Source organism: Alosa sapidissima, chromosome 5 (genome assembly GCF_018492685.1).
Source record: "Alosa sapidissima isolate fAloSap1 chromosome 5, fAloSap1.pri, whole genome shotgun sequence".
NCBI lineage: Eukaryota > Metazoa > Chordata > Actinopteri > Clupeiformes > Clupeidae > Alosa > Alosa sapidissima.
The window spans coordinates 22,839,638-22,902,493 of record NC_055961.1 but is presented as its reverse complement, the minus strand read 5'-3'; the positions used below and the strand labels follow the sequence as shown (position 1 = coordinate 22,902,493).

At 41.2% G+C, this 62,856-nt stretch overlaps 1 protein-coding gene across 1 annotated transcript; it reads right to left on the bottom strand.

Moving 5' to 3' along the window:
- Window positions 1–9,102: 9,102 nt before the first annotated feature.
- On the bottom strand, window positions 9,103–26,084 carry LOC121709814 (sodium- and chloride-dependent GABA transporter 2-like). Its single transcript, XM_042093426.1, has 14 exons — window positions 25,858–26,084; window positions 20,328–20,462; window positions 20,025–20,165; window positions 19,727–19,811; window positions 18,302–18,434; window positions 14,616–14,750; window positions 14,406–14,509; window positions 12,714–12,838; window positions 12,210–12,322; window positions 11,945–12,082; window positions 11,576–11,678; window positions 10,754–10,854; window positions 10,191–10,361; window positions 9,103–10,046 (listed from the first exon to the last, which is right to left on the bottom strand). The coding sequence occupies exons 1-14, from the start codon at window positions 26,042–26,044 to the stop codon at window positions 9,924–9,926; spliced, it is 1,794 nt and encodes a 597-aa protein (XP_041949360.1). The 5' UTR covers window positions 26,045–26,084; the 3' UTR covers window positions 9,103–9,923.
- Between the last annotated feature and the right edge of the window lie 36,772 nt (window positions 26,085–62,856).

Below are 62,856 nucleotides of genomic sequence, written 5' to 3'. Positions count from 1 at the left end.
ACTTTCCCGCCCCAAGGTGATTTAAGAGAGTCTAACTGGTTACTGTGTAGTGAAGTATTTTGGACCATTTGTCTCATGTCTGTGGTGGTATTATGTGTTCAGCTGTCTATTTTCATTTCAAAGCTCGAAAGGGCTATGGTCATGGATCACAGAACTGGAAACAAGTACTCTACAGAATCCCGTGTGTCAAAAAGGTTTGAGAATGACATCCCTATCCCATCTATCGTATTACAGTTTTTCTCGATTGCTTTGACCTGCTTAACTCCTCTTGGTCTTCATGAACACCTTCTTTGCACAGCAGAAGTCATCTCTGTGAATGTGTTCACATGTTTCATTGGGTTCACACATTTCTCACACCCTTTTTCAAAACAGTTAACACAGATGTCATTCAAAGACCCCAAACTCTATTGGTTTCCCTGTGCTAAACAAAAGGAAAACATCTTTTCACAGGTGGTAGAGATTCCTTGCATAAGTCTGAATATCTGATACACCTGTGTTGAAACTCCTTTGCACAATTCTTCAATCAGCAATCATTCATTATCCATAAGAGATGCCATGTCTGTTCTGTGTTGCTATTTGCAAGTATGGAACTAAGGCACATTTAGAGAAAGTACTGTATGCCTATTTGGTGAAGAAAAAAGTAAAAAAGGTGTTTACTGTAGGTCTATTTCGATGACAAATGACAAGTTGTAGTTCAATGAAATTTGTCTGGTCTAGGTGCTTAGTTGGTCTTCAATGACAGTTACTTCTTGGGAAGAAGGAATACAATTATTTTTTATTCAGTGTGTTTTTTCACAGTTTTTTCTGATACCAGAAAAAAGAGAAATAAATGGAACAGACATGCTCATTTTGAGGACTATATTTTGCATTTTGTTGTCCAGTGTGTAATGACTGATTGGGTGATTTGACGACAGGATGTGTTGTTTGAAAGCAAAACTTGCTTTTGCTGCATGTTTTAAGTGTTTTGAGAGAGTAACAGCCTTTTGCAGACATGCTTTTATTGCTTTTGTGCAGACATGGGTGTTAACTGTTTTGAAAACGTGATGTGAGAATTGACACAAGCATCAAGCGATCAAGAAAAACTAAACCAATCGAAAAAAAACTATAACTGTATTCTATGGAACAGTGCTTTAGTTTACATTCATATGGTTATGACTGATACGGCTACCTTTTGTTTATTTTTGCAATGTTTCCCTAATGCAAAAAAAAATCATTGGTGATGATAGGATGATGTCATACTTACATATGTGTTAATGTCAGTACCTGGCTGACAGACGAGGTTGACCCTGTCATTCATAAACTGAACCAGAGGATGAGTGACATAACTGGTCTAGACATGACCACGGCCGAGAGCCTGCAGGTAATCTCTGGCCAGGAGCTCTGCTCAGTGCCATGTTTCCTTCATGGATTTTGTGTACTTTATTTAGCTTTAATTTTACTTTATTTTTTTTATTTCAGGATACTGCGATTTTTCAGCATCTCATTCCTAGTAGACTTTAACACATTGATTTCTCTCTTTACTCTGGGGTGACATGAATGGGGCACTATTAATGATATTTGTGTATTTTTGTTATTAAATAATATTTCATATATTCTATATTACCTTTTCAGGTGGTCAACTATGGAATTGGTGGACAATATGAACCACATTTCGACTCTATGGTATGTATATAAGGAAATCTTAATCTTGACACTGAAAAGCTCACAGTGCCTGAGAGCTTTCATTCATGTCATAATACCAGTTATTTACTCCACAGCTTGCAAATGACCCTGACTATGCATTTAAAGGTGGAAGAATAGCAACCATCTTAATATATGTAAGGTTTATTTTTTTGTCTCACTGTTAAGTTATTCTCAATTTTATAGGGTCGATCTTTTGAAAAACATTGTCTCTTTGTCTTAGATGAGTGATGTCAAACTGGGGGGCTCTACAGTGTTTCCTGACATAGGTGCAGAATTATTACCACAAAAGGTGAAAAGGTCACACGCACACGGCACACGCACGCACGCACACACACACGCACTCACGCACACACAGACTCACACACACACCCTCTCTCTCACACACACACACACACACGCACACACACACACACACACACACACACACACACACACACACACACACACACACACTTTGCAAGGCTAGACTACATGATTTACAGGCCATTACATATTTCTCCATTCCACTCCTCTACCTCTGTAGGGCTCTGCGGTGCTTTGGTATAACATTCTACGAAATGGCCTGGAGGACAACCGCACCTTGCATGCAGCCTGCCCTGTTTTCCTAGGGAGCAAATGGGGTGAGTTGTTAGTTACGTGAGTAAGACTTGGCAGACTTTGAGGCGCCTTTAAAATGTCTGTTCTTCTCACAATTAAATTACATTGCAAATATTGATTGACAGCTTAATACTACTTGGATTTAATCCACATTTTTAGCTGATCGAGCTGATTACCTAAAAAAAGCTGAGAATGTGAAATGTTGGTCTTTAATTGACTGAATTTTGTTTGTTCATTTTGTTTGTGTGACAGTGGCAAACAAATGGGTTCGGGTGAGAGGTCAAGAATTCAGGAGAAGATGTTCTCTATCACCCACAGAATGAGAGATGCCTGGAAGATTGAAATTGTAGACTACTGCACAGTGCATACACATACACACACACACACACACACACACACACACACTGAAACAAATACATACTCACACAGCAGAGTACTGTGATGTGGACAGACTGAACTTTTTTTTTTAATTAGCCACCCTCTATGTTGCAATATAGGCAGTGAACTTACGCGCTGACCTGTGTATGTACAAAGCAACAGGGAATCCACGTCCACTGGATATTTGCCTGACCTCTCTCTCAAAAAGTTATATATGTTAAAATTAAGTGCATTGTACATCCACATTTTGCTTTGTATCAGCCCCTGCTTTGTGAGTTATTGAATTCTAGCCTAGTGACATTATGAGCCGGGTTTCTTGTGCATGAACTAAAGCAGTCTAGTGGTGTGTGGGAGCACTGCGCAGACTTTTGCGGTTTGAATCTTGCTCAAGATATTATAAACTTAGCAATTTGCCAGATTATTGTCAGAATATTGAAACCACTTAGTCAAAAAACGTAAGACTGTAGGACTGTTCGCAAAAACAAATCCAAATTAAATGTGACTTCACATGCAGTAAAAACAGATGATGTAACATTGGTCTGTGTGTACTTACTGCCAGATTAATCCTTGGGCCTTATTTTTACACTGTTAATTTATTGATCCCCAAGTATCAAGTTGCATCGAGTGTTAATTTAATTTCATGGCAACTCTAACTAAAGATACTTTGATGTATGTAATTCACATTAGCTAAAATGTGGATTAAATCCAAGTAGTATGTAAGTCACATACACCTTGTAAAATGACCCAGGTTGGGATGAAGCAGAGAGGAATAGTGGCAAGGGCCCATCAATAACATTTCCACACACAGGGCACACACAGAACTTCTCCCAAAAAGAGAGCTTCTTAATGTAGAAAAATCACTGGGCCCTGTGGGAACCAGGAGGAAGGGAAAGACATCCAATCTCATTCCTCACAGCGGGACATCGGTGGACTCTCTCTCACATGTGCCACAACAATGTTAAGGTTAAGGTTAAAGTTAAGGTTAGGGTTAAATTATTTTTGACCAAAGCGACTTTCAGAAGATTAGATTGTAAACAGAGAAAACAACAATGAGAGCATGCAGTGAGCTTAAAGGAATAATAAGCTTTGTGAAATTAAATTAATGAGTCTTGACGACGATTTAAAGGCAAAGAATTTAGGCAAAGACAACAGATGCTCATCAAAGCAAAAGATTGAGAATAGAGCCACATAACTTATCAGTAGAGCTGAAAATCCAATGCTAGTCTTATAAGCAAGAGTGAGAGATTGAAATGGAATTTTAGAAACTACAGGCAGACAATGAAGGAGTCACAGTGTGTTTTTGTGTTTTTATTGGCTGACCAAATGCACTGCCACATTCTGGATCATCTGCAACTACACACTGCACATGCAGACAGGGACATTAAACTTGCTGTGCAATTTTTTCAAATGGAAATAATCTTGTTTAGCAATAACCATATGGCACGCATATAAGATTTATGTGCGTATTCTCTGAGATTTCATTTGACATTGTGCGTGTTTAATTGACTTTGGTATTTTAATATTAGTCATAATATCACAAAAGACAAGATCTTGATCTCAGTGGAATTATGATATTACTCATAATTCTCAATACTCAACAGACAACATGATCTTGTAATCTTAAGATCTTTTGATCTTATGTTATATGAAGGAATAACATTAGATAACAAAATCAAGCCAAAAACAAGTGAGTGAGATGGCAAGAGAATGAAAGTGGACAAAAATAGAGCATAAGAAGAGGAACCCAAAGGAAGAAGAGTGGAAGAAGACAAAAGCAATGGCATGTTTGTACACTGTGCCTTTGACCATTTAAAGGGACACCAGGCAAGCCTGATGCTTTTTCTCCCCCTCGCTCGGTCTGAAGCTCTTTTCCTTTTCTTTGCGTCTTCTGTCAAGGGTTTTTGCTGCTTCTTCGCCGGCTCTGTCATTATACACACGTTTGCAACAATCTCTAGCGTTTTGTTAGCCTGCCTCTGTGCTGTAAACTGATCCTGCTTCGGTCGGCGGGTACGATACACTGAACTTGCAAGCGGGATATTCTTCCTACAGGCAGTAGGGGCAGGCGAGAGAGTGTTCATTCTCCCTGTAATGAGTCATTTAACTATATACCGACTTACGAAGATGAGTAATTAACACGAAAACGTTGCCTGGTGTCCCTTTAATAGCACACTGATACTGGCTTGTGAGGCGGTACCGCCTGGCCTAGAATCTACATAATTAGTTAGTAATCCAACAGTCCACTATGGGAATCCCCCCAAACACTGTGTTAACCCTACCCCCAACAGGCCACTCAACCAAATGAATGACAGATTCAGGATTCCTCAAATGTTAATTTATGTAAAGGTGCTCTAAGCGATGCCACACGTTTTTTAGGCTAAACATTTTTTGTCGCTTACAGCAAACATCACCTCACCATCCGCTAGCTGCCTGTGTCCTGAATACACTGTAAAAAAACGCAATCTCTGTTGACAGCCCAGGCTCCAAAAACGGCAACAATAACAACATGGGCAAACCTAGACCATAAAAACATAACAAACTGTTCCAGCAAATCACAGACGACATGCTCGTTTAGGAGAGTTTCAATTGCATGGGAGGGAGGGGGAGGAAATAGCGAGCTAGCTCTCTGTTTTGTTTGAATGTCAACAGAAGTGACGTTACCCAGCATTACTTAGAGCACCTTTAAAATCAGTAGAAAAAATAAAATGAGGGTTTTATCCACAGGACAATCAGGGTCACCAAGGCATGGACGGTGTAACAGAGGCCTAGACCTAGACTTTGTGAACAAAAGAAAAGAAAACTGCAAATAGTAATCCCAGACAAAAATAAGTCCAAGTCTGCCACACTTGTAAAGTCAATGGTAGGCTGCACTTAAAAATGAAAAGTTAAAAATGCTGAAGTTTGTCTGTAGGGATCCTCTCCACAGTATCACAGTGTAATTATATTTTGAGTCTTGACAGTGGCTTAAGGTAGAGATTTACTTTGACACAAATTTGCCCTCAAGATTATCACTCTATGCTATTTTATTGCGAATACATATTCTGGTATTATTGAAAATCACTATGATAAACGCCGTTAACATCTTCAATGACTACTGTAGGTTGTTAACCCGTAAGCCAGTACCGTCACACCGGTGTGACAGGAATGTTGGAAATTGAACATTCTAAGGAATATTTGGGTTCATTGATATATCCAGAGAGATAAGGCTCTGAATAGATCTATAAGGCTCTGGGTTCATTGAATTCAACATAGAATTTTAGAGCCTTACATTGTTGTGGAACAGAACTTTATGTTGGAATGTTCAAAACTCTCCTGCTTAAGGGGTAAGTGATAATAGATAATATCATGTTTCTTTATGTTTATTTCTTAGCAGATGTTTTTGTCCAAAGTAACATTATATTTGAACGAAAGACCAGGCAAAAGACACATGAGAAATAGCTCACACCTCAGTGCTTTCTGAGAAACTCCACACAGTGTTTTGTTATTGCTTAAGGGACAGACTGCCCCCACTTTGTTTCTAGTTCATGGAGCTAGAGCTGTGTAACGCTATATGTATTGCTGTAGAGTGTGCTTGTGATCGTGAGGAGATTATTCCAAAGGAATGTAGGAGGGAGGTCATCAGTTAACAGTGCTCAGTGGGTGGTGTGATGGACTCAGGGGCGCAGGAGGCACGGGGACGTGGGGGATATGTCCCACGCAGTGTTGAAGAGATGGCCGTCGTCCCCCTCACTTTTGATAAGGAAAAAAAGCCTTATATACGCTAAATAAATAAAAACCTATAGGGTTTGCGCTAACTATGTAAAACTCCCCATTAACAGCATCACATCACTAACCACAGCCATCTACAGTACTGTAAGACTGCACAATCTCATATTCACTCTGTTGGATATCTGAAGCCAGTTTGTCTACTAACAACCATCATTAGAGATGCTTTTCGTTTGGAGCGGCATACTGGTAGGCCATCAAAATGTAGCAGGTAGACCTTCTCTGCCTGCTATTTCCCCATAGCACCTGGAAGTGCTAATGAAGGGGGCGGGGCATAGGCATTTGATCAATCTGGCACCAGTGGAGTGCTACTTAAGAGGGGCAGCAGCCAGTAGCAATGTAGACTCCACTGGTGTAGCCCCTGTCTGCTACCGTCAGGTATGCTGTCTCCCCATAGACATTTGTGGTTTTATGTTATGTATATTGTGGTGTTCTCATTGTTTAATCTTCTGTGTTCTGTTCTTTTCGGCAGCACAGTCATGCTGATGGGGAACATGGGTCGTGCTGCTGTCTTGTCTTGTCTTGGTTTTGCTTTGGTTATTTTCTGTTTGGTTTTTGTGTTGCCTGTCTTGTCCTTCTGTTTGTAACTTTTATGTTTATTTAGTAGGGAGGTGGCTCTGAGGGGGGCTACTCTGAGCATACGTGTGGTGTGGTTTTGTGTATTGCTTATCGCTTTGCAGTGTGCCTTTGCTGTGTACTAGATTAGCTTTTCTTAATGCTTGCATGTCAAATATTTGTGTGGACGTCCATAGTTGCCACCCTCAGATCCCCACCCGTTTGTGTATTAATAAATCTTTTGCTTTGCTGGAATTCATGTCTCCCTTGTGTAATATTTGAACCTACGAGCTGTGTCTGTTTAGAGGTACGATCTCTTAAAGATTCCCTGATGCACTAGGCCTCAGGGTGGCGTAGTCAGGCTACTGTGATTGGCCCCTTGGGCCTTCCTATGTATCACCCTGTTACAAAAAGCATAACATTTTCGGTTTGGTTTGGGATCTAATTTACTTTTGGACTGTTTTGATTATATTGCTAAATGTTGGGACTGATGGGCACTGAACTCTGGGAGATATTTGATGGTTCACTGTTATGTTTCATGCAGTTAAAAAAGTGTCGGGATTTCCACCGCTGTTTATTGCGAGACAAGGCAGCCATTCATTGAATATTACATTACATTTAGCAGACACTTCTTGACCAAAGTGACTTACATATGTCAGCTATATTACAAGGGATCACATTGTCCCCGGAGCAACTTGGGGTTAAGTGCCTTGCTCAAGGGCACAACGGTGGAAGCCGGGAATTGAACCGACAACTTTCAGGCTATTGCACTGCACGCTAGCCCAGCTCCTTAACCACTACACTACCACCGCCCCAATAGGGGTTGTGGGGTTGTGTTGTAATAGAATGTGGGGTTGTGTTGAACTAGAATAGGGGTTGTGTTGTAATAGAAACCTTTTTGCGTAGCCAAGTAGCCTAAATTAAGTTATTGTTTAATTATGCATGATTTAGTAGGCTACTTTTTACTAAATTCGTAAATCGGTCGGGGCTCGAACCGGCAACCCTCCGGTTACAAGTCCAGAGTGCTAACCAGTGGGCCACGGCTGCCCCAAAATGTTAAAGGTAGGCTAACTCAGATTTTGGAGCGGTGTGTAGAAACGCCATCAGGCCAAAGTTTATTATCTGGCCATACCCTGTATGACATCCCCCCCCCCCCCCCCATGCAAAAATGTTGCATTTTCCAAATAGTGCTTGGCTAGCTATACATCTCCACATGTGTGGAGCCTTGTGATGAACTCGGATCATTGGAGCTGACCTTCCCTCCATCCAGGACCTGTACCGGGTCAGGAAAAGGGCAGCAAAAATCTCTACAGATCCCTCACATCCTGGTCACAAACTGTTCAACCTCTTTCCATCTGGTAGACGATACAGGGCACCGTTTGCCAAAACCAGCCGACACAAAGACAGCTTCTTCCCCCAAGCAGTCACTCTGTTGAACACTCAAAAACAGCCCCACCCTTTCACAGAACAAAGTCAATCAACACTGTTCTGCTCATCTACCTCATGTGTACTTCTACCTTACAGTTACAGTATTGTTTTTGACACATTATCATTGCACTGAACTGCCTTGCACTATATTTATATTTAATCTTAAACCTCAGTCTATACTAATATTGCACTATTCCCACCCCCTTTTTCTACTGTATATTGCATCTTGCCTGTGTCTGTTGAGGTGTCCATGACTTGGCAACCTTGACAAGGACATTGCATTACCCTATACCACCCAGAGTGTCTATTTATTTATTAGCAAATGTACATACTGTGTTTATTCTTATACATAGCCATATTCTACTGCCCTTCATTCTACTCTTACTGTTCTGTTTTTTTTTTTTCTTTTACTCGTTACTCTTTACTTTTGTTTTTTCTTAATTTTTATTCTTATATGTTAAGTGTGTTACTTTGAGAGCAAAGATTAGCCGGAGTCAAATTCCTTGTTTGTTTACGCAAACCTGGCCAATAAAGCTGATTCTGAGTTTTAAAAGCATGTCCAGAAGAAAATGAGAAGGACTCTCATACAGCACTGAGAATGAATGTACAGGCTATCTAACACTGGTGCAGTATTGCCTCCACAGGGGTCTGTACTGGTCTGGCATGTTGCCCATAGAAGTGAAGACAACCTATTATAGTCTATAATCTATTTAGTAGACACTTGTATATCCCTTGATCATAAACATATATTTTATCAGTATATGCACCCATATAATGCAATAATAATCTCATCATTTAAACAAATGAACTTCTTCAAAACATTTAGGTGCATTACCATGTAATACATAGTTGGATGTGCACCTGTACAGATGATGTATGACATAAAAAATAAGACACAAACGGCAATTAACAGTCCAATATAAAAATAAAGTATTGGCTAAAATAAGGCAATGGCAAAACTTTAGTTTTAAATCACAGGTGGCCAGGGTAGCCAGGTGACCTAATTTGGCTTAACATAACTTTAACTTATACCATACCATGTACAACAATGTTGGTTTTCAAGCAAATCAAATGATATACTTTTACAATTTGCACATAATTACACATTGCATTGGCATTTGCATAATTACATTGGCTAAAACCTGTGTGTTCATTTTGCAAAAAAGGTTCCGTTTTATTGATAGCTACATGCTATCACTCTGCTGATGAGTCTCATAGATCTGATGCTGATCTCTCACACATCAACTTTCAATCTACAAACTAATCTGTCTACCACATCTGTTTCTTATACCTCAGGTGAGCTGGTCTAATATGCAGTTTTGAGTTTGGTGTTTTTTTTTTCCAGCATAGTCAGGTGGAAACTTGGTAGTTTTGCTAACAGTTTGTGCATTTTGTAATAGTACAATAGTAAAAAATAGTCCTGTAGTAAAAAAAACAGTAAGTCTCTTCTCTGAAGGCACATGGATGCTTTCCTTTTCTAGTCTTCGAAGGAGTTATTATCCTTCACACCTTCAAAAGCCTTATTTCATCAAAAAATTCATGTCAGAAACACCATTAGATGTGACAGTTTGGTGGAAGTTGGCAGGTTTGTACGTGTGATGCAAAGGGAGATCCTCCACTGGATGGCAAAGCTGGAGAAATTGCTGAAAATAAGAAAAGATAATTAAGTAACTTGTACGTTATATGATAGAGCACTGATACTTTACAACAAATCAACAAATGTGCATCTTAGTGCTTAGTGATTATCTTCAGAAACATTCAAATGACACCTATAACCTTGAACTTACATCTTTCAGGGGGCCTTTGCCCATGTACAGTTTGTAGATGATCCAGAGGGGAATGAGAGAAAGAGAGATGGTGGCTAAGAACCAACCAATGACGTTGGCCCAAACAGGGTACACGTACGTGAGGCTGAACTTCAGAGGAGAGTACCTCACAGTAGAGAAAATCAATGTGCCCTGTGAACAAGAGGAGGGAAGTAGAGGGAGTAAACAGTTAGTGAAATCATGTATTTGTTACATTACTTGTATTCGTAGACACATTTTGCTGCCTGTGTCTACATTGCAATATAACTCACTCAGCTTTCCCTGGGTGGCACGATCCAGTCGAAATAAACATACTGTGTGAGGAAATGCACAGATCGAAGCCAAGTTCCTTCCCAGAGTGGGCGCCAGTAAATCACCATAAGTGAAATGTGTATCATAATATGTCCATTCATCCATACATACAAACATACTATACATCCATGACACTGCAATAATCATTTCCTGACACCCTAAATGTCAAGAACCTGCTTAATGTTCTCCTGAAGCGGTCCAGAATGTAGAGGCGGCAGCAGAATGAGCCTTACCATACACACTGTAGGAGTGATGAAGAGCCAGCAGTACTTCATCACAGGTGCTGGTCTGTACCCGATCATGTGAGTTATGTTACCATAGAAGCGTTCAGCACCTGTTTCATAAGAAGACAGGGTGTTAGAGCTCCCCCAAAACAACTATGCACAAATGGTATTGTAGTGACACACTCATGATGGGTTAGGACACAACCAGAGACTCCTTCTTTGATGAAATGCACCGGTCAGATTCTGAGATGGTTATCCTCTGCTAGAGCTCAGTGCATCTTCCACAGCTGCTAGATCTCTGGGTTTATTAATAGTGCATAGCATAGTTTTATTCTAGCTTGAAGGTGATTAGCCTAGCTTGAAGGTGATTGTGTTGTTGCCAGTTAACAGACTTTCATAGACTTGTCTTGCCATACATTTTTAATGTAAATATGTGCAAGTTGCGTGGACTTTCTTACTTACTGTTAATGTAAGACAATGAAAGTAATCATGAGAGCATGGAAAGGACTGAAAGGAAATGAAAGGGAAGGTGCAGCAGGAGCATGGTGAAAAGCATCCTGACACAGAAGAGATCATAAGGGGGCATTTATTTAGTACACCTTTTCCAGTTAAATGAATGACAATGTTTAAGGTGTCAGCAACCTGGTTGGTGATCAGCACGCTAATTAATCAAGGGGTATTCTGCCTACTGCCTAGCTTATCATGTCAGTCATGTCCTTTTGAACAAATACCCAAATACTAATTAAACAGGCAAAAATAACATTCTTTCAGTAGGCCTTGAATTCCTAAGTGCATAATATTGTAGCATTGTGGGTGTAGCAGTGAACTGACCATAGACCCAGGCTATGCTGATGGACTGACAAAGGGACAGAATGAGAAGAGTAATTCCGCTGCACACGTGATGGTCCATCAGCTGTAGAATGTACAGTCCCCCCTGACACCAAATAGAAGGGAATGAGACTGACAAAAAACCATGGAACAGCATAACATCCACACGTTTTTTAGATTGTATAAAATATAAAGACTATAAAGACTGGTTGAGTGCCTTTCTATGACAATATAGCTTTTCATTTGACCTGTTCTTTAAACAGAGGTACAGACTATGATTTGCCATTATGCAGTGTGCCTTAAATAAGAATGGACAATATGAATAGCAATATAAAAGTGATGTGTGTGTATGTGTGTAGATTCATTCCTCACCTCTGTCACAAAGATGAGGCCAATCAGAAAAGCTCCAGTGCAGATGGCCAGCAGGAGCAGCTCCCGCCTGAAGCCTTTGCGGAGTTGTGTGGGGAATATATCCACCAGTGAGGTCATCAGACAGTCCAAGCCAACAAACTACAACGAGGCCATGACAGAGACCAGTGAAATAAGCGTGATGTGTGGATAACCTGCATTTTATTTGCATTGATGTTAGGGAAGTGTTCACTGGTTTAGAGTGAAAAGGATGTGAGAGTTGTTGTACCTGGCTGTCCAAGCCTAAGAGGATGATCATGAGAAAGAAACAAGCGGACCAGACCTGTGGCACAGGCATCATGGCTACTACCCTCGGGTACACAATGAATGCCAGTCCAGGACCTGGAATGCAGACATTAAAAAGTAACACTAGCTCGAAATCACACAGACAACTCTAAATGAAAGATACCAATAACTACACAGGAAGTGTCACTACAAAGTTATTTACTATGCTTCTGGTGTTTTCACATATATTTTTAATTAGTATATATTTAGTATTTATTTCACAGTGATTTAAGTGATTTAGGATGTTTTAAAGGCATCCAAGCAGGCACTGGTTGTGCCTTAATGGAGCTCTACTGTCTGTCATCATATAAATCCCACCCCATTTCAGATCAGTAACTGTCATGTGCCCCGGACCACTTGGAGACGGTGGAATCTTTGAAACAATATCCAGTGTTAATCGTACTACCTCAATAAATATAATTGAATTTAAATGAGTTTGTGCACTCACCAGAATCAGCCACCTCTGAGATGTCAACACCCTGCTCGTGGGTCATGAACCCCAGTATGGAGAAGATGGCAAAGCCGGAAATGAAGCTGGTACCACTATTCAGCAGACATAACAGGAACGAGTCCCTAAAAAATGTTAAAGTAACATAATGCAAAAAACTCGTATTCACCCCTTGTTGTCCCTTTAGCCCTTTACCCCTAAGCCCCTAAGAAGTTATCATCATTGTGGCTTCAACATGAGAACCCGTTTAAACAATTTGAAACCATTATTTTAAGGTAAAAAACGTTATCATATTGCTTTAATGTCCACAGTCATCCATGATGTTTATGTTCCTCCATGTCAATTGTTGGTATTCATATAACTGCTTTCAATGATGTCTGTTACACAGTGTCCAGCAGGAATGCCGGGAACTGAGTGAACCTCTGTCCTAACACTAGCACCCCTGGGTCTCTCCTGACACTAGCACCCCTGGGTCTCTCCTGACGCTAGCACCCCTGGGTCTCTCCTAACACTACATGGGCCTCTCCTAACACTAGCACCCATGGGTCTCTCCTGACACTAGCACCCCTGGGTCTCTCCTGACACTAGCACCCCTGGGTCTCTCCTGACACTAGCACCCATGGGTCACATTTACATGCGTAGAAAGTTAAGAAAAAACGCTATAATACAGGAAACTAACAAGCACCATCATCTGAAATGATCACTGGCAAATGCAATCAAACATAAATAATGCAACATTTCCCCAAACAATTAGCCTATAAACATAATTTTCATAGATGTTGGCGTGCGCTATCAAGAGCTTCCATTTATTGCACCATAGGCTACTGCTGTGCGGTATGGTATGTCTGTCAACATAACCTACAAGTACTACTTTTTGGCTATTAACAAAGGTGAATGGATTTACAGCAATTTTGCAAATGTGGTGACGGCATACAACTTCTTAAACAAACGTTTAGTATGCACTCACAGTGATAGCCTACAGTTAATGTGAATCATGGACAATACCCAAAGAAAGGAAAGGAGATGATTTGCACCTCTGTTCACCAATTAAAGGCTGTGATCCTACAACATGATAGCATGTTTGTTCATTTTCAAAATATGTTTGCATGGTAGGAAATGTGTTGAAATTCTGTTTGGGGGTGAGAGAAAGTGGAATAGAATATTATGTCCAATATTCCAATATGTGGTTTAATGTTCTGCATATCTCATTAGTGGGTCACTTTGATACTAAAAGTATGATTCTATGTAATGACTGTATGATATCTATACTGTCCCTGTCTATATCTGTGTGTGACTGTATTTAGAGATAAGCGGGAATATTATGACTTTGCAGTGTTTCACTGTTCTGCATGGCTGCGTCAGTAGCTATCTGCTCCGGATTGCCGGGTTGCCACTAATCAGAGTCTGATTCAGTGTAGTCCACGTGAGATGGGATGACCAACGCCATAGATTTGGTCCCCACCAATGTTGACATCATGGCTACAGCCTTGCTCCTAACCCTAGCGCCCATCGGTCTCTCCTAACCCTAGCGCCCATGGGTCTCTCCCAACACTGCCACCCATGGGGTTTCTGCTTCCTTGCTGTCTCCCACTTGTCAATCCAAGGGGCTGCAAGTTTGTGGGTTTGAGCCGAGGCCAGTGCGGGGCAGAGCTGCACAGTGAACACACATTATATTTGCCCTCCAACCCGTACTTGTAGCAGTCATTATTGTAGTTGTTGTAGCTGCCCAGAGACGTGAGAAAGCCCAAGCTGATGGCATAGGAAAAGAAGATCTGCGTGCCTGCATCCATCCAAACCTTGAACCACAAAACAACCACATTTTAGGTACAAAAACAGTGCTCACTGTTTAATTGGTAAACATAATATAGAAGAGTATAATAGGAATATCAAAAGAATCTAAACCTGTGGGTCGGACAGGCGTGAGATGTTGGGGTAGAGGTAGTAGGTAATGCCATGCATGGCCCCGGGCAGGGTGATGCCACGGATGAGCAGTGCCAGTAGGGTAACATAAGGGAACGTGGCCGTGAAGTACGCAGCCTGCCAAACAAACCATGTTATTAAAAATACTGTTATTGCATGTTTGAGGATTTAAAATATTGGGGCTGGACAGGTGTGAGATGTTGCGGTAGATAATCAGCTGATTGATCAGTCAATCAGCTAATAGGTCTATTTTAGATGATAACTGAATGTTCTCCCATTTCACCATTAAGATTGTGTGACCAATTACAGTGTGCCCACCTGGCCTTTTTCCATACTAAAGGAGTCTCTGTGCTTGGTTCATTAAATATGCCAGCAGGCTGTAAGATATACTGCTGTACAATCTCATTGTTAATACAGAATGGTATGAAACTCTGGAGGGGTTATTGCAAGATATTTTTTGGTGTATATCCAGAAAACGTGCGCTCATTTTACTAAATTGTGTGCTCATTTGACTAAATCCTACACATGTTACTAAATTGTGCTCTCATTTTAATTTTGTAAAATGACCACACAATGTAGCAAAATGTGTGCACAATTTAGTTATGATTTAGCAGTAATATGCTACATCGAAAATGGAGTGAGAAGTTAACCTGACAAATTAGTTATAATAGATACACGTTCCAGGGAAGGCCCTCATCACAGCACACACACACACTCCAAGCCCCCCACCTCCCCAATCAGATGCCATTGATAGAGGTAGAAGCACAGCGGAGAGAGGAGGTACAAGTCTTCATCAACACAGGATGCGACAACCTACCTGCATCCCAGTCTAAACAGATATCAGAACACCACCAGAACAACAGCAGGATTCTAGCTGCAGCCAGCTGATGTTACAGTGCAAGAGAGGGTGGCCATGGCAGGAAGAGCTGCCCCAGCAGCTGAAACCCTATTGGGTCCATCAAAGTGAGTTACATATGAACGATGACCTACTGATGAAAGGGCAGACAATTGTTTTACCAGACACATTACAGAGTAAAATGCTGGCAAGACTACAAGAGGGACATCTTGGGATAACCAAATGTAGGCTGAGGACCCAACGGGCACTGGGTGGTGGCTGGGACTGTGATCAAATCACAGAAGTGGTGCCCAGTGTGAGGCAGGCTATGTGCCAAATGTCAACCCCTACACCCTGAACCAATGATACCCTCAGAGCAGCCAAAGCGGCCTTGGCAGAATGTGGGAACAGATATATTTTACTGGCAAAATTACTCTTACTTAATGGTAGTGAATTACTATTCTCCATAAATCAAAATAGTTAAAACACCAATAACATCATGTAAGAAAAACAGAGGTCTTCCAAAAATGTAATGAAAGTAAATAAACCAATAAACCTTTCGAAACACTGGTGTCAAAATGAATCCAGATATAATGGAAAGCAAACACTAATATACACTCAATAAATATACACGACCCTCTTACTAGTGGCCGGCAGCATTCCCTGTTTTTCGTAACTCCCTCCCAACAGGTTAAGCAATATTGACAGAGACTCCCACTTACTATGACTCCACCTGCTTCCTTGGGGCAGCCGTGGCCTACTGGTTAGGGCTTTGGGCTTGTAACCGAAGGGTTGCCGATTCGATCCCCGACCAGTAGGAAAAATGTGGGCGGGGGAAGTGGTTGAGCACTGCTCTCCCATGCCCACATCCACGGCTGAAGTGCCCTTGAGCAAGGCACCTAACCTCTCACTGCTCCCCGAGCGCCGCTGTAGCAGGCAGCTCACTGCGTCGAGATTAGTGTGTGCTTCACCTCACTGTGTGTTCACTGTGTGCTCAGTGTGTTTCACTAATTCACGGATTGGGATAAATGCAGAGACCAAATTTCCCTCACAGGATCAAAAGAGTACTTATATACTTATACTTACTCAGATGGCATCCCCTGGCCCAAATATGGTCTCTGGTACTTGACTTCCTGCCCACCAATTGACAGGGCCAATTGGTAATTAGCCCTTTTGTCTCTATAGGCATACAGTGGGATTATTTTTAACAATAAAATACCTTTTGTCTATTTGCACTGCACAGCAATCCTTCCTAACAATGGTTGAGTTCATGAGATTCCGATGGCTTATCTAAATTCGTCTAAGCCTAATATTGATTAAATATATAAATAATATTGTTTGGCAGAATAGTAATTCTTACAACCACCACATGTGACCAGCAGCCAATAGTTTGGGCAGAGTAAAGGGGAGGCGGGGAGGGCTGTGAAAATGGTCAAAGGCTTCTGGAAGAAAAATACTGACCCATATAGGGCCTCACTGGTGTATAGATTCACACCACTGTATCAAGGGGACTCCTGTATCAAGGGAACACCTGTGCTTACCATTGCCAGTCTCACCTGCCCAACTAAAACCACAATGGCCTAACAGGAAGGCCTTTGAAGATGAGGACAGACAGCTGAAAAAAACGCCGACAGAGGACTTGAATCAAAGACACAGAGCTTCTGTGAGACCGGAGCTAAAAGCAGGTCAGTGAATCTGGATCACAAACACAAGCCACAGTGCTGACAAAAGCAAACACTCTCTGCTCATATATAGTGGAGACAGGCTCAGAAGAGGTTAGGAGAAATAAAACACATCTCAGGCCTCTCCCGGAAATACGACTCCCTCTACAGGCTGTGGGGCACACGGAACAGACAGCAGGGTCAGGAGAGAGGGAGGGGGAGAGGATTCAGAGGTCCCTCCCAAGGAGGAAGGTGAAGACACCAGGGTGACTAAAGGACTATGTAACCTAGAATTCAGACAGACAGATGTTTCAAGCATAACTATTCCATTACACTATGTAACTTAGAGTTAAGACAGACAGGTTATATCATTTTATTGATGGTTCTATTCAGGGACTGAACCCAAAAACGCTAAATTCACATTAAATTGGCTTGCCATATCAACTCAGCTTCGCATTGGTGTTCTGTTCACCCAATGTTGGCTGAATCGAAACATAGGCCTATTAGTTGCTTACTTTCACTTCCAATGATAGCGAACAAACAATAGGCTATTTTTAAAATAGTTATGAAAAAGCATTGTTTAGTTTTTGGCCGGTAAAAAATATGTCTGGGCGGTAATTATTTTTCCTCTACCACTACCAGCCATTTTGGCTAGTAAGCCAAAAAGTTAATTTCAACCCCTGGTTCTACTACTTTGAGGAAGGGAGGATGTAGTATGCCCCTTTGTATGTGTATGTGCGGTGTATGTGCGCTGGGTAAACAGTTCAGTAAATATGCCTGCATGTGAAAAGACTATGCTGTTGTCCAATATCATTGGCTGTATGTGAGGGGTTACTCACCACAGAGGGAGATACTTCTACAAAACAAAAAAAACAAGTTTTGGGAGGTGTGCTTACACCATTCCAAGATCAGATCTACTGTGTGATTCAAGGATGACAGAAAATCTCCTCTTTGTGAGCACAGCTCTCCCACAGAACTGAAAAACAGTCCCCTAAGGAGAACTCCCTCATCAAATTTCCTCATCAAAAGTGGAAAGGAAATATTTTTAGATGTTAATCCTTCAATTAAAAAATAAAACACCAGACTACATCTGCAGTAAAAACCTGGTCAAATATGAACACATCTTTGTCCTTATATTTCTCCACAGAGGTCAAATGCCAGCATGCTCTCACCTTCCCTGTGGACTTAATTCCCTTCCACACACAGAAGTAAACGATCACCCAGACCAGGAGGAGACACAGCGCCAGCTCGTAGTTTACACTCCCTATTTCTTCTATTCCCTTGGATATGTGTAATACTCTGTTCCTAATAGATCAGAGAGAAGGGTGATGGAGAGAAGAGTGATGGAAATAGATAGAGAGAGGGAGGGGGAGGGGTGGTCGGATAGACAAGGCAGTTTCGGGAGGGAGAGAGAGAGACATACAGGGAGAGAAGCAAATGAGAGTGAGATAGACAGATTTATCTATTCCAAAGAAAACAACAGAAGCATGGTAAGAGTTGTATAAAGTATTCGAAACCCACACTTGAGTAGAAGTACAGATATTTGATCAGAAAATGACTAAAGTAAAAGTACAAATAATATATTAGAATATAAACAAATATGTAAAATAAGTATGTAAATAAGTAAGTCTTAAAGTATCTATTATTTACAGTACTTAAGTATGATAAGTAGCCCATTATAAAACATGCTTAAGTACTGAAAGTAGAAGTACAAAGTGCTAGTAAAAGCTTTAGAAGACAGGTGGGGTGACAACCCCCTCCTATAGCTATGCTTTTAATGAAAAAGAAAGCAGTCAGAACTTTGGATAGGCTATTCTAAGTTCATGCAGCACCTTCAAACTTGGTGCCTACACTTCATACATAAAGTCTTCGAAGCCTGAACAAAGGTACACTCTTAAAACTAATGCGTTGTCCCAAACTGGACACAGATATGTGTTAAAAAACAACATAAACTGTGTTGTCCCTATCTTCTGGACACAGAGATGTGTTGAAAACAACAAAAAACTATTTGTTTTAAGAGTGTATGGCCATTCATTTTCCACTGCTGCTTCCTACAATGACGTTTAACTAACGTGTTTAGAAAGGCAGCTACATCACACTCCATAAACAAGCCTAAACGAAAGTGCCATTAATGAAAAGTAAGCAGTTCGAATTTTAATTTAATTCAGCTCCTTACAACAGCCCACATAGGCCTTGGTGTGCTATGTCTTAGCTGTATTTGCTAGGCCTTTACTATGTCTTCATTCATTGCTGTGTCCCATTGTGACATCAGGTCAGGAAATGTTGGGGTTGCAAATATCTAACATGCTGAATGGAAAATGGCTTTTGTTTTCATTTGTACATTAGTTACCGGTAAGCCTACTTTGTACTTAATGCTGTTAAAGAAAATGTAGTGGAGTAAAAGTATGCTACATTTGATTTTAGCAATGAAGTGAAGTAAAAGTAAAAGAAGAAAAATAAATATTCAAGTAAAGTACAGATACTCCCCATTCATACTTATGTACTGTACTTAAGTATTTCTACTTAGTTACTTTACATCTCTGTCTTTGAACATCTCTGTCTTTGAACCAGATTGAGAGTGCCACAGAGCCACTTACTCCCAGAATTCCACTACAGGCAGCGTTCCATTGCCTCCTCTGGTGTTGTTTGAAGACGCATCCTTTGTGTAGCGTATGCAGGACTCTGAACAGAAAAACATCCCAAGCAATTATGACACGTTACTGCTACAAGTAAGACCCTTAACATTTTAGGCACTTATGGGAATATTAAATATATTATAATAATATATATTATTAAATATAATTATATATATATAAACATTTGTAGTTCCTAGGGTATAGGGAGTAGGGACTGCAACATAATTTTTACATCAACAGTCTTTCCAGTTGCTCTTACCAGTGTTCCAGCTGTTGTCACAGTTTGTCCAGGGCAGTTCTGCACTAAAGGAGGAGAAGAGATAGAATAATGCCCATGCAAGGATCACAATATAGGAGGTGGCACTGAACCCGATGATTAGATGACTGGCATAACCTACGCCTAGAAGGAGAAAAACAATGTCTGTGAATGCTTTGCCAAAAGAATATTAAGAAACTGACATAATTTAAATCGGATACATTTATATGCATTATCTATTGTTCTGTCATCCACTATTTTTCTTTCTATACTCACATCACATCACAATCAGATATTGTCTCTCACCCTGAAATAGTGGGCAGATCTTACGCCAGCAGGTGATGCCTCCCTGACTGGTGTACTGTCCCAGAGCGGTCTCCATAAAGAAGAGAGGAATTCCACAGGTGAGCAGGAATAACAGGTAAGGGATGAAGAAAACACCTGAGGCACATGGAATAATTACTTGCATGCATGTAGCAGCCATCAAGGTTTAACATGAAACTTCAAGTTATACTTAACCCTTCATACATAATGCCATCTGACCTGTTCCTACTGAGTGAAGAATTTATAGATAGTAATATTCACATCCAGGGCTCCGAACCGGTTCAAGGAACTAAAACGAAAACCGAAAACGAACGGAATTTTACGGAATTTTACGAGGAGCGGAAACGAAAACAAAATGGTCTTCAACTGTTCCGGAACAGAAACGTTATTCTGAAATCCACAAAACCGGTTAATAACGTTTTTTTTTTTGTTCTCTATATAACAGCCTAATAATTTGATTTCTGCAGTTTGAAAAAAAAAAAAACCGAATAAATGGACCTTTGGTCCAAATGTGTATATTTTGTCTTGCTGTTGTAATGTAACCTATCCGTCTGCCACTTCGGATCTTAGGCCAGCTCGTACGTAGCGTAGGCTACTGAAACTGATTTGGAAATTGTTTGTAGCCTATGCGTAATAGCCTATTTTGCCTGTCCACGCCTTGTCGTTTTAAAGTCGGGATTTGAAATGTTTGCGCAATTATAGCCTATTCTATGTAGAAGAGTTAAACGGGAAATTTGAGATAGGCCTTGTCAGCAACAGACAGGTTCGTTTATAAACAGGGTTGGAATTATAGCGCGAGCCTTTGAAGATCTCCATATGGATAAAACTTAGGCTACAACCAGGTAAGGAGTTTAGCACGTATCCAGAAATATTTTTGATAAGAAATTATTTATAGGCATAGGTTAGGCCTACAGTCTGTAGGCTATGGGATGGATAGCCCATCTGAATGTTTTTGGATGCCGCCTGTGATTTATTATTTTTGGGCATAGCTACGGTCAGGGGCGCAGGAGATATTTTGAAAGTGAGGGGGACCAAATTGTGAACACAAACCCATAGTGAGCCAGATATCGGATTGCCACCTCTGGCCCACTTTTGACCATCATATTTTAAACTTGCCAGAATATTAAGATAATACCATTTATTGTTTTCAAACAATTGTTTTCACTACTTGGGCCAATGGTAGAATACTGGTCACTACTTGGGCTAATGGTAGAAAAAAGCAACATGGGATGTTGAAATTTTATGAAGCCATGAATGAATCATCATGCCTATGATCCAAACATAGACTACATGATCAAATAGCCTAGTTAGGCCTACTTAAATTGTCTGGTATAAACCAAATCAACTCTCCACTGTGTGTTTGCAGTTAATATTTATCCAATTTGTGTCTTGAAATTATGTTTGAAATAAATGTCTTAGAACAAAAACGTTGATAGACTTGTATTTTATAGTTAGGCTAGTGAAAACGAGTTGATAAGTAGGCTAGTTGAGTTTGTTATCATAAACATAACAGCTAACGTCATGTTGAGCAGGAGGAGTTGAGCACTAGGCTACCATAAATCCTCAAATTATGCCCGGGATTGATTCTATTTATAGCAGGACAAATAAAGGCAGGTTCCCATATACAAGACGGGGTAACAATTGCCTACCATACCAACAATTGCCATCAGTCCACTAGAAGACATTGTTCGATTTAAGTCAATGAAATAACCTCTTCTTAATATTTTATTATATGTTGTATTGTATTGTCTTATGTTGGTTGGATTAATAGCCTACGGTTGGCAAAGAAAAGTAGTTTTCCTACCATGGGTCTCCAACACACGTTCTCAAGCTCATTCTCTTGCCGCCCCTTTCGAGCTAATTGCTGAAGCCTACTACATTTAAACACAATTGTTGCGACTCAAGGCATTCCAGCCTACGAATTTTATTTAAAACAAAAATACTAAATCATGCATAATTAAACAATAACTCAATGTAGGCTACTTGGCTACGCAAAAAGGTTTCCATTACAGCACCACCCCTATTCAATGAAGGGCTGCCTTGTCTCGCAATAAACAGCAGTGGAAATCCCGACACTTTTTCAACTGCAGGAAACTTAACAGTGAACCATCAAATATCTTCCAGATTTCAGTGCCCATCAGTCCCAACATTTAGCAATATAATCAAACAGTCCAAAAGTACATTAAATCCCAAACCAAACTGAAAATGCTTTTGATAGCCTACGGGTATGCATGCCGCTCCAAACGAAATGCATGTCTAAAGCCTACCTCGAATACCAGCCTGCCTCAAATAAAGATGATGATAAATGATTTATGCTAAGCAAGTAGCCTGGATTATTTTATGATTGTTAGTAGACAAACTGGCTTCAGATATCCAACAGAGTGAATATGAGATTGTGCAGTCTTACAGTACTGTAGATGGCTGTGGTTAGTGATGTGATGCTGTTAATGGGGAGTTTTACAGTTAGCGCAAATCCTATATGTTATTATTTATTTAGCATACCTATAAGGTTTTTTTTCCTTATCAAAAGTGAGGGGGACAACGGCTGTCTCTGCAGCACTGTGTGGGACATATCCCCCACATCCCCCGTGCCTCCTGCGCCCCTGGCTACGGTATAGGCTAAATCAAGGGGAAATAATGAATACGTCTATTCCTAAATCCACAAAAATAGACTTGATAGGCCCGCCAAACACTGCCGGAACTTTAAGAACGAATGATATTTTGCGTTCCGAACCGGTTCAGGACCGATATGTTGGTGGCGGAACGCATGCAAGAACGAAAACGTTAAACATAGGCCTACCTGAACCGTTCGGAACGGAACGTTTGAAAAATAATTTCGTTTTCAAGCCCTGTTCACATCACATATCATGAAATATGAGACACAGGGGTGGGGGGAGTGGGAGTGGGAGGGGTGGTAGGGTCTCAGTTGACCGGGGAAACAAGTGACCAGTTACTGTATGCAGGACAATTTTTGTGCCTTTTACAACAATGGTCTGCACATTGTAAATGAGCTCAAAAAATACTTTATTTACTCTAAAAAGGCAACAATTAACTGTTTTTATATGTATTGCTATTAAACGTATTTTGCATAATGTTGTTTCTGTAAAAATGAACAGCTTTTAATGCAATTAGAGATTTGGGCCTAGTGCCTTGCATGCAGTTTGTGTTGTTTGCCACCTATCATGCACCCTGCCTGGTTAAGTCATGTGATATAGGCCGTCTCTTTATGGTCATGTGGGAATTTCTTTTCTTCATCAAATTGTGCTCTTTTGTTGCATTCCCTCTCAATAGTTTTGCATTCCTTTGCAGTACTAATTTAAAATTTATGGTTATGGTTATGGGATTTGGCAGACAAGGCAAACACAGTTGGACAGGCAACTATGTTCTGTTCCCAGAGCATGCTTTGTCTGCAGGGTTAGGCCCGTTTCACAATGAGTGTGTGGCGTGAGCGTGGCTGTTGCGTTTCAGTTGCCTGGCATTTTCTGTCTTTGCTTACCAAAAGCATGTCTGTGGCAGCATTGCGACGGCCTCTCTACCAATTCTCACATCTTTTTTTTCTTCACTGTTTTGAATGGAAACGCTTCCAACATGCTTGTGTGTGGCGTGAAAAATAGGCGTGAGTCCTATTCCTAGCATGCACGCATTTACATGCGTCTCACGCAGGCGGTGTACAAGGTCTAACCTGTTAACATGGGAGCCGAAATAAAAACTCACACCTACGCAGCTGACATGCTCACGCCATGCACCCAGTGTGAAACGGGCCTTAAGGCCTCATCGATGAGGAGATTGCTGGTCCACGGATAATTTGTGGCACAACTGAATGGTAGCCTATTATGGAACTGCAGACTGAAAGAAAAAGAAACTAAACATTTTACAGATTCGAAAATATTTCTTAATTTAATGTTATCAAAGAAAGAGGCACACAATTAAGGGGGGGTAGTGGTGTCAGCCATGGCCGTAACTACCATTGAGGACACCGAGGTCATGTCCTCTGTATTTTTCTTCATTTTGTTTCGCAAGTTTTGTTTCATTTATTACTGTAAGTAGCCTTCGAATATCCGACAAGCCTTGCCTTAAATGCAACATTACTTACGCCCCTGACCTCGGTATTTTAAAAATCCTGTTACGGCCTTTGTGTCAGTTCTTATTCAATATGTGCGCGTCTTGCGCAATTGAAACTGAACCAGATGACGTATGTAGATTAGAAGCAACAAACAACGTTATTTAAAACAACGAACGAAGCAGATTCTTGCCGTCCATGAAAACAGCATAGTCAGATCCAAAAAAAAGAGGAAATATCAGGTATTTGAATTGACACTAGGTAGGCTGGTATGCAACACAATTAGGCCTACCTTTGCAAAAATGCTTTATTGAGGTAGACTTAAAAATGTATTTTGAATTTAAGCGTATACGGCCTACCGTTCTGTCATTAGCCTAGTCCTATACGTCTTTAACATTTCCTTACAAAATAGATATTATAGGGTAGGCCTATCATGCATTAATAGATACAGATGGGACTCCTACTCGAAATTAGGCATATACATCATGTCTATGGTTATACAGTAGGCCTAATAGCCTAGCCTAAGTTAAATGTTTAATTGGCCTAAGACACGATCTTGTTGTAGCCTAAATATTGTAGCGAATTATAGCCGGTGATGACACAGCTTTTAAAAACATTAATTTCCCTCTCGCTGGAGTGAACGCAAAACGAGCTGTTGCGCAAACAAATGAATTAGGGGGATGATGTGCATCTCCGTTCACCAAAAGCTATGATTTTGCTAACCCATTCGCAAAATAAATAATTTCTAAAAGGTTCTCTCCATTGTTAACGTGCAACATTTTTCCATGTGGGGTATAGTGTCAAGCAGTGAAGTGATAGCCTATTGCAGGTTGGCAATATTCACGTCACGTGAGTCAAACAGAAGACGGGCGCTGCTTTCTCTCTTGGTATTTCTGTCCCTCCGACAACTGCGTTAAATTGGTGTGTTTAGCAGTCAACATTTCAAAACATTTCCCGGGGAGAAATTCCCCCTACCCCAGCTGACCCCCTCGGAAAATACTTTCAACGTCCCTGGTCCTATAGGCCAAAGTGATTTAAATTTAATTCTGGCCACTATAGGGAGCCAGTGGAGAGTAAGAGAGGAATTGCATGTGTCCTCTTTGGATGATTGAAGACAAAGTATTGCGAAAAGTATTGCGAGGGAACACAAAACTATTATGAGGAAATTCAAAACTCATCAGAAGGGAATGGAAAAGTAACTCTAACAAAAACTTTTTTATCATGGTGTGTATGATACATGGATTATATACATGGGTTCCAATAAAGTAAAACTTGTGGAATGCTGTTCACTTAAGTGTCTATCTTTATTTTTAATGACATTATTATTTTTTCTGAGTATAAAAAAGGCAAAAGCATAGACTACCGATACCAATACCCCAGCTCCCCAACAACCCCCTCACCCCACACACACACACCATTCCCCCATGCAGACACTCCCCTGAAGCCACTCACCTCCCCCGTTTTTATAGCACAGGTAGGGAAACCTCCACACGTTGCCAGGTCCAATAATGGCTCCCATCACGGTCAAGATATATTCAGTTTTGCTTCCCCAGTTGCCTCTGATATTCATCTTTCCATGTTGGTCTCTGTCAAGACTGACATCGGTCCCGTGCCTGTCTTCTTTGAGCTTGGTGGTCATGGTGATAAAACAGACACTTGGCAAGGCTGACTGAGCAGTCCCCAGGCTGGTTCTGTTGTGAAAGAAAGTGTGGATGGTGATATATAAGCCAGTCAGCCTACGGGGGGGGGGGGGGGGGGGGGGTAGGGATGGAGGTGGGGTAAGTTACACAAGGGCAAGATTTGGTCCTCCCACACTCTTAAAAGGAATGTGTTGTACCTATCTGGACACAGAGAGGTGTTAAAAAAGACATCGCAAGTTGTGTTGATTCAACGCAATTTGTGCTATTTTCAACACATTTTGTGCACAAATTTAAAAAGGAAACAACACAAACTTGTGTGGTCCCTATCTGGACACAGAGATGTGTTAAACATTCGTTTTAAGAGTGCACCTACATCATAAGTCTTTCACTTATGATAATGCATGCATCAGAAGAGTCATATAAACACAGGGAAGGAAACAAGATGGAAAAAAGGGCCACTTTGGTGCAGAAATCATACAGGCTGCTGTACAAGAAATGTAACATCTTTGACTGTGTGTAAGTATGTGTGATCAGGAGTGTACAAACACACACATGCATATATACATAAGCCTATATCCATATATATAAACATAGATATACTGATACACACACATACTGTAGGCCTACATACATCACACACACACACACACACACACACACACACACACACACACACACACACACACACAGCCAAATTAAATGACTGAGCTGACTGAAATACTTGGCTGACACAATCACTGTTCAGTAGTCACTTTTGTAATTACCCAGAGTAAAGTTAAAAATAATCCAGCTCTAGTTTTGCTAACCTGATGTGAAATCGGGGTTAGGACAATGGGCCTCATTCACTAACTATTTTTACAGACAATTTTTTTTTAAACCTCTTGCTCAGTTTTCATGAAGACAATGGCATTCAGCAATGTTTTTTTTATTGTTTGTTTTTGTCTGGGATTTGTTCTTAGGTAAGAATAGAAAACACACACTCAAGACAACTCTTATGAAAATCTGAGCAGTGACCTGTTTCTGCAACATAACTGATTGCACTTTCATCTTTGCTGCAGTTATAAAACATTCTTGGATTCAAATGACAACTATATTTCTATCATTTGTAATATTTTTTAATGTTTATTATGATCGCCGCTCAAGGGCCCACATCAACCTGGCCCATAATCACTCATTTGTGATTTGCACCCCCTCGGTAAAAAATGAAAATGCAATATTATTCTGCTTTAATCGCCCCTATCTTCAGTTAAGATGTTCAGAACTGCACCAAATTTTATGTGTATGATTGACCTGGCATTCTCTGGGGGTATGCCAAGTTTCGGGGGGGGGGGGGGGGGGGGGGGGGGGGTATTAGATTCGGTATTAGAACGGCTGATACATAATTACAAATTCAGTATGATTAAAAGAAAGCCAAAATAAATATTCATCATCATCATCATGGCTGCATTTTCAGTATTGGCGATAAGTAGTCGTTTGTCCACTAGATGGCGCATCGTTGCAGTGAGACGTAATTTTGTTGGAAGTTAAAAGTGGGTTGGAAAAACAATGGACACTTCCTGATCAACTTGCCTGTAGGGAAGAGGCGCTGGACTGTGAATGGTCAGGAGTTGCTAGAGGGAAGTGACGGAGCAGGAAGGGAACGATGGATGTTGATGATGGCGGGAGTGAGGGAGGGAGTCACAACAAGCGGAAGAAAAAGAGTCAATTGCAAAGTACAAGAGAGTGTCATGATAAATTAAATATCTTGGGAAAATCAGAGGAATTTAAGATGTTTGTCTCACTGGTGAAAGAGGGAGAAAATTTTGATAAGTGGAGTCCAATGCAGCTTTCCAGCGTCGTGCACAAGGAAATTGGGCAGGTAAGAAGTGTGAGAAAGTTGAGGAATGGGTCACTGGTGGTGGAATGTAAGGATGAGGAACAGCTAAAGAAAGCAGTCAAGGTAACCGCATTAAATGGTCAGAAAGTAAAATGTTTGAAAATTCAGAAAAGAAGCAGAGGAGTTATTACAGGAATCCCGGTTACAGAGTCCATAGAAGAAGTGGTGGCTAGCATAAAAAATGTAAAGATAAGTGAAGCGAAGAGATTAAAGATGAAAAGAGATGGGGTTTTATGTGAAAGTCTCTCAATTCTGCTTACGTTTGAGCAAGAAAACCTACCAGAGAAAGTGTACATTGGCTACATGAGTTATGATGTGAAGGTATACATACACAGAGATTAAAGATGAAAAGAGATGGGGTTTTATGTGAAAGTCTCTCAATTCTGCTTACGTTTGAGCAAGAAAACCTACCAGAGAAAGTGTACATTGGCTACATGAGTTATGATGTTAAGGTATACATACACATCCCCCCCCCCCCCCCCCCCCCCCCAAGGTGTTACAAATGTCAAAGATTCGGGCACTTAGCAGCAGTGTGTAAAGGGAAGACAAGATGCAGTAAATGTGGAGGAGAACATAAGTATGGTGAATGCGAGCAAGGGGCAAGTCAAAAGTGTTTATTGTGGAGGCGACCATAGTGCCGCATATGGGGGATGTGAGGTATTCAAACGAATGAGAGAAGTTCAAAGGATTAAAGCTGAACAAGGACTGTCCTATGCAGAAGCAGTTCAGCTAATCCCTAAACCAGTCTATGTGGCCAAAGAAGGTAATAGCAAGATGGGGGGAGAATGTACAGCATGTAATAAAATTCAAGAGGACACATTGGTGGTTAAGAAAATGGATTTTGTACTCTTTATGGCGAATGTTATCAATGGAGCTGCTCAAATAAGTAGTAGAACGGATAGAATTAAAATCATAGTTAAGTCGGCCAAAAAGTATTTGAACGCGCAATGGTTGGAATGGGGTAATGTTGAAGATGCGCTTAATGTATCAGAGGTTAACAATGTCGAGGAGTCATCCCAATCTCAGTCATGTTCAGGTATATATTAATGGTATTAACTATCCTTCAATGGAATGCAAGGAGTTTGATTGCCAATGGACAAGAATTTAAGAAGTATGTTGAAGAACTTGTAGTGAGGCCAAATGTAATATGTGTTCAAGAATCCTGGCTGATCCCTAGACTAGAATTTGTGATAAAAGGGTATAGTTCAGTTAGAAGGGACAGAGATACTGGTAGGGGTGGAGGAGTCATTACCTTCATTCAGAGTGGGCTCCAATTCAGAGAGGCGAGGAAAGGAGATGACTTAGAATTTATTATTATTGAGGTATGGTCAGGGGAAGGTAAAGTTTTAATCAGTAATTTTTATAATCCATGTAGGCAGTTCGAAATGAAACAAATGGAAGGAGTGTGGGAGGATCTGTCTGGGAAGATAATCTGGTGTGGGGACTTTAATGCGCATAATTCACTGTGGGGAGATAGGGATGATAGTAATGGGGCTGTTCTAGAAGAGTTCACGGGTGAGGAGGGTTTAGTGTGTCTTAATGATGGTTCTGCTACCAGAATAGATATCTCAAGAGGGACTGAATCAGCAATAGATTTGACCATAGTGTCCAGGAATGTAGCTGATAAATGTGAGTGGGAAGTCCTTCGCTGGGAATACAATTGGGAGTGACCATTACCCCATTAGGGTTCAGGTAGGGATAGAAGTGGAAAAAGACTGTGAAATAAGAGGAGGGAGGTGGTTATTAGATAAAGCTGATTGGGATAAGTATACAGAACTCAGTGAAGAGTGGTTGTCCTTTGTTGATGAGAGAATGAGTATTGAAGAGTTATGCAGGGAAATTAGCTCAAGTATAGTGGTGGCAGCAGAGGAGGCAATCCCTAAATCAAAGCCAAGGCTCTTAGGTAGGACAGTGCCATGGTGGTCAAAGGAATGTCAAGATGCAGTCAGAGAGGAATAGAGCATTTAGGAAGTTAAAGAAATCTCATAATTTTCAGCAGTTGACTGATTATAAGAGAGCCCAGGCTCTGGTGAGGAGAGCGGTTAGGAGGGCAAAAAAGGAGTACTGGAGAAAGTTTTGTAACTCTGTGGGTCGCACTACTCCTATAGAGAAGATTTGGGGAATGATTAAGAACATGAAAGGAATACGTAGGACATATGGCTATCCTATGCTTTTAGAAGGTGATGATGTGGTAGTTTCTAGCAAAGAAAAAGCTGAAGTTATTGCTAGAACATTAGCAAAGGTACATAGCTCTGATAATTTAAGTCTGGAAGAAAAGAAAGGAAAGGAAGATACTATGTTAAGATATCCTGAGGTAGAGGTGAGAGTGAATGAGGAAGGAGGCAGCTTGGATGCATTGTTCTCTAGAGCAGAACTAAATAGTGTACTGAGGAAGTTAAAAAAAGTCTACGCCAGGGAGGGACTCTATATGTTACGCCATGTTAGATAGACTAAGTGATAAGGGAAAGAGTGTTTTGTTGATGTTATTCAATAAAATATGGATAGAGGGAGTGATTCCCCAGGGATGGAAAGAATCTTTAATTGTGCCAATTAGAAAACCTGGTAAGGACCCCCATAGCCCAGGCAGCTATAGGCCAATAGCATTAACTTCTCAGATGGGCAAGACTATGGAGAAAATGATAAATGACAGGTTGACTTATTGGGTGGAGTCTAAAAAGCTGCTTGAGTCTAGAAGAGGAAGGGGTACTATGGATCCTATATAGTGTGTTTGGAAGATGCTGTAAGAAGAGCCCAAGTAAATAAGGAATCAGTGGTTGCTGTCTTTTTTGATATTGAAAAAGCATATGACATGGTGTGGTCAAAGGGATTGATGATCAAACTGAATCAGATGGGGGTTGGGGGTAGAATGTTCCAGTGGATTAAAGCATTTTTGTCTGATAGGAGGTTAAGGGTTAAAATTGAGAATGAGCTTAGTACCAGCTATACAGCGGAGAATGGAACCCCTCAGGGAAGCATTGTTAGTCCCTTGTTATTTGATATAATGATAGATCAGGTTTTTAAAAATGTGCAGGGTCCTGATGGAGTAGCCTTGCTTGCAGACGATGGAGCCATATGGAAAAAGGGGAGAAATCTGGGGTTTATTGTATCAAAAATGCAGAATGCAGTGAATGAAGTCCAGAAATGGGCAGTACAGTGGGGATTTAGGATTTCAGTTGAAAAAACGAAGGTAATGTTCTTCTCTAGGGGGAACATTGGTCCTGAATTTAAAATTCATTTGTTAGGCAGGGAATTGGAAAGAGTTGAGGTTTTTAAATATTTGGGGGTGTGGTTTGATAAGAGGTTGACTTGGGCATTCCACGTGCAGAAGATGGTGGGGAAGTGTAAGAGAATTTTAAATGTAATGAGGTGCCTGTGTGGAGTCGAGTGGGGTGCATCTGGGTCAGCATTGAGAACAATTTATACTGGCCTAATGAGATCAGTATTTGACTATGCGAGTGTGGTTTATGGGTCTGCATCCAAAACTGTACTAAAGAAACTGGATGTTATGCATAATCAAGCCCTTAGGATCTGTAGTGGGGCAGTGAAAACTTCTCCAATAGCAGCCATACAGGTGGAGATGGGAGAGATGCCTTTGCAGTTGAGAAGAGATCAGCTTGCCCTAGTATACTGGGCTAACCTTAAGGGACATAGTGAGGACCATATTGCCCAGCCAGCCCTTAGGAATTGTCAAGAGCGTATGCATGAGGGAGGGAGAAGTTTTGGATGGACAATTAACCACAAGGTAGTGAATATGAGGTTAAGTTCTATGAGTATCAGCCCCACAGTGGCGCTACCTGCAGTCCCCCCCTGGACATTTGAAGAACTTAAAGTGGATTTAGGACTACTTGAGGGAAACCAGGAAGAGGAGATAGACAAATGGAGAGTGCACAGTTATATTGCTGAAAAATATAGGGAGAGTAGGATTATATTTACAGATGCGTCCAAAAGAACTGACAGTAGGGTGGGGGTGGCACATGTGGTACCAGAACTGGGTTTGGCTATAGCTAAAAGGCTAACATGGCTTGGCAGTTTATACAGGAGAACTAATAGCTATATGGTTTGCCCTGCAGTGGGCAGAAAGCTGTGGGTGCAACAGACATGCAGTTATCATCTGATTCCAGCTCTGCTCTTTTAAGCTTACAGTATGCCTACTCAGCATCAAGGAAAGACGTTTTATTAGAAATATTACAACTGGCTAGTGGAATGCAAAAAGCAGGTTTTAAGTTTTCTTTCTTGTGGGTCCCAGCGCATAAGGGGGTGGAGGGGAATGAGTTGGCTGACAAATATGCTAAGAAAGCAGCAGCTAATGACAGTGTGGAGATGGAGATCAAGCTCAGCAAGGCAGAGGTTAAAAGCATAGTTAAGGTAAGGTCCTATGAGAGATGGCAGTACACCTGGGAGAATGGAACCGCTGGGAGGCATCTTTATTACCTCCAACCTAACATGAGGAAAGACATGAGCATAAGTGCTAACAGATCCAGACATGAAGAAGTGGTGCTGACTAGGCTGAGGCTTGGTCACACCTACTTAAACTAGATGTACCGCATAGCGGTACAAAATATGACCGCCGCTCAGTCCTGTACATCCGTTCCGCGAAAATAAATCACACTTCAATTTGTCTCCATATTTTACTCCATCCCCCACTCTTGAAACTTTTGTGTATGCTTGTTTGGCATGCCTGAGTGTGTGTGTGCGGCTGCACAGAAAGTACCCAACTGGTGCTGAAAAGGTGAATAGATTGTAGAATAGCCAAAGATGATGTAGAATTGTTATAAAACCTTTAAAATCTCTAAACAATCACAAGTAGGGCAGTTCATCACAGTTCATCCATTGCAACTGGATTGATGAAAGGTCAATCACACCTGTAGGCTACATTGTATTTGGGAAAAGCAAAAGGTATCAGCATAATGTTATTTATTTATTTATTTATTTATTTATTTATTTTTTATGTATTTTTAAACAAAAGCATCTCTGTCAGTTCCATGCCGTTTTCAACAGCTATCAAAAACAAAGGTCATTTTTGGATGGATGGATTTTTTGTGAATGTTTCTTCTTCTACATAAGATTTTAGTCATCTTTAGTTCATGTAATACTTTATTGTCAATGCACAAATTAAGTAACAGTAGTCTGAAACGTTATTGTTAATGCACAAATTAAGTAACAGTAGCCTAGTCTGAAACGAAATGCTGTTTTACATCTAACCAGTGGTGCAAATAACTGACATGTCCAAATGGGCCTTGATGAAATGCGTCTCTAGACTGTTCATACACATTTTAACGGGCCAAAGTTGAAGAGCTTTTGTCCGTTATTGTTAGTGCAAATATAGGCTGATTCATGTTCCCTTTCATGTTCCCGTTCATTGTTTAACTGAGGTCCATGGCTAGTCTGGCTTTCATCAGACCAAGCTCAATCTTTTAAGAAATCAAAAAATAAATAGCGGGCAGATCAGGCTGGGTTCACCCAGCCTAGTCCATAGGCACCCGATATTGTTTAATTTTCCGATTGAGATATACACGCTCTGGCTATTCTAAATGCAAAAATGCATCAGGGAGTTATGACAAAACGGTAACTAACAAACTAGATCCTAATAGAAAGCTGTTTAGGTAGGATTATAAGGTAGGCCTATTTACAACATAAATTGTCAATAGGCTATGCTGGCGACACAAATAAAATCTCCTTTGGAAACCAATGGCTTACGCCTTACAGTATCAAGCGGACTTAAACTGTCATATCGTGGCGAAAAGTTGTAATAACATTCACGCAGCTCCATGAGTCAAGGAAAGCGCGAATGAAGTAGCCACTTCTAAATGGGACCCACTACACAGTAGCTTAAGGTGTTTTGCTAAAGCAGCCATAATGAAATGAAGGTGTCATTGTTTGGATACTTCACACACACGTGCTTTTTAATTTCACAGACTACAACTACCAAGCTGGAATCAAAGCACATCGATTCCCCTCACACCCTGCACGCACTTAAAACAAAATAAACAGGCGTCTCAGTCTCACGCATGTATAGGCAAAACTGTATCAGACCGGTGTAACGTTGGTAAATCTTCCATTGCACAGAATGATTTTGTAGCACGTGCAATAAATGACAGTCGAAAGATACAAACAGTGCTGCTATACATTTGCTTGGTATAACCGCATTTATAGTTTTCTACAAATGCAATAAATCAAATGCCTCCATCACTCAACCAACGCTAACGGTAACATTACCTAGGTCCTTATTGATATTACAAGATTAACGTACCTGCAGTAAAAACCAAGCATGTCCGATAAACATCCTCAGATTTATTTCGGCTTCAAGAAGAAATGGGAATTACACTTCATGTGAACATCGTCCTATCCTTAATAGATGTTCGCTGCGGTAAATTACAGTCCTTGTATGAAGCGTCCATTGTTTTTTCCAACCCACTTTTAACTTCCAACAAAATTACGTCTCACTGCAACGATGCGCCATCTAGTGGACAAACGACTACTTCTCGCCAATACTGAAAATGCAGCCATGATGATGATGATGATATGATGAATATTTATTTTGGCTTTCTTTTAATCCTACTGATTTTCATTTTTTACCGGGGGGGGGGGCAAATCACAAATGAGTGATTATGAGCCAGGTTGATGTGGGCCCTTGAGACCAACATACCATAAAAGATTCACAGAGAACTGTGTCTACCCTACCCTCCTTTCGGGGGGTCCAGTCCAGCGGGGGGGCTGCAGATGAAAACGAAAAATGACGGTTCCATGCTATCCATGTGGGGGTACATGCCCACCAAGTTTTGTGTACCCCGGTCTTTCAGTGTCCCGGGAATCCTTGTTGGTGTACGTCACTAAATGTACACATAAATTATTTTATTGTAAGGCCCCCCATGAACGAAAGTACACAAAACTTGGCATGCATTCAGAGGGTGTCATAATGATCCTACACTTTTAATTTCGTGCAGTTTTGACCTTGTCAGCCAGAGATATTGAGATGAAAACACCTAATTTTTTGCTTTTTAATTTTTAACTAGGTGGCGCTATACATGAAATAAGTGGTAATGGGATGGGTTGACATGCCCCCTTAAGACCAACATACAAAAAAAAGGTGGACCTCCTAGGCCCTACGGTTCTCGAGATATTCACAGAAAACTGTCTCCGGCCACCTACAGGCCAGTTGGTGTATAGTAACATAAATTAATTTATTGTGTGGCCCCCCATGAACGGAATTCCACAAAACTTGGCGTGCTTACAGAGGGTGTCATAATGATCCTACACTTCCAATTTCTTGCAGTTTTGACTATGTTAGGTCACAGATACCTTCAATTACACCACCTCATTTTTACTTTTTTGTGTTTAACTAGGTGGCGCTATACATGAAATGAGTGGTTATGGAATGGGTTGACATGGCCCCTTGAGATCAACATACAAAAAAAAAATGGTCCTCCTAAACCCTACGGTTTTCGAGATATTCACAGAAAACTGTGTCTGCCCTACCCTCCTTTCGGGGGGTCCAATTCAGCGGGGGGGCTACAGATCAAAACGAAAAACGATGGTTCCATGCTATCCATGTGGGGTTACATGTCCACCAAGTTTCGTGTACCCCGGTCTTTCAGTGTCCCGGGAATCATTGACGGAAATTTGGCCATGCGGAAAAAAAAATCCTACACTTCCATGCGAAAAAAATGATCCTACACTTCCAATTTCTTGCAGTTTTGACTATGTTAGGTCACAGATACCTTCAATTACACCACCTCATTTTTACTTTTTTGTGTTTAACTAGGTGGCGCTATACATGAAATGAGTGGTTATGGAATGGGTTGACATGGCCCCTTGAGATCAACATACAAAAAAAAAAATGGTCCTCCTAAACCCTACGGTTTTCGAGATATTCACAGAAAACTGTGTCTGCCCTACCCTCCTTTCGGGGGGTCCAATTCAGCGGGGGGGCTACAGATCAAAACGAAAAACGATGGTTCCATGCTATCCATGTGGGGTTACATGTCCACCAAGTTTCGTGTACCCCGGTCTTTCAGTGTCCCGGGAATCATTGACGGAAATTTGGCCATGCGAAAAAGAAAAAAAAAAAAAAAAAAAATCTGACTAAACCTATATGACCGTCGCTTCGCTGCGCGGCGGTCATAATAACACCCTGTTTCTTATGAATAAACATGAAGATGGTATATGTGAGCAGTGCACAAGGCGCAGTCTAGAAACAGTGGAACATGTGCTGTTTCAATGTCAGAAGTACCATGTAGAGAGGCAAAGATTTATTGCTAAGGTAGAGGCCAATAAAGTTGTTTTTGAACTGAGAAATATTTTACAGAGAAATATTTTTATTTTTTTGTTTTCTTTTTTAAGGGATACAGGACTTTTAAAATGAGTCTAATTTAAAGGTAATCAGCAACTCCTGTTCCACACTCCAGTCCAGCGGTGGCGGTAATACACCAAGCAGTTGTCAACCGCCAATAAAAACAGAAGAAGAAGAATGGACGCTTCCTACAAGGACTGTAGTTTACCGCAGAGAACGTCTAATAAGGATAGGACGATGTTCACATGAAATGTAATTCCCATTTCTTCTTGAAGCCGAAATAAATCTGAGGATGTTTATCGGACATGCTTGGTTTTTACTGCAGGTACGTTAATCTTATAATATCAATAAGGACCTAGGTAATGTTACCGTTAGCGTTGGTTGAGTGATGGAGGCCAATTTGATTGATTGCATTTGTAGAAACCTATAAATGCGGTTATACCAAGCAAATTGATAGCAGCACTGTAATTGTATCTTTCGACTGTCATTTGTTGCACATGCTACAAAAATCATTCTGTGCAATGGAAGATTTACCAACGTTACACCGGTCTGATACAGTTTTGCCTATACATGCGTGAGGCTGAGACACCTGTTTATTTTGTTTTAAGTGCGTGCAGGGTGTGAGAGGGGAATCGATGTGCTTTGATTCCAGCTTGGTAGTTGTAGTCTGTGAAATTAAAAAGCACGTGTGTGTGAAGTATCCAAACAATGACACCTTCATTTCATTATGGCTGCTTTTGCCACACACCTTAAGCTACTGTGTAGTGGGTCCCATTTAGAAGTGGCTACTTCATTCGCGCTTTCCTTGACTCATGGAGCTGCGTGAATTTTATTACAACTTTTCGCCACGATATGGCAGTTTAAGTCCGCTTGATACTGTAAGGTGTAAGCCATTGGTTTCCAAAGGAGATTTTATTTGTGTCGCCAGCATAGCCTATTGACAATTTATGTAGTAAATAGGCCTACCTTATAAGCCTACCTGTAGCTTAGGGAAGCTAACAGCTTTCTATTAGGATTTAGTTTGTTAGTTACAGTTTTGTCATAACTCCCTGATGCATTTTTGCATTTAGAATAGCCAGAGCGTGGATATCGCAATCGGAAAATTAAACAATATTGGGTGCCTATGGACTAGGCTGGGTGAACCCAGCCTGATCTGCCCTCTATTTATTTTTTGATTTCTTAAAAGATTGAGCTTGGTCTGCTGAAAGCCAGACTAGCCATGGACCTCAGTTACACAATGCAAGGGAACATGAATCAGCCTATATTTGCACGAACAATAACGGACAACAGCTCTTCAACTTTGGCCCGTTAAAATGTGTATGAACAGTCCAGCGACGCATTTCATCAAGGCCCATTTGGACATGTCAGTTATTTACACCACTGGTTAGATGTAAAACAGCATTTTGTTTCAGACTACTGTTACTTAATTTGTGCATTAACAATAACGTTTCAGACTACTGTTACTTAATTTGTGCATTGACAATAAAGTATTACATGAACTAAAGATGACTAAAATCTTATGTAGAAGAAGAAACATTCACAAAAAATCCATCCATCCAAAAATGACCTTTGTTTTTGATAGCTGTTGAAAACGGCATGGAACTGACAGATGTTTTTGTTTAGAAATAAATAAATAAATAAATAAATAACATTATGCTGATACCTTTTGCTTTTCCCAAATACAATGTAGCCTTAAGGTGTAAGTGACCTTTCATCAATCCAGTTGCAATGGATGAACTGTGATGAACTGCCCTACTTGTGATTGTTTAGAGATTTTAAAGGTTTTATAACAATGCTATCTTCTTTGGCTATTCTACAATCTATTCACCTTTTCAGCACCAGTAGGCTACTTTCTGTGCAGCCGCACACACACACTCAGGCATGCCAAACAAGCATACACAAAAGTTTCAAGAGTGGGGGATGGAGTAAAATATGGAGACATATTGAAGTGTGATTTATTTTTGCGGAATGGATGTACAGGACTGAGCGGTGGTCATATTTTGTACCGCTATGCGGTACATCTAGTTTTCAAAATTTTACAATGTTATGTTAACTACTTACAAAGCTCTGAAAGGCATAGCACTCATATATCCACAAAGTAAACTTAGATCTTCTAATGCAGGGATTCCCAAACTGTGGTACGTGTACCCGCGGTGGTACGCGAGCTGCCACTAGGGGGTACACGAGATGAAAAGGGCTATGGCGGACAGGTGTTAAAAATGAATTAATTCATAAATAATACATAATTTCGAATTGGGTTATAATGATATGGAAACGTGAAATTAAGGAAATCATTTGTAAACTATAATAGGCTATGTTTTCACAGTTTCGTTGAAGTATAGGCTAGGTAGAAGGCTGCGTAAACATAGAAAACTGGCTAAAAACAGGGACACTGTTCAAAAGGCCTAATTAAAGCGGTCGAAGAGGAGAAGCGAGAGAAACAGAGCAGGACACAGGTAACGATGGAATGGGATGGGGCATGGGGGGCAGACTAATGAAGGTGGATATGGAGCACAGGGGATAAAAGAAAGAACGAGACAGAAAAGACTGTGCGAAGAAAACGAAAGTATGATGAGGCATTAGCCCTAGGCTTCACGTGGATTGGGAGCGAGACTGCCCAAAGCCACAGTGCGTGGTCTGCAGTGAGATGCTATCTAACCATTCTAATGTGGTTCTCCACACTGTTTTTTTTTAGCGTGAGAGCTGATAGACCAGTTGCACATTTTGATTTTGTTATCATGTAGGGCGGCTAATTAAACACGATGCCTGGAATGCGTCAATAGAATGTGTTACTTTTTTGTGTTGGATGGTGGGGGTACGCAAGTCGAGTCAGGATGTAGAAGGTAGTCCGCGGGGAAAAAAGTTTGGGAACCGCTGTTCTAATGCTAATCTTTTAAAGCTGCAGTTGGCAAGTCTGACAGATTGAGGGGACTTTTGAATTTTGAATGTTTACAACTCTCATGTCCCACTACCACCGAGCACCCTCTCATCGAGTTTGTGCTCGTCAGTGCGCACCAGACTGCACCTAACTGCGACAGTCAGATCTCACTCAGCCCTGCTCTGATTGGACCAGAAAAACAGGGAGCTGTGGATTTTTGCAAAAGAAATAACAGGCTAGTGGTAGAAAGTGGTAGAAGTAGAGGTAGAAGTGTGTTTTTTCTAAAACCAGCTGATTTATGTTGTTCTGTCGAAGCATAGTGTTGGTTTCAGTGAATATGATCAAAAAAATCTTGCCAACTGCAACTTTAATTGTACCCAAAGTGCTCCACAAGCAATGAGAAGCTACATGTGCACCCTGGAAACAGGCGAGTTCAGTGAATATCTTTAAAAAAGCCCTGAAAACATGCCTGTATAAGAGAGCCTTTAGTTAACCCATCTTATCTTGTAGACTACTTTTTCAGATTATTCTACATTTGACTGTTGCCATTAGAGCTGCAGTCAGCCAGAAGCAGATGGGCTCCCCCTATTAAAGGGAAACTTGGCAGGATTTCCCCCTCTGCTGGAGAAATTGTGCATTATGCTATTTCAAACTGTGGAAAAAGGTAACGATAAAGCCCATGGATTTGTTTACAAGCTAGCAAAATGGTTAGCGTAAGTTCGGCAGACAATGTAGATGTTACAAGGTAAGAAACACGATTTAAAACAAGTTTCTTGTTTCTCACTTCTCTTTCCGGGACGGTAGTCTCAATGTTGCAAGGTTAGTTTTCCGCCTGGGGACGCTAGGGGCAGCGGGAAAAGTCACCATTTTCACCGGAACAGGTCATTTAACCATCCAAATGATTTCTAAACGGGTTTATTACGTTGAAATAGTTGCCAAGTTTCCCTTTAAGTCAGGTTCTGGTCAAGGTTTCCTCCTGGAATATGGGAGTTTTCACAACACATACTAAGAACATACTAAGGCTAACCGCTTAGAGTCCACATAAATGGGGCCTAAGCATTTGTTATAATAATAATAATAACTAGATGTACTGCAGAGCGGTACAAAATATGACCGCCACCCAGTCCTGCTATCTATCCAGTCTATCACCAGTGTTGGAGAAGTTACTTTTAAAAAGTAGTGTTTGCTCGTTACTTCTCAAAAAAGTAACCCGTTACTTTACTTAGTTACCCTCTATGGAAAGTAACTTATTACGTTACTCGTTACTTTTATGTTACTTTTGTTGCTCGACTTTGGGCAGAACCCAATATCTGTTCCTAAATGTGTAGGCCTACATAAAGTTCTACTATGGAGGACATAACAGGTATTTATTTTGTGCTCTTTATTATAAAAAATGCCACAAACAGAGCACTTGACAAGAAAACATTGGGCTTATACTGTAGGCTTCAACACCACCACTAAAGCCCTATGAAACAATATCAAATAAAATAGCCTCGCTACATCTTGGGCATATAGGCGAACACAAAATATATGAGGGCTTATTTTATAGCCTTATACTCTTTCATTAAACAGGCGCTCCTCCGAAATTTGGTGAAAAGCTTGTGCAAATCGTATCAATAGGCTGGCAGTTGAGTTAACGGCAGTAGACAAAATCAGGGGACAGTGTAGGCAAGGCTTAGCCTGACGAGCCAGACCCACATTTGCTGCCGCTAGGGTGCGTCTAGATTTCTAGGCTAGGCTAGGCTACAACTAACACTCACATTCCTCCCCTTAGTTTCAATGAGTTCAAAGTACTAGGCAACCTCCATCCCTCAGAAGTTAGCGTTGGCTGCGTCTCGCTTGCTATGATTGCTCTTCATTGCCACCAGCCTCTGTCACATACCGTGTGGAGCTATGATTGCACTTCATGCTGCAGCCTCTGTCACATAGGCTGCTGTGTGGAGCTTGTGCCTATTGCGCAAGCGCGCAACTGAGAAAGCAGCGTCGCTATCAAATCTGTCCCTGGGAAAAGTAACGTTGCGCCGATATGAAAAAGGAACTATGTTACGTCAAATTTTCAGTAGTAACGCGTTACACTACTTTTTACTCAAAAAAGTAGTTACGTTACTGTAACTTGTTACTTTGTAACTCGTTACACACAACAGTGTCTATCACACACATCAATTTGTCTCGATCTCCTACCCATCCCCTCTTGCAACTTTTGTGTATGTAAATTAGTGTGTGCATGTGTGCGTTTGCTTTTGTGTATATGCAGACATCCCAACTTGCAAAAAGTCATTTCAGGGAGGCATCACGAAGACCCCCCCCAGGAAGGAAGGCCTATAGATAGAAATAAAATATGTAGATTTTGGTAGTTTGGTCTTTTCATGTAGCCTTGGCAACTAGCCATCTAGTAGGCTATAGGCCTGAATAATATGCACATGAATTGACACTTGTTAAACTCACCTCAACATGTCTTTTGCAATCATTTAACCCGCTGTGGGCAATGCTAAAGTCACTGTTTACAAACAGTGCAGCGTGCAAGAGGTCCATCATTATGTTTTACTCTTATGAGACAAGGGTAGCCTACACTTTGAAATGGGTCTTACATTTTTGAGGCACTGACTCTACCATGACGCTCCTGTTTCTACTGAACTGATTAATTAAGTTCGGGAGAAAAGACATAAAAGCCCGCCTACATTGAAAACTGATTGGTTGATTTAGCGAAACAGGCCAATCAGGATGCTCTCTGTCTTTGATGCGCTCAGACACACACGCACCACCTCTCTCTCTCTCCCCTCGTGTGCGTGCTACACTCAGATGCACACGCGGTCTCGCATGCGCGCTCTTAATCGCTCACTCTAGATTCCGGGAGATTTTATCTAATTTGCGGGCGTCAGGGAGCCGCTATCAATATGCGGGAGACTCCCGGAACTTCCGGGAGACTTGGGATGTCTGTATATGTGTGCCTCTCTCTGTGTGTGTGTGTGTGTGTGTGTGCGTGTGTCTGCTTGCCTGCATGTGTGTGTGTGTGTTTTATGTGTGTGTTCGCTTGTGAGTAGGTGTGTGGGGGTAATGGGGTGTGTGTGTGTGTGTTTATGTGTGTGTGTGCCAGCCTGCTTGCCTGCATGTGTGTGTGTGTGTTTATGTGTGTGTGTGCATGCGTGTGCTTGTGTGCGTGCCTGTGTGTGTGTGTGTATGTGAGTCTGTGCGTGCGTGCCTGTGTGTGTGCATGTGTGTGTGTGTCTTTATGTGTGTGTGTTTATGCATGTGTGTGTTTATTGTGTGTGTGTGTGTATCTTCATGTGTGTGTTTGCATGTGTTAATGACTGCGTGTTTGTGTGCATGCGTAGTGTAGTCACCAAATGTACACATATATTAATTGATTGTATGGTCCCCCATGAACGGAATACCACGAAACTTGGCATGCATTCAGAGGGTGTCATAATGATCCTTCATTTCAAATTCCATGCAGTTTTGAACCTGTCAACCAAAGATACCTGCGATTACAATGCCTTGTTTTTGCTTTTTTATTTTTAACTAGGTGGCGCTATACATCAAATGAGTGGATATGGGATGGGTTGCCATGGCCCCTGGAGGCCAACATACAAAAATGTTTGTGTCATTTTAGGCCCTATGGCTCTCGAGATATTCACAGAAAACTGGCTATCTACAGGCCAATTGGTGTACAGTCACTACATTTACATATGGACCCTTTCAAGAGGGTTCCATTATCAGCATCATAGTTGGTCCCACAAGATTTCCTTTTTAACATTCCATATGTAAGGATAATGTATAGAACGCCGGTCATTATGGGGAAAATAAGTCCCGACAGGGCGAACCGGACCCCGACGCGCCAGCGGAGGGGTCTTGTTTCGCCCTGAAGGGACTTATTTTCCCATGATGACCGGCGTTCTATACATTATCCCGCTTATTATACGGCTACTTATAATAAACTCCATGATATGTCTCTTTACACTTATTTGTTACCGTTTCGTCGTGGCTTTTGCTGAGAAACAAATAGTTCGCAACACACGCTTAACTTGAATCAAACATTCTTTAGAACACAGCTGATCAACCGTCTGCTTTCACTTTTGAATGAAGTTCCAAGCACGGATCAACACGAAAAACAATGGCTCCGTGTCATCCTTGTGGGGCTACCAAGTTTCGTGCCATCGTTGACACAAAATAACTGAAGGAAAAAAAAAAAATTCGGAAGAATCAAGGAATCAGGATCCGCCACTTCGCTGCGCGGCTGTCATAATAAATAGAAGGCTAACGTTAATAATCTGCATCCCTCAACCTGGTGTTACTAACTGGGCTAAGGAAGTAAGCTGGGCTAAGGAAGTAAGTTCATGTAGGCCTACTTTGTGTTTACTGACAATTGAGTAGGCGATTGGTAACCCATTGCAACTTTTACATCTGGAGATGTCCTTGCTTCTAGTTTCTTGTAGTTCTTACCGAAATCATAGAAATTAATAACATTGCAAGACACTTATCTCTTCTATGATCCAAGAAAGATTTCATTCGAGTTATTTTTTAACATTTATTTTAACTAATGACATAGAAAACATCCCTAATTGCATCTACATATTATATTTTTTGAGGAAGCTTAAGGGCCTGTCCACACGGAGACGCTTTTTAGGTTAAACGCAGAGGCTTTGCTTCGTCTTGGGCGAGCGTCCAAACGAATCCTGTAAACGCACTGCCCGAAACTGCACTTTTTTGAAACCTGGTCCCAGAGTGGAAAAATCTGAAACCGTAGCCCGTTTGAATTCGTTTAGACAGCGAAACCGCACATCCTGCTTGCGTATCGATGATGTCATCGCCACACCTCAGCTGCCCTGGACTTGCACTTAACAATACTAGTTTGCCTACAGGACATTACCTACGATTACACTCCGTAAGATAAATATCACAACTGGTGCTGCGCAGTGCCGATAGCTTATGACTTGGTGGACTGAACACTGTTTTTCCCGGTGTTTTTGTATGCATTCTAGCTACTGTCAGTGACGCGAGAGAACTTAAGTTATTAGGAAAGTGCGGTGTACTGTAAGTTTAGGCTACATTAATTTGTGCGTAGTGCCAGTGTCATTCATTTATTTTACATGTCTTACAACATATATACATGCATTCACAGTCGAGTGAAATCAGATATAAGCATACAAAGACGCTTAGAACTCACGTTAAACCGATGGTAGCACACTGAATGCAAATGCGCGATTTGATGCAGGCAAAAGAATTGACTGTTACTAACAAAGGTTTTATAGCAATATTATAAATGTGGCGACAGAATAGCCTAGAACTTGGGTAAGCCTTGCGTTTAGTAGCCTAAATGCGGTGATAGCCTAAACTAACCCACACAAACAATTCTGGTTTCCTTGCACTAGCCATTTTGTCGTAGCCTATTCTGTCTGTTTGTAAAGCGCAAGTTTTGGTCAATTTCTGTAAAGAAACAGAAACTCAATTGTCACTACTCAATTGTCAGTAAACACAAAGTAGGCCTACATGAACTTACTTCCTTAACCCAGCTTACTTCCTTAGCCCAGTTAGTAACACCAGGTTGAGGGATGCAGATTATTAACGTTAGCCTTCTATTTATTATGACAGCCGCGCAGCGAAGTGGCGGATCCTGATTCTTTGATTCTTCCGGATTTTTTTTTTTTCCTTCAGTTATTTTGTGTCAACGATGGCACGAAACTTGGTAGCCCCACAAGGATGACACGGAGCCATTGTTTTTCGTGTTGATCCGTGCTTGGAACTTCATTCAAAAGTGAAAGCAGACGGTTGATCAGCTGTGTTCTAAAGAATGTTTGATTCAAGTTCAGCGTGTGTTGCGAACTATTTGTTTCTCAGCAAAAGCCACGACGAAACGGTAACAAATAAGTGTAAAGAGACACATCATGGAGTTTATTTTTTCGTTTTGGCAAGTAGCCGTATAATAAGCGGGATAATGTATAGAACGCCGGTCATTATGGGGAAAATAAGTCCCGACAGGGCGAACCGGACCCCGACGCGCCAGCGGAGCTGTATTCTGTATTGGCCAATACAGAAATTGACCAAAACTTGCGCTTTACAAACAGACAGAATAGGCTACGACAAAATGGCTAGTGCAAGGAAACCAGAATTGTTTATGTGGGTTAGTTTGGGCTATCGCCGCATTTAGGCTACTAAACGCAAGGCTTACCCAAGTTCTAGGCTATTCTGTCACCACATTTATAATATTGCTATAAAACCTTTGTTAGTAACAGTCAATTATTTTGCCTGCATCAAATCGCGCATTTGCATTCAGTGTGCTGTTTTTCGTGTGTATGTGTATAAGTATGTGTTATCCGTTATCTAATTCTGTGTTGCCTGCATTGCTATAGAAAACAAACTGCGGAAATGTTATGGGGAGCCATTGGTGCAAAAAAAGCACTTCATTGATTTGCCAGAAAATTAAGATGTGTTACCTGTAGTTGGTTTTCTCCCAAATGTGGCATTATGGGTGAGGGCACCTATATGAAGCAGTCAGTTTGTGATTTGAGGAGGAAAAAGTAACAGCTTGTTGTGAGGCTGTGGTGGTATGTTACCGTGTTGTAGAAAAATACTGGACTAAACTGCTGGCTTACTAAAGGCAATTTTTTCAAAGTATTGTTAAGTAGGCTTACTAAATTGACAATTTTTGGTTGGAATTATATCCACTTTATTTTTGTTTATTTAGTTATTTTGGTTTGTTAATGTTTTGCATTGTGGGAAATAAAACCCCTTTTAAACCCCTTTTTTCACAATCCCAAAACAGTGGTCTGCCCCGGGCAGTACCACAAACAGCCTCAGTGTTATGCTTCCAGTCCAGTTTATAGTCTAGGTGAACCCCCAGATATTTATAGTTCTCTACCACCTCCACCTCTTCCCCCAGGACAGTGAGGGTGTTTGGTTTAGTCCTGTTCCTGCTAAAGTCCACCACCATCTCTTTGGTCTTGGCCACATTCAAGAGCAGGTGGTTGCTACCACACCACTCCACAAAGCGATCCACCGTCCGCCTGTACTCTGTTTCTACCCCCCCCCCCCCCCCCCTTAACACACCCCACCAATACAGAGTCATCTGAGAACTTCTGCAGATGGCAAGACCCAGAGTTGTATTGGAAGTCAGAGGCGTAGAGTGTGAAAAGGAAAGGGGATAGCACAGTCCCCTGAGGTGCTCCTGTACTACTGACCACCCGCTCAGACACACAGCCCCCCAACCGAATAAACTGTGGCTTATCTGAGAGGTAGTCCATAATCCAGGAAGTGATGGTGGTGGCCAGCTGCATCCTCTGCATCTTCTCCCCCAGCAGCCTAGGCTGGATGGTGTTAAATGCACTGGAGAAATCAAAAAACATGATTCTCACAGTGCCGTCTGCTCTATCCAGGTGAGAGTGGACTCTCTGGAGCAGGTAGATGATGGCATCCTCCACTCCCACCTTGGGACAGCAGGCAAACTGTAGGGGGTCAAAACCAGCACCTTCATGACATATGATGTCAAGGCAACTGGTCTATAATCGTTGCGGGCAGATGGAGAGGGCTTCTTTGGGACTGGGACCAGGCAGGATGTTTTCCACAGCACAGGTACCTTCCCCTGCCCAAGGCTAAGGTTGAATAGGTGCTGCAGAACCCCGCACAGCTGGCCGGTGCAGGACTTCCGATCTGGGCCTGCAGCCTTTTTCAGGTGGAGTTTTACCAGCTGCCATTTCACCTGGTTACTGGTGACGGACAAACAGGTGGGAGGGCTGGAGGAGAGGGAGGAGGAGGGTGCATACGGGGAGGGGACATGTGTGGAGGTGGAGACAGTGGGGCTTGTGGAGCTGGGAGGGGCGGTGGAGGTAGATGGAGGCCCCACGCTGAAGCGGTTCAAAAACATGTTCAGCTCATTGGCCCTGCCAAGGCCACCCTCCGCCTGACTCCCCTTCACCTTAAATCCAGTGATGGTCTTCATCCCGCTCCACACATCCCTCATGTTGTTCTGCTGGAGCTTGTTTTCCAGCTTACGCCTGTATGCCTTCTTACTCTCCTTCAGCCTCACCTTCAGTTTCCTCTGCACCCTCCTGAGTGTCTCTCGGTCACCCTCCCTAAAAGCTCTTTTCTTTTTGTTTAACAGTCCTTTCAGTTCACTTGTGACCCAAGGCTTGTTGTTGGCAAAGCACCTCACCGTTCTTGTAGGTACTATGTTGTCGACACAGAAGGTGATGTACTCTGTAATACAGTCAGTCATGGAGTCGATGTCATCTCCATGGGGTTCACAGAGCACATCCCAATCTGTGACCTCAAAGCACCCCTGCAGAAGTTCTGTGGCTTCCGGTGTCCAGCACCTCACAGCCTTTGTGGTCACTGGTTGCCGCTGCACAATGGGTGTGTAGGTGGGGGTGAGCAAGACCAGGTTGTGATCAGATCTGCTCAGGGGGGGAAGGGCAGTAGAGCTGTAGGCATCCTTCACATTTGCATACAGTAAGTCCAGTATTTTATTTTCCCTGGTATGACAGTCCACATATTGTTGAAATGTTGGAAGTGTTGCAGAGAGAAGCGTGATTAAAATTCTCACAAAAAAAAAAACTCACAAGGTAGGTAGAATGGACGCAGGCTCACTGCTAACAGTTCGATGTTCGGATTGCAAACCTGCTCCTTCACCGTGACATGCCCAGGATTACACCATCTGTTGTTCACAAGCACCGCGACTCCCCCTCCTTTCTTCTTACCGCTCAGCCAGCGATCCCCGGTCAGCTCGCACCGTGGAGAAGCCATGGATGGAGATCTTGGAGTCCGGGATATGCTCCTGCAGCCACGTCTCGGTAAAGCACATGAGGCTACATTCCTGATACTCCCGCTGTGTCCTTGTCAATGCCGCTGTGTCCTTGTCAATGTCAAAGTTCATCGATCTTGTTTGGCAACAACCTCACATTCCCCATGACGATGGATGGAATAAAAGGTTTAAATCTCCTTTTCCTGGCTCTTCGTAACACACCGGCCCTGCACCCCGGCGTCTCCTTCTCAACTCCTTGGGGATTTGATGTCTTGATCCCAGCAGTAGTGGTGGTTTGGAGAGCGCTATCAGCTGATCCCGAAGGTATACTATACTGCCCGCATTGACACGATCTCCCGTGTACGTTATAAAAACAATAAAACAGATTTGCCGATTACAAAGCATGATTGTCACACATAGTGTGACCTGTGGGGGCCTATTCAGGGGTGGAGAACATAGTAGTGACTTCACACAGAGGCTTGAGCTTCAGGGCCCCTGGGCCTGGGCCAGGTAGGCCCGTTCAGTAATCCATCCCTGGGTACAATTAAAAGATTAGCATTAGAAGAAGTTTCCATTGTGGTTAATAAGATGTTAAAAGCTCAGAGATATATGAAGGTGCTATGCCATTTAAAGATTTGTAAGTAATTAACATAACCTGAAAATCAATTCTAAAGGATAGGGAGCCAATGCAATTCAGCTAACACAGGGGTGATGTGTTCTCTCTTCTTGGTCTTAGTTAAAAGTCTAGCAGCAGAGTTCTGTATGAGTTCTAATTTTTTATATGTTTTTTTGGGGAGACCAGTAAAAAGTGCATTGCAGTAGTCTAACCTCCTAGTAATAAAGGTATGGATTAGTTTTTTTCATCTTGTTGAGTTAAAAAGGGCCGCACTTTGGCAATGTTTCTCAGGTGGAAATACTGTAGGATGTCTGAGTAACTTTGCTGATATGGGGCTTGAAACTTAAAGCTGCAGTTGGCAAGATTTTTTTGATCATATTCACTGAAACCGACACTATGCTCCGACAGAACAACATAAATCAGCCGGTAAATCAACCCGCACTTCTACCTCCACCTAGAGCTTGTTATTTGGGGGTCCTCCCCCAGAACATTTTTAATTTGTTTGATGTGATTTCCTGTATTTCTTTACCTAAGTATCCCGAGGTCTTTATGTGGTCGTATAGAGAGGCCAGAATGAATTTCATCAAGCCAGTACCTTTCCGGAAATGTTGCTGCTGCACCTGCCATCTTTAGGGGAAAGTCCGCTGGTATGGAAAACACTAACGCACTTAACCATAAGGTACAGATCTTCTCTGACTTAGCTATGTGTGTGTGTGAGTGGTTGTTATCTCTGCACCTGAAGGTCAGGGAGCCAGTGTAAAGGGAGAGAGAGAGAGAGAGAGTGGAGAAGAGAAAATACGTTTATTACACTTGAATTATGAAGTTAAAAATATTTTATATCTAAGTTCAAACAATTTGAAGGTGTTGCTTGTCAGAGGAGTCGTAAATTCTTTTTAAAAATTATGTTTTGATATTGATAGCATATTAATTCAGTCAAGAGTTACTTCTCTTAAGAGTGGCATCATGTTTTGTTCAACATGCCTTAATTATTTTATTGGGGGCCAAGCAGCGATGCTGCGAGGCAACCCATAGTGATTCTATGTGTTCTTATTATTATTATAACGAAACACTCATTTGCCATTGAACCAGTAAAACAGTTGAGAAATTAAAAAGTTAAAACAGTAAAAAGTTGAGAAATTTGGAACACTGATTCGGTACAGTCATATGTTTAATTTGACAAAGTTTGATGTCTGCACCTGGAGTGCTCTAGCGCCACCAACGTTTCAAATGTTGAATTGCATCTATGCATTTACCGTACATCACATTTTGAACATTAAGGTATATTTGGAATCCTTGGATGAGACCGAACTCGACGCACCCCATGACGTCAATTTCCGCCATGTTGGATCTTCCGCCACATTGTATTTCATCAAAAACACTTAAAAGTCATCAAAGGTTACAAAGTTTGTCCGATTTTCACGAAACTTGACGCAGATGATCTTCAGACCATGACTCACAAATGCATTGCTTTTTGGAGCCATATTCAAAGCCGCCAAACAGGAAGTGAAGTGATCTCAGCAAGGCTTTCGCGTATCAACACCAAACTCAGTACAGGGTCTCAGGACCCAATTAGGAGGAGGTTCAGTAAATTTGATGACTTTTGACCTATAGGTGGCGCTATAATTACCAAAATTACGTTTTGGCCTGTAACGGGTCATGTGTTTGGAATTAAAGCATATTAGTGATATCTGTTAATACCTTGAGAGGTCCTTAGGCCGACACATGGCAACATGTGACGTCAACATAATTGATTCGACCGCCATATTGGATTTCACCAAAAACATTTAAAAGGCATCAAAGGTCACAAAGTTTCTCCGATTTTCATGAAACTTCACGCAGATGATCGTCAGACCATGACTCATAAACGCATTGCTCTTTGGAGACATATTCAAAACCGGTTGCCTGTGACGACCAATCACGTTTGGCGAAGCCGCCAAACAGGAAGTGAAGTGATCTCAGCAAGGCTTTCGCGTATCAACACCAAACTCAGTACAGGGTCTCAGGACCCAATTAGGAGGAGGCTCAATAAATTTGATGACTTTTGACCTATAGGTGGCGCTATAATCACAAGAAGTGGGCTCATATTTCAGCAATGCTTTCACGTATTGAAACCAAACTTAGTATATGGACTTGGGACCTCATCCTGAGGACACACAATGCATTTGGTGACCTTCAACCACTAGGGCGGCACTAGAGTAACACAAGATTAGGTCATATCTCAGCAATGCTTTGACGTATCAAAACCAAACTTGGTTCATGGACTTGTGACCACATCCTGAGGATGCACAATCAATTTTGCGACCTTTGACCACTAGGGGTGCTATAATTTGCAACACTTTCTCGTATCGACACCAAACTTGGTACATGGACTCGGGACACATCCCGAAGACGCTCAATATATTTAGTGACCTTTGACCACTAGGGGCGCTATAATTATCAACACTTTCTCGTATCGACACCAAACTTGGTATGTGGACTCGTGACTACAACCTGAGGACGCACAATACATTTGGTGATGTTTGAGGTATGCATATGGGGGGGGCTATTGGGGTGTGTGGGAGAGGAGGTTTATCTGTGTATATGTGTGTGTGTGGGATGGGGGGTTAATTGGGTGTGTGTATAATGTAACAACATTGGGTTGCCATGACAACTCCTGCTCAACTGCTTGGCCCCCACATTGCTGCTTGCAGCTATATTTTTTGTTTGTTTTCCTGTCTATCCTAAAAGACACATGTAATAGAGACATGTAATGCCCTTGGTTGATATTCTTGTTAGATTTGCCATCTTTGGAAAATTATGTGCCATTGAAATACGATTATCATTGAATACCGTTTCTACCGTCCTAAGTGTTTTTTTTCCCTTTGGAACAAAATAGAGGGGGGTGATCTTTCAGTCCTGGTTCTGGGGTAGGCCTCTGGAAACACCCGTAAGGGGGCTTAACACGCAGCAACGGGTAAGCCAGAGACTTACAGGCAGACCAGGGCTGTTAGGTTGCTACAGCCCATCTTATCTTTTTTTTCCCCTGGTAATTCAGGCCCTAGCCATAGAATAAGATATACTCAGAGAAGCCTGAGATTCTAATATATGAGAGATCTGTTGGCAAGGTCACTAGACAACCCTGCTCACAACAACAAGTAAGGTAACAAACCACCAACATGACTTATGTAGCCACTGAAGTATAGAAGCACTCTTAGAATGTAACGCTCTTTGTTTCAGCCAGCTATGTTGTACTATCCTCACTCTTTACAAAGATTCAGTACAATTGGTGCTTTTTAATTTCACAGACTACAACTACCAAACTGGAATCAAAGCACATCGATTCCCCTCTCACACCCTGCACGCACTTAAAACAAAATAAACAGGCGTCTAGTCTCACTCAGTCTCGCATGTATAGGCAAAACTGTATCAGACCGGTGTAACGTTGGTAAATCTTCCATTGCACAGAATGATTTTTGTAGCACGTGCAACAAATGACAGTCGAAAGATACAATTACAGTGCTGCTATCAATTTGCTTGGTATAACCGCATTTATAGTTTTCTACAAATGCAATCAATCAAATTGGCCTCCATCACTCAACCAACGCTAACGGTAACATTACCTAGGTCCTTATTGATATTATAAGATTAACGTACCTGCAGTAAAAACCAAGCATGTCCGATAAACATCCTTAGATTTATTTCGGCTTCAAGAAGAAATGGAAATTACATTTCATGTGAACATCATCCTATCCTTATTAGACGTTCTCTGCGGTAAACTACACTCCTTGTATGAAGCGTCCATTGTTTTTCCAACCCACTTTTAACTTCCAACAAAATTACGTGTCACTGCAACAACGCGTTATCTAGTGGACAAACGACTACTTATCGCCAATACTGGAAATGCAGCCATGATGATGATGAATATTTATTTTGGCTTTCTTTTAATCCTACTGAATTTGTAATTATGTATCGGCCGTTCTAATACCGATAGTATGTGGGCGCCTGTGTGTGTGTGCATGTGTATATGTGTGCACCGCCATCTACAGGCCAATGAGTGTACAGTCACTAAATGTACACATAACCTATTTTTTTAGACCCCCCCATGGATGAAATTCTACGAAACTTGACATACCCCCAGAGAATGCCAGGTCAATCATACACATAAAATTTGGTGCAGTTCTGAACATCTTAACTGAAGATAGGGGTGATTAAAGCAAAATAATATTGCATTTTCATTTTTTACCGAGGGGGGTGCAAATCACTAATGAGTGATTATGGGCCAGATTGATGTGGGCCCTTGAGACCAACATACCATAAAAGATTCTTCATCCTCAGTGCCACGGTTCAGGTAGTTATTTAGGAAAAACTGTTTTTTTTGCGGTACATACCCACCACATTTCATGTGCCCCGGTGGTTCGGTGTCCCGGGTATCGTTGACCAAAAATTCAGTAGATGACGGGAAAAAAAAAAAAAAACTTTGACAATCCCTATATGACCGCTTCGCTAGCGGCGGTCATAATAACAGTTTTGCATGTTATTTGTGATGATCTAAAGTGTATATTTACACGGTTAGCCTCAAATTGCTGTGCATTGATTTAATCAATGACTAAAATGTCATAGGATCACAACCTCCTACATCATCCTCCAGTGTTTTATATCCATTTTGATATCTGATATCTCCGCCTAGGAATATATGTTGTTTTAACTAAATTGAGTGAAGCTTTGCAGGGAAAATGGAATGCTGTGTGCTGTGCTATAGACCCTTTCAACAATAAAAACAAAAACAATGCTTGAACATTCTATTTGGGCCCCAATCTACTTCCTCTGCATTAAGATAACATATGGAATGTTAAAAAGGAAGTCTTGTGGGGCCAACTATGATGCTGATAATGGAACTCTCTTGAAAGGGTCCATAAAGAGTGTTGGATGCTTGGACCAAAGAATCAAGGCTATCCTTGCTCTCCCCAATCCACTGCAAGTCACAGGAGCACATGCAAGGCATTGCAGAGTGAGGGGGTGGCTTCGGGGGCTCAAGTCCCGAATCTTTTTTTTGTATGTGTTTTTCAATTTCCAACGATTCTAATTTCTAATTTATCTTCCCCTCGGTTTCACTATAAATGTTACAAAATGTAGGCTACTATTACTGAGCCCAATTTTGACAGATAATGTGATTTCCCACACGATGAGTTTAGGCAATGACAGAGCCGAGATGTAGCGGTTTACGTCATAACTACTGTACCCCGGAATACACAAATAAACTTCAGAAAGACAGAAAGTTTGTTGTACTGTATTTACTGTATTTATAGAGTCTCAATGACCGAATAAGTAGATTTACCTGTTTTCAGTTGAGTTCATTCAATTCATTTATTGTAGGCTTGTAGACTAGGCAAATATGAAACGGAGATGTAAACGTGGCTACCGGCGGGATATTGAACTTAGATGTTTCATGCATTTTAGGGCAAAGAATACCATGGGATTGATGTGTTCTCCATTTGAGGAACGTAATCAATTGCGGACATGCACAGACAGCTAAGACACAGAGCGCATATAGGCCTAGGTTAGGCTACTTTCACTTTCTAGAGTGCGCATTCATTATGTAAAAGATGCTTCATACCAAAACAACGATATAGTAGGCCGACATAGTAGGCCTAGGTTAGGCTACTTTCACTTTCTAGAGTGCGCATTCATTACGTAAAAGATGTTTCATACCAAAACAACGATCAAACATTATCAAATGTATCATGACGTGTTGTCACAAAGACTTACTCCAATTAGAAAATTGAAACCAAAATCATGTAAGTGTAAGTGTTCTCTCGTTGACGCCTGTAGGCCTATAAGGAAAATTTGAGTTTGTAAAAGTTTGTAAATCCCTATGTGAAGCACTGAAGGGGGGAATTTTCCCCCCATTTTGAAAAATGAATTTTAAGCCCTGGATTGAATTTAGCTTCATGTGTTCCACTGAACATTATAATAAGTGGGTTTACAATGTGTGGGGCTGTGCTAAACCTGACCATAAGGCTACTTTGGCCAGAGTTCAAAGTAAAAATTTATCATCAGGGTTATCTCAGCATACTAGCCTATAATATACAAACCATAACTCATAAAAAACGCTTAATTAACCAAGTGCATGCTGATCAGATAGGCTATGCATATAGACCCCCTTGAAAGACCCAAAGTGCTAGTCAGATATACCTTGAGTCTCACATTTTTAAAGTCTCAATGTGTCCATTAGTTTACACAGAATTCACTAGAAGTCATTATTTAAGGGGTTATTTTTCAAAATGTTCTGCTGGGGGGGCATGCCCCCGGACCCCCCTAGCCTTCCTGTGTGTGACACTGGGCTAAGCCCCCAATGTTTCACCACTGATGCGAGGATTATATCAGATATTACAGTTTTGGTTTAGATTTTCCATTTGTAAATTTAATGAAGGCCCCATAGAAAGTATGACCATTTTGTCATACTTTCTAATTGTTTCTTCAAGCTCCCTGCTCCCCATGCTAATAGAACCTGACCCAAGTTATCCTGTTCCACGTGTAGGCCGCAAACACTGGCAGCCATGCGGACGCTATGTTCTTGCTTCAAGGTAGACACAGATGTGTTTTGACTGTTAATTGGCTAGGTGTGTCTTAAGCCCCACCAGGTCCTGCGTTGAGTTAGGCCACCATACACTATGGTGTGACTGGCTGAATGGGCGACATTGGAAGAAATACAGGTTCTGAGGGCAGAGAAGGTTCTGGATAAAAGGGGGGAGAGGGGCACAAGTGGCAGAACTTGTAGCTTGGACATATGTATTAAGCATTGCTCCACAATCTCGTGCTTCTGGCAGTGACAACACTGACAAGCGTTGAAGCATATCGATTAAATTCATACTTGGGGGCCAGTTTAGCAAAGTTGTAATCTTACCAACAGCAGTGAATTTATTAAATTGTTGATGCTATGACACACTTAGCTCTATGACACAGTGTTATACGCCACAACACTAGCTGAGGGAATAATCTTGCAGCCTTGCTGCAGATCATAAGGGGGAGTCTGATTAAGAGTAGTCTGATAACATAGACAGCTAGCTCTTGCAGTGTATCAAGTTATGATTAAAGATAGATTTTTTTTCATGGAGGATGAAAGGTTGTTGTGTTCACTTCACTATTCTGAACTAATATTGAACTAATAGGTTCATATGTTTATTAACAACACACCCACTGCACTTGTTATATTGGTATTATTATTTTTTCTCTTCATTGACATGGAACAGGTTTTTACAACTGTTTTACAGCTATGCAAACCAGTGTCAAGATGATAATGTGGTATGATGGCATACATACTAGACCATATTCTTTACAATTATTTTACAGCAATGCAATGCAATAAAATACAACTTTCATTTGTTTCAGACGTTCAGAATATGTTCAGAATAAAGTGCTAACCAAATTCTTTAAAACATTCCTTTAGGCCTGCTTTAAACAATGTGAAAAAGGTTAAGATAATTTAGCTTTGCTGTATGATAAACAATTCTTGATATGAGGCACACACAAAAAAAAGAGTACCCATGAAGATCATGATCATGTGAAATTATATTTAATTACTAATTTGGTGACAGACCATAGCAGTATTGCAATTGAAATATTTTTAATAATGTTAGCTGAAACTTAGGAAGCACTACTTGGAACTTGGGCCCAGATATGTGTATCTCTGTGTTTTGTTTCAGGTGCAATACGTTAGACCGGCACATCCGGGAACTTGACTCGTGACAAACGTTCCCGCCCCTGTCGGGGGGAAAACAAACAACCCCTCTCATTAACTCCAACGCAAATTAGGGTCAATAAACGTAATTCGTACAGAAATCGCAGGAGTAAATAATAACAAAAAATACCACAAATCAATATGACCACTCAATACATAACCACTTTGCCGGTCGTTGACCGTGAAAGATACCTACAAAAGCTTAATTCAATTAATATAAAAACATGTCCCTTCAGTCTCCTGAGTACGAAGTGGTGCAACAACCCCACTCAGTGACCAGAAGTGTCATACGGTCTTCTCTTCTTATGGCTTGTAGCCATAATTTTCTTCTGTCAGGATTTTTTTTGAGGACATGGTAGGCAAAAGAAACTCAGGGAGGGGTTCTTAGCTGTGTGGTTGGTACATGTCTACCGGTTCACTCTGGCTTGTTCTGAGGTAATGTTTTCCCCTCAAAAGGGGCATGGCGCAAACAACCTGCTCTGTGTGACGCGGGTCCGGTTGTAAGTATCAATGGTCAAAAAGGGGGAGCCTTACACAGGGATCCCGCGGGGTCTTAAAAAGCCTAAAATTCAGAACTTTAAATTTAAGGGCTTAAAACGTCTTAAAAACCGCCAGATTTTCATTCCGAGGTCTTAAAATTCATTTAGTCAGGTCTAAAAAATATTTTACCATCGTTCATTTCCAGAAACGCTGGCCGCAGAAAGTTATTACAAAGTAGCAAAAAAGTATTGAGTCGTAGCTTGCAAAGCAGAGCTCTAGCGTATTTGCTACCATTGTAACAAAACCAGCAGAATGCTCAGAACATTGGTTCAGTGTGTTGTAGTTCTTTCTGGGGGATATTGGTGTTGGTAGGCTACGTAGTCTACGCAGTGATAAATCTACAAATCCCATGATAAATGCAATACCTGACCGCAAAATACGTCTGCGTCTCCTCAGAATTTGTTAAAGTTCGGCTACGTGTGGAAAATAGGAAAGTATAGGCCTACTTTCAACGAGACATGGCTAGATCCAGTGATGCCAGTAACGCGTTACTCTATTTTGACCACTTTTTTCGGTAACGAGTCTAACGCGCTACTATTTCTAGCAATCAGATTAAAGTTACTTATCCAAGTCACTGTGCGTTAGCAGACATCCCAACCTGCAAAAAGTAATTTTAGGGAGGTCACGAGCCCCCCCTCAGCCTTGGCAACTAGCCATCTAGGCTATAGGCCTGAATAATATGCACATTAATTGGCACTTAAACTCACCTCAACATGTATTTTGCAATCATTTCACCTGGCATGGGCAATGCTAAAGTCACTGTTACAAACAGGGCAGCGTGCAAAGACTAGGCCTATCATTATTTTTTACTCTTATGAGACAAGGGTAGCCTACATTTTCGTTTTTTTGAGGCACTGACTCTGCTATGACGCTCTTATTCATACACTGAACTGATTAATTAAGTTCGGGAGAAAAGAGATAAATTAAAGCCCGCCTACACTGAAAACTGATTGGTTGATTTAGCGAAACAGGCCAATCAGGATGCTCTCTCTCTCTTGGATGCGCTCAGGCACACACGCACCACCTCTCTCTCTCTCTCCCTCTCTCTCTCTCTCCCGTCGTGTGCGCGCTACACTCAGATGCACACGCGGTCTCGAATGCTCGCTCTTGATCGCTCACTCTAGATTCCGGTAGATTTTATCTAATTTGCGGGCGTCAGGGAGGCGCTATCAATATACGGGAGACTCCCGGAACTTCCGGGAGACTTGGGATGTCTGCGTTAGGCCTACTATTTTTGTCATTTACCTTAGTAAAAGATATATTCTTTGCTTTTTTCTTGTCTCGGGGATTAACGCTCACGTTTTCATCATGATGACTCACGTGTAATACCACGCAGCAACACAAACATAAACAACAATAGAGGGAGGAGAGAGATGCGCATTTTATCTATACAGTCATTATTTTGAGTTTGTGGCTGCTAAACATGATAACATTAAGGTATGTTGTACACTCTGTGCTGGTGACAAAGTGCTGTCTAGCTAGACAAGTCTCCCGAAGTTCTGGGAGTCTCCCGATAGTGGCTTCCTGACGCCCGCAAATTAGATAAAATCTCTCGGAATCTAGAACGAACAAGAAAGTGTAAAGTGTACCCTTGTTTCATAACAGTAAAACATAATGATAGTCTTGCACACTGCACTTTTTGTAGCATTGCCCATGGCTGCAAAAGACTTGTTGAGGTTAGTTTAACAAGTGTCATTTAATTTGTTATTATTCAGGCCTATACTAGATGGCTAGTTGCCAAGGCTACATGAAAAGCCTTTTCTTTGCAAACACTGCGCTCTCCCGTTTGTTCTCTTTTTGAAAATGAAAAGCCCAAACTACCAAAATCTACATATTTTATCATCACAATTTCTATCTATAGGCCTTCCTTATTTGGTGTACTGACTAGACATTATTGAACAAACATCTGAATTTCAGTAGGCCTATCTAAGTAGGCTAAAGGGCTACCTCCTTAAAATTACTTTTTTTAAGGTTGGGATGTCTGCTATACATTGTTGACATTACTGTTAAAATGCATTTCCAATAAAGTGAGTATTGGCAAAACCGGTTGTGATTTTTATGTTGAGGCGGTGGGGGGTGTTGTCGGCAGCTGCTGAAAGTAACTAATAAAGTAACTTGTAATCTAACTAAGTTACTTTTTAAAGGAGTAATCAGATTACTTTTTCAAGGTAACTGGGTCGCACAATGGAGAAGTTTGCCTCGAACGTCGACTACTAGGCTGCAGCCTTCCATGCCGCGGTCCATCCCTCCAATGAGCGTAGTGAACAGTAAACGTCATTGACAGCGCCACAGTTTGTCTGAAAGAGCGACAAGATACTTGAGGTTGGACGCTGTAAAAGCCGGCGTCTTTGGAGCTAACAGTGCTAAAATCAAGGATTTGACAATAAAAGACTTACACATGTACACCGATGTTTGGTATTAATGTATCTTACAACCTATTAGCCTACTAGATCAATGGAAATGGGCCTGTGTTGCGCTGTATCAATGTTACGTTATATCCTCAGAAACAGACGATAAAAAAACCGTAATTTCATGGATGTTTATGTGTCTGATTGGTGGGCAGTTGTTTATTCGATGCTAATTGGATTGGCTAATTGAAGTAACTTGCCCAACACTGCTTACTGTATCTCCAATAAAGTTTGTTCATTTTGGACCATCTGATCTTTTTTCTGTGAGTGAAAGTGCTTAGTGTAATATCTTTAAGAAATTTGAAGAATAGCTAATAAGTGTCTTGCTGTGCACATAAACACTTACACAGCATTACATAATGTAGACCATTACTTCATAACCTAGTCTAGCCATTGTCCACTAGCTTGTGCTGCATTTCAAAGAAGAATTTCCATTAGGAATAGACAAACAATCAAGTTTCTTCGCCAATCCCAGTTCCACAGTTATTTATTTAGCCTTAATATTGATCAAAGATGAACCCATGGGCCACACAATATCAACACATAGGTAAGTAACATACAGGTAACGTCTGCACTTGTTCAGGCTACATTGACAAGTCAATTACCTTGAATGATGGTCAAATTAATCACTGCATTGATCTGGGTGTTCCGTTCCTGCGATTTACCTCAGAGTGACAATTTCACAGAGTGACAAGAAAGATACGACATCATTATCACATCCAATTAGCATCGAATAAACAACTGCCCACCAATCAGACACATAAACATCCATGAAATTACGTTTTTTTTTATCGTCTGTTTCTGAGGATATAACGTAACATTGATACAGCGCAACACAGGCCCATTTCCATTGATCTAGTAGGCTAATAGGTTGTAAGATACATTAATACCAAACATCGGTGTACATGTGTAAGTCTTTTATTGTCAAATCCTTGATTTTAGCACTGTTAGCTCCAAAGACGCCGGCTTTTACAGCGTCCAACCTCAAGTATCTTGTCGCTCTTTCAGACAAACTGTGGCGCTGTCAATGACGTTTACTGTTTGACGACGCTCATTGGAGGGATGGACCGCGGCATGGAAGGCTGCAGCCTAGTAGTCGACGTTCGAGGCAAACTTCTCCATTGTGCACTGTGGCAACACTGGCTAGATCACAGCGATGTCTGCTGTTGGTTACAAGTGGTACCTAGCTCCAGGTACGAGGCTTGCTGCAAACTTTGCAAAAAAACTATTCAATTAGGGACTCTGGGTGTGAAGGCGCTGGAGTCACAAGCCAGAGCATGCAGAGTAACATAAGCTAGCCGCAAAATGCAAACTGTTTATCAGCAATAAGTACTCCGTGATAAGTACTCCGTGAGCAATTCAACAGAGAATAATGGAAGTGAATTTGGACGCATATTAATACTATATATTTTTAGGAGGGCTTTTGATCATCTTTGGGTGGTTTCAGCTCCCCCAAAATACTGTAAGCCTAACAACGTCCTTGACAAGGCTCATACACATACCCCACCCACACACATTCTCATGCAAACACACACACGCACAGAAGTGCAGAGTGTCCACCCAAAACACACTTTCACACCCAGTTTCAACTTCAGTCTCATTTTTGACTTCCTTGATGAAATCTATTCTATTTGAGGGCTAGTTTGTTTTAGATTATTTTCATTTTGGGCTTAAGGTTTAGGGCATTTGGTACGTGACGGATATTTTTCCTTGAGTATACTACAAGTGAGCAATGTAAAAATCAGTTGGGTTGTAGACGTTGGGTGTGGAAGGTTACTAGTTTGATTGCTTTATCTGTAAATTAAATTAATGCGTTTTCAACTACTTTTCAATGATTTTTTCAGAATTTCTTTGATTTGAATATTTTTTGGTAATGTGTCGTGTAGGTCTTAAATTTCAATATTTATGGTCTTAAAATGTCTTAAAAAGGTCTTAAATTTGACTTACTGAAACCTGCAAGAACCCTGCTTACAGACTCTACTCTTTTTTTATTTTGTCTATTGTTTCTTTTTCCCCTTGAACTGTTAGGTTATTGTTTTTATCACTGGTACTCTGTGGTATGTAAACTTTTTTCTTCACACCCTGTGAGAAATCAAGACAGTCAGGGCCACTTTTATACATGTAACCATGTTGTTTCATTTGATTAATTTCCTTTATTGGGTTCTATTTGAGAATTGTTGAGACATTTCTTATTTGTTTTGGTTTTATATTCAGCTTTGCCTAAGTATTACATGGTAAAGAGACACAATTACTGCATTACTCTCAGTTAATTAGTAGGGTCATTCTGATTCAATCAAATTTGTGCTATTGTTTGGTGTCAAAGGCTTCAAGTCTTTTAAAGGGGGACTTGAGAGTATTGGATTCAAAACTTATTATTTTTATATACATGTGATTTATGTCCTGATGCCTCTAAATCGGTTGATAATCTGAAAAGGTGGTACATCAATAGGATTAACCCAACCTGATATAGAAATGATATAGACGAGTTTCTGGATAGTTTAGGGGATGGACCATATACTCTTTTTAGTTTTCTAGCTCTTGTTCTGATTGTCGTGATGGTTTGTTTTTTATTTACTGTGGTTGTTATTGTACACCAATCATGTTTTTCATAACTTATGAAATCAGTTAAATCTAGTCATGTACCTGCTTATTTGGATCTGACTAACTTTGATGAAACAATTGCATAATCATTTATATTTTATATAGTGGCAATTATTGATAAAATGTTCCAGCCATAAAGGCTGAAAAAGGGGGACTGAGAGAAAGTGGAATAGAACATTATGTCCAATATTCCAATATGTGGTTAAATGTTCTGCATTATGCCCAATATTCCAATATGTGGTTTAATGTTCTGCATTTCTCATTAGTTGGTCAGACCAATAGTATGAAAAATCAGGAACAGAGTTTATTTACAATGATGCGCATCAAGGGAGAGACAGCATGACTTCACCTAAAGATCCATCCAGAAGTGCTAGTTTTACTTTAAGTGTTGAGGCAATATGAACTGCGGGGAGTTTTGTGGTTGTTGTGGTACAGGTAAGAGATTTGACTGGTTTACGCTGTAAGGTCGATGCTCTTGACTCGTTCTATTGCTAATCAATACAGGTATAGAGAATGTCATGGGCCTACTGGGTCCCGGTGTGTTCTCAAAACTACTGTCAGTACCTATTGCAGGGACCCTGAAAATATCAAACCGTTGCAATCAAGAGTTAGTGATTTGATCCCTGGTGTTGTTGTCAGTATTGTCCACTGCACATTCCATGTTATGTGCCGGCTGAGAATATGACTGCTGAAAATATTCTTCTGAATGGGGTGGCAGAGGGGGTGGCTTTTTTGGTGCTGTAAAGGTTGGGAAAACAGTTGAACGTCTCAGGCTGATATAACACTGTCTGTCAGTTTGCAGGGGATCTGCTCATGGTATTGGGGTATTAAAAAGCTGCCCGGTTATTGGCATCAGTCTCTGCTTACTTGCAGGGAGTGACATACTGTACTGGGTGGAGATGGTGATGGGTATTCGGGGGAGTTGGAGTGGGCTGTTGATTTCACTTCCACATGTTCACAGTCTCCATTTGACTGCTGAGGTAGTTCGCTTCCCACGGTCATTCCAGCAGTGTCCATGTTATGAGACACTGGTGTTTTAGCATAACTCTTCTTTCCTGATAGCGTCTCAGTAGCCTTGATAGGTGATATGGATTTCAACATAGCCTATCCCCTCATGTTCATTTGTTCCAGTGGATGTGGCTGGGCATTGT

What these genes read in the sequence shown, in the direction of transcription:
- LOC121709814 (XM_042093426.1), bottom strand. Translation starts at nt 26,044, where the DNA reads ATGACCACCAAGCTCAAAGAAGACAGGCACGGGACCGATGTCAGTCTT. An exon ending in GTGCTATAAAAACGGGGGAG is followed by an intron (nt 20,463 to 25,857) that starts GTGAGTGGCTTC and finishes CATGTGCCTCAG; the next exon opens with GTGTTTTCTTCATCCCTTAC. An exon ending in TACAATAATGACTGCTACAA is followed by an intron (nt 12,839 to 14,405) that starts GTACGGGTTGGA and finishes AACATTTTTTAG; the next exon opens with GGACTCGTTCCTGTTATGTC.